The following is a 72,089-nucleotide window of genomic DNA, read 5'->3' as shown; positions in this document are numbered from 1 at the left end:
TATGCCCACCAGTATACAATTGGCTGGAAGTTGTTTTTACGGACAAATATGGCGCAAAAGCTTTTTATCAGTACGAGCACTTGTTCGTAGGAGCTGTTTGTTTGGCTGGTCGCCGTCTGGTCACATAACAAACAGCGTTTGTCTGTCTCATTGGATGGTTGCCTTTGCCCTCTTGTGCCTACCTGATAGTAGTTATAGAGAGGTTTGAAAGGGGGACTTTATTAAATGAATTGTGTTCATGATGTCGTATATTTATTGCAATGAAGATATTTAAGTATAATTTGTTTTGTCACTGAGTAATTCCGTAGGAAATATGGCCAGCAGTCTGGACACCTGTAAGGGTAGTAAAGATGGTAGTGCACGGAATTCTCGTGTAGCCTATCCGGTCTAACTCAGTCGGCGTCTACGCGCGACACCGTTCCTGGCGCGTTTCTGGTGCTTTTTGGAAGCTTATCCCCGACAACCGTTACCGCCAGGTGGCGCCGCGGTGGCTTATTCCGTAGATGTTGGGGAAAACAAAAAGGTAGATTTTGGGGGAAAAAAGGAAAATATTAATGAGAGGTATACAAAAATGCTAGATAAAGAACATGTATGGTATGCCTGAGTAAATCAAGCAGGCTCGGTGACTATTTGTCACCGCCCCGTTTCAAAGGGGACGCAATTAAATCATCAATCGTGTTTATATCAGAAATCTAGTGGGGGTTGCAGATTAACCAGAGGTTGGTGGGGCTGACCCGCTTTGGGAACCCGCGGTAAAACCACGAATGGGGCATTGCAAGGTGACATGGATTGTCCTTCTTTTGAAATCAGAGAAGCGCAGAGCAACATTAGTTTTGAAGACTAAGGAACATGGATGATAAGAAATGGCCGGCTAAAGTGCACAAATATTGGCCCCTCAAAAGCGTGGACACAGATTGGAGGAAGAGGTCAAGAAAGATGGCTACCAAGTACAGGGTAAATAGTGTAAATGTAAATAAAAGTGTAAATAGACAATCAGGAGTCCTAAAAAAGAAACTGAGAGTAACAGAAACGGTAAACTGGAGACAAATGATGGAAACAAAAAACACCATGGAGATTTAGAAAAACGGCAAGAAATGAAATGAGGAGAAAAAATCTATATGATAACGCTATTAGAGGCCCTAACTTGCTGCCTCAGGCAAAAAAAATACCAGAGCAAATATGTGCCATAGGGTATATATATATGTGCTGAAAAAAAAGAGGGGGGGGGAAAGCCCGGAAACGACTTGGCACATCATAATTCAATGTCAAGATATTCACCAACAGCTATCCGTAGGGAATGTCCACCTTCCAGAAGCGTCGTCATTACAATTATGGCGCAAAAGCCACACCACACGGCAATGGGAGGCAGCTCTGTTCAGCTCCGACTCGACGAACCAGCTCAACCTGGTCGATCCAGCGAGAAGGGCAGCTAAGGCCGCTGGACTCCTGGACTGAGGGGACCACCCACTGCAGAGCGGAGGAGCTACCTACGCTCGCGTGCTCTTTGGATTACAGTTTATTCACTCTCTCTCTCTCTCTCTCTCGGCATTACAAGAACATGGCATGATTAACTGACGAGCATTCGCCGATAATTAAGACAAATTTGAGTATTGGTGAAAAAAAAAGTGGGGGAGAAATTGACAGAAGCGGAGTCATTGCAAGCGTAAGGAACGGTAGTTTTGCCTATGTGACAGATCACATAGGCAAAACGCTAGATGATGATAGATGTAGTAAAGCCAGACTAAATCAAGGAGGCTAGATGATTATATGTCGCCGCTCCATTTCAAATGGGATGCCAATAAACATAACAATAATCATCATCATGGCGCTCGTGCTGCCGACGCAGCTCTAACGAAGCAGTTTCGCCGCATATACCCACTCACCGTCGCGTCAGGTAGCCTGGTAGCATCAGGTAGCGTCAGGTTGTCATGACGCCTGGTAGCCTCCAGGGTGCTGTATACGCTGCGCAGCAGCACAGGCCTCGCGTGCTTGCTATTGCGGTAATTGCTTCACTCTTCGAGCGAAAATGCTAACAATAAAAGACTGCACATTTATAGACTCGCGTTTCTAAATGTGCAACAAACCTGCCATTGCTTCCTAGAAGACATGTTTCAATTTCGTGTAATGCGGAATTCCTGTGAAAGAGAGATCAACAGATTTTCGTGAATGCGGGCCCTGATTACGCAGATACGTCAACTAACGTACGGAGGAGGGAAGTACGCAGTTGCCAGCATAACAATAAAGTGGCAACAACAATAAGAAATGGTGTCTGATTCACGCGTGTCGCGTAAAGTCTCGTTCTCTCTCTATTTTCCTGTCGCCAGATAACGTGCAAAGAATGGCGAGTTTTTTAACAGCGAAGCTGTTTAAGCCAGCCGTAATTTGTGGCGCGTGCCAAGAAACTGCCCCGCCGTAGCCATGGCAACCCGGAGGAGGAGGAGGAGACCGGGTGCATGCACACGCGGTCTCCTCGTCGCCAGCTCCCTGCCTTCCCGACCCGCGCCTCTCTTCTCTCCGCGGCGCGCTGAGCCAGGAGAAAAAAAAAAAAAAAAGCCGAAAGCTTGCACTAGGCCGCACAAAGCTTAAAGGGACACTAAAGGCAAATGTTAAATCAACGTGGAATGCTGAAATACGATCACAGAAATATCGAAATGCTTGTTTCGTGCCAAGAAAAGACTTATTTTAGGAGAAAATTGCGTCTAAAGCGTCCGCGTACCTCCAGCGCCGTTCAAATCGCTCGCCCTCTCAATCGAGGAGTGGTGATGTCATAGTCTCATAGTGACGTTGTGCCGCCAGTGAGTAAAATGCCGCCCGCAGACGGCGCTACGGCTTTTTTGCGGAAAACACAGACGCGCGGCCAGAAACAGAACCAAGACAGAGCCGACGGCAGTGCGAAAGCGGAAGGAAAAGCGTACGCCGAATTGTAAACATGCTGATCGTCGACGCTCGTCGCAATTGACCTTGTTGACGACACTGACAACGACACATTGGCTCGCGATGCTGGGCTCGATTTCAGCGATTTAGGCTCCGATGAGCGTGACATGCTGCTGAGGGCTCGCGCTGCCGGCGTTGTTGCGTACTACGACAGTGGCCTCGACACCGGCTCTTCCGAGCGCGAAAGCAGCTAGGACCCCAGCAGTGCGACGTCGGGCGACAAATCTGGTCACCGTCTGGACGTGCCATCGCGCGGACCGTTCGGACATCCCGCGACATCACATGGACGTGGCATTCTCTGCTGCTTGCAATTTCAAGTGCGAGTTTAGCGAGCCAGTAACACCTGCGCAGCACTACGCGATAACGGAACTACTGAAACTCGAAAGCGCGCGGCGGAGAGTCGAGCACAAACGAAACCTTTACACCACCCATGTCGTTATCAAGGGTAACGCCAAAAAGTTATTTTTGCTAAGAATCTAATAGAAGTAGGCAAGTAGCATTTTCTTCCGTATTATAATCAACTGCAATGACCTTTTTAATGCGAGTGGTTGAGTATCAGTGACAAGTTTTTTGAGGAGTGCCTTGGTCATCGGGTAAGTATCTGAATGTCCCTGGGGAGTCTCTTGTCGTGTCCTGCATTTACCTGAATTTCTCGATTACTAAAGCTCTGTTCGCGATTATATTGACGCCTTAGACATTCTAGAGCATTACTCTATCAATTTAGCTTGTCTTTTTATTTGCCTTTAGTGTCGCTTTACAACACAGCGAAGCTGGCCGATTGATATCCAGCGGCTAGCCTCCAACGCATTCGGCGTCGGCAAGCAGCAGCGTTCTTGGCACTGTGCCAACCTTGGTTAGCCTGCCTGCGTTTGTGGCATGCCAGGAACGCTGTCGCTCGTAGGCGCCGACGCGTCCAGCGCTAGTCAGGCGAAATGTTGCCAACACGTTCGGCATCGCCAAGCGACAGCGTTTTTGGCACTGTACCAAACTGGTTAGCCTGCCTACGTTTGTGGCACGCCAGGCCACGCAATTCTCACGCGAAATGTCGCGAAAGTGCAGGTACCTCCGAAAATGATCGCTCGAGAATACCTTCCTACATGCGTAGTTAAGTTAAACCAAGTTAATTCCAAGCAGGAACCAAGTTAATACCTAGCAGTAGCAGCCAGTAAGTTTCGCTGTGCCTAAGCTTTGCGCGACCGAGTGCAAACTTGCCCGTTTTTTCTCTCCCTCTCTACGTCGCAGGACTGACAAATGGATGCCCAAACGAAGAAAAAGCATGTCAGCGTCGGTGCGTCGATAACGGTCATTCACTTGGGTACTGTGTGGACACGCGTTGCAAATGTGAGTGCGATGTCGGTAAGGCATGACGTTTACATTTATTGTACCTCCTAAGTGACATGTTTCATCGAAGAAGAACACTGCCACAGGAGAGTACGGCCGTGCTTAACATAAACAATATAACTTTGGTCTTACAACTAATGACTAGGGTTCCACTACTCCCAAATAGTACTGAGCTTGCCAGCGCAGACAGCACTTCAACTTTTTCTTTGCAGTGAAAATGCAGACGTGCGAATGCAGCCTTGCCTTCTTAGAGTGCATTAACTCTTTCCCTACCATGGGGAAAATAGGTGTTTTTGTATGTTATGGCCGATGTTTTTTTTTTCTGAAGAAACTACTGCACTAAACATTTAATGTAATACATAAACAGAAAGCAAAATGAATTCACTTTTCACCCATAAAAGTTTTTTAGCGAGCTGTATGTGATAAAAAAATTGTTTAATTCAAGATTGTCCGATAAAACCGAACAAAGTTTGTAAAGACACGTGTGTATCTACTAAGAAAAAAATGTTATGAAAATTATGATATACAAAATGTATTGCCGTCTATTAGGCACTATCTCGGAAAAAATCTAAATTTTTTCGTCGTCGCTTTCAGACTCAAAGTCTGACGAAACGTTGGCGTCCTCTGACTCGCTGCTATTCAATGTATCGATTATATCAGCCACAGAGGCAGAGGAATTGCGATGTCTGCGATCTCCCGAAGCACGCGCGCTGTTTTCGGAGCTGTGCATTTTTGCGTTCAGCTTTGACGATCGCGAAACTTCGGAGTGCGTTTAAAAATCACCGCTTGGCGAGAAAAAAGCAAACTGCTTAGAAAACAAAAATATAGTGTCTCTTCTTTCACGTCCGATGGCGTAGTGTGTCCGTGAGTGGTGCGGAAGTTCTTGAAAGCGGTGTTTCAAACCTATCGATAGCGGGCGGCCATTTTCTCATTCACCTTTGACGATCGCGAAACTTCGGAGCGCGTTTAAATATCACCGCCTCGCGGCAAAAAAGCCAACTGCTTAGAAAACTAAAATATAGTTCTCCTCCTTCACATCCGATAGCGCATTATGTCCACGAGTGGTGCGGAAGGTCTCGAAAACGGCGTTTGAAACCATCGGTAGAGGACTAACCATGCCCAGTGGGCGCGGTACGGAAAGAAGTAATTATTATTATTATTATTATTATTATTATTATTATTATTATTATTATTATTATTATTATTATTATTCGATGGTAAAACAATTTACAATGAACAGAAAGGGAAATAAGGATGGAGCAGGCTGTCAGCTACCACCGAGAGGAATGCAATAATGTAGTGTGGCAAGCTGAGGAAAATCACAAATAGAAAACTAGGGCTGTTTGATTTCCTAAATAAACTAGGTAACCACAGAGAATGAGGCTCACTACGCTGTCAGTTAAATGCCGCTTATAACAGTTCTGTCTCTCGAGGGGAAATGTTCAAAATAACGACGCTTACTATGCGGCCCGAGTACATGCGACTCACAGTATAGGGGAAGCCTAGTTACGCGGCCCGCAAATATGAAGCTCGTAGTGTTAGTTTTTATGTGGTACAGAAGTTTTAAAAAAAAGCGACGCTTACGATGCGGCCCGCTGTAAAAATGGGATATATTTATGTAGCACAAAAGTTCAAAGTAACAACGCTCACCATGCGGCCCGCAGAGTAAAAATATGTCATTTTTATATAGTAAGAAAGTTCGAAATAAGGAGGCTTACTACGTGGCCCGTAGTGTGAATGGCTCCTTTTTCAAAAAATTGCCTACGACAACGCTTCCCTCGATGTTTTTTTTTTTTTTTTGTTTAGCATTTGGGAAACCGTAGTCATACGCAATTTTTTTGAAAAATTTGAACCACTTAGACTACGGGCCGCGTAGTAAGGCTCATTATTGTGAATTTTCTTACCACATAAAAATGACACATTTATACCCGGCGGGCGGCATGGCGAGCGACGTTACTTCGAACTTTTGTACCACATAAATATATCCCATTTATACGGCGGGCCGCTTAGATTTCTTTTTCTTTTACCACAATTGCGCCAAGGTGAGTACACAAGGCTTCGTACATTCGCACACCATGGTATTTTCGCAGAACATAGGCACAACACAGCAGCATGTGAACCCATTGTGCCGCGTGGCGGACGAGCACTCTAACAACTACACCACATACGCGTATGCTTTAGTTTTCTCTTACATGATATTTATTGCAGTGATCTAACATCGTATGTACAGTGCTCACGGATTGAAACGTGACAGGCAAATTTTGGGTAGAACACTCCTTCTGTGCAATTACTTGAGAGTAACATGCCTTGTTGCTTCGAATCTGGTCACGAAAGGTGACGCGGACTCTGATCTAAGCGTACGAGTCGATATTGCGCCGATGTCACAAAAGCTACCGACTGTGGAAACAAAAGCATGCGCATTGGTTAGGCCTAAATTGTCGCGTTTCAATCCGTGAGCACTGTATGTACACCACAAACGCGTGCATGTGGGTCCAGTACATGTGAGACGATTATCTTAGTTTATTTATGTATTTAGAGATTCTCCTCTAAATCTGAGTGAGCTTGGGTAGTTACCGTATGAACGACACACATTTTATTTTCCATTCAAGTGGCTTTGTGTCCACGCTTATATCCGACCGTCAACAGTTGCGCATCCTACCTTCGGAAGGAGGAGGTAGCTGCGCAAACATGAGGCGGTAAGCAGAGGAGGTGGGTATGGCGAAAGCGTGAGAAGAAAAGCGTAGTTCCGCGCAAAACGGGCGACGACCGCTCCTAGATGGTGCTAGAGTAGCACACCGTCGTCTGTTCATCGGTGGCATGCGGCGAACGCAACTAACGATGCCATATAAAGAAACCAAGCGCTGCATGAGTCTCTCTGAGGTGACTGCCGTGAATCGCGTCCACTGGTCACCCACGCGCTGCCTCTCGCGATCTCCCGATCAGCGAGGCAGTCCCGCCACACTTCGCTCCGTTTGCCAACGCGCCTCACGAGACAGGTTGTCCGGGCCAGCCAATATATCGTGAAAAAAAAGAAAACACGTATAGAGCTGCGCTGAAATTTCGCATTACGGAGTAGCGTAACTGTCGGTACTTTTTTTTTATTGAAGCAAAGCTTGTGCGCAGCGAAGTGCATAAACATCCATAAACGTCAAACATTGCATGGTATTAAAGTTTTCACGTTTGCAGTGCACCGCCACAGTCACTTTATCAGGTGGCATGCTGAATAAGAAAGCAAACAGCATTGTACCTAGTACTGCTGTTACTTGTGAAGTATACAAATTCCCGCTTCACTAAAGCTTCACTTCACGCAAATTCGAACATGTTCATTTAATGTGCATAATTTTCTTTTCATATTTTATAATCGCAAGTAATGAACAAAAGTCCTCTATCAGAGGTCGTCTCTAAACGTGTACAAGCCAGTCACTTATCCCAGAGTCTGCACCCCTGTAGCTTGTGTGATGTATTGATGTGAGAAAGGTAAATTTCTATCAAACCTTCCTGCATTGAAAGAATTATTTGCTCCAAACGTATGATTACACATGTATGCATTACTTATAGCATAGATATTAACATATACCAAACAGCTACTCCTTCTTTTCATAGCGCAAAAAAATAAAACTTATTTTGAGCATATACTGGTAGAAAACAACATACCGATCCTCTGTGTGTGTGTGCTGGCCACCTGCCCTACCCCACTCCAAGCACTTTTTTACTTGAAGTCAACAAATTTGCCAGCTCACCAGTGTACCCTCGATTTTAAGCCCTGAATTCTCAGTATACTATGTAGCTAAGGTTGCAGAAAACGCGCAACTATATATTTTTGTACAGTTTGCACGTGCTATTATTCTTTAACCTTGATCCATAATAAATATTCTTTGATTGAAACCTAACCTATAATGGCAGTAACTCCACCATTCGGCATATTAATTTCCCACAATATTTATTCCCAGTGCTGTGTTGCGTAATCTCCTTTTCCTATCGAATAATACAATAAAAAAATTACTGGCAATACCTAAATTTAAGAAAATGCCTTGACGCTATCATAAGAACGCGCGAACACAGGAAAGCGCAGCAAGGCGCCCCGGATCTCAATACGGTATCTTGTTGCACGTCCTCGATCCACTTCCCCTTTCGCTTCCCAAGTTCTTTTTTCACTCTAGCGCCGTGTTCGACCACGCTCACATTTCCTCTCGCGTTAGCTACGTGCGCGGCAGCGTCGGTAAAAAGGGGGAGAGGGCATGATAGCCGCGCCAGCAGCAACGCGACGGCTGATACAGCTGTAGCTATGCTAGACACGGCTGTGCCTATGAATGTAGCGAGGAGGGAGGGGGAGGAGAGACGATAGCGGGGGCGGCGACGACGGCAGTTGCTTAGGGATGGTCGATAAAATTTTTTATTCGATTAACGATTAATCATTCATCATTTCAACCTTTAATCGATTAATCACTTTCGATGCAGCGTTTTTCATCAATTAATTGACTAATCGAAATGCTTGCCGAGCACTTTTAGAAAGGTTGAACACCGTTATCTAATTTTGTAGGACTTTGTTTATTATATGAGAGCAATTTTTCGCGCCACTCCTTTCAATAAACTCTCGAAAACGTATAAAATTGAACAGGCCGGATCGATTAAGCCGAATAAATGAAAGGTGAACATCGATGGAGATTAATAGTTTTCCGGGACTCAATTAATCGATTAATCATTCATCGATGTTACCAACCCTACAGTGGCTGTGAAGGGGGCGGGAGACGGGGAGTGAGGCTCGTGACATGCTTTGACAAGCATTCTTGGCGCTATTTCGGACAGTGTTGCCCATATCCGGTTTTTCAAGCATGGGCCTTTTGTGTGCGGCCCAGCGTCCCGCCCAAGGGTTGGTCATGGTTAATAGCGCTTTTGAGGGCCGCCTATATGGGAATTTTTCTGATAAACTTAAGTACGCGTTATGCCAAGGATGTTACACCGGACTTGACCGAGAGTGTAGTCCTGCCGGTACAGTGAAATGTTGGTATTCGGGTTGTTGAGACTCGGTAGCGTTTAGGCCGGTGATCCTTCAGCCAAAGGGATGAGTACGTCCGGGAGTAAGAGCGAGAGGAAAAAGGTTTATTCTACATATTTACAGTGGCTCCAAATATGGAAGCCCACTCCATGGGGGAGCACTTTTAAAGTCTCAGCTCACTACATGTCTGAGCACATATCAGAACACGACAGGACACACCACTGCACGCAAGGTGTCTCCTTATAAAACATCGGTCTTCCCTAGTTGACCCGACTAGGGAATCAGATGACCTTGATGCGGCCAATCAGACGGGCCGTCTTGTTCGCTGAACTCCACCTCTAATGTTGCACCTTCGAAGCAAGGACTAGGCAATCCGGAAACAGGGGGTTGACACTTCTTCCACGAAAGTCGGTGACTTGTTTCTTGCCCTCCGACGGTCATCTTGCCAGGGTCGGGAGAATGGCCTTCACGCTAATCCCCGCTTCAAACGAGGGGTGGCGGTTGTGGTCGGTCGCTTCAAAGTGAGCTTCTTTGTCCGAACGTCACTGCCAGTGTCTGGCCGCGTCGCCAGGTAGGTGGCCGCTGATGAAGGGGGTGGAATCGGGGGAAGAACCCAAAGAATGCGCACTGCTGAGTTGGGGCGCGTGTTTGCGCGTCTCGTCGGTGTCTCGCACTGTCGCCGTCTGAGAGACGCTCATGAAAGGGCCTGCCTCGGTGGGAAACAATCAAAGAATGCGCCCGGCTGGTTCGGGACGCTACAGAAAGCAACCACAAAGAGGTGAACAAGTAACACGTGGTTGTCGATGGCCCCGGTCTGCACGGCTACCGAGGTAACAACAATCCATGCTCGTTTCGATGGGCCTGAGGGACTTCACTTGATGCATCTTATGGTGTTGCAAGCTCTTTCTGTTTATCTCTTTGCGGCCAATGTAGTGTGTACTGAAGAATGGTGCATGCGGGGCTGTCGTGAAACACCACTAAACCAGGCGTCATCCTGCGAGTTAGTTACAAAACAGAAATCGAAACTGAAGCAACGTAATTTTTTTAACCTCTACGTGATCAGTACTGATCGCAGATGGTGTGTTTGAGAGCCTAGAACAGATAATGAAAATTTTTATGTATTTGTGCTTTTATGTGAGTCAATGTCTGTTTTAGTCGTCTCGGTGCGCAAGCTACCACGAGTGAAGGAAAGCGTGTGCTGTTGTAGGCTGCGTGAAACCGAGTGCGGGCAAATGTGTGGGCGCAGGTCAGCCGGGCGTACTAAGGAAGCGCCCAAAGATAGTAACGAATTTATACAAGGACAGCAGCCATATGGGACTAGACAAAAACTAAATACGGATTGCACATTACACTGGTTTGCCGCACTATTGTCGCTAATCTCCGTGAGGTGTGGCACCCACCCACAGTTCAAACCCCAGTAATTGATAGCAAGCCGCAGTGGTGTGGTAGCGACGGCTGGGACGTAGCTCAGCCGCACGTCGCTGCGACCGTGACGGGAGCCGGCGCGCAGCCCGGCCCAGCCCGGATGAACACCGGAGCACAGCCTGTCTCGGGAGCGTCAGGAGCCGGGGCGAAGTCCGACCACCACAGGATCCGGCAGGTAGCTGAGCCTCCGAATACAGCGAGCCGGGGCAACCCCCGGTTTAGCAGGGTCAGGACGGGTGACGTCGAGACGTGGCCCGCGGCTCGATACGCTGTGCCCGGCGAGAGACCACCGTGCTGTCCCGGTCCCCTCAGCGTGTCGGCCCCGTCACTCGAGCCGATCTCGTGGGACGCGCGCACCAGTCACGCGCACATTCGCGCTGTTCGGCCGCGCACACCGACACAAGCACTGCTTTCGACGCCCGCGTACTTCAAAATGCCGTCCTCCTACCACACCTCCTACCACACCGAGCTAATCTAAGTCCAAGGTGTGGAGAGCAGCCTGCATGTTAGCATAACGATGGGTCGAGGTTGGGGGCTAGGCCTTCCCTCGATGTCGACAACTCCTATCAAGTAATGCACACTGAGGTAACACGCAAAATTTGCGGCCTGGGTGGCAAAAGGGAAACGAAAGTCTATACCTCAACTCCCATTCTATGAAGTGAGTAAGGAGGACAAAGTGCTACGCATTTGTTATGAAGCTAGCAGTCTGGACGCCGTAGTGTCGGACCATGACATTCACTTCTTTTAGTCCTCCTAGCGGAATATTATGGGATAGCCAGTGATAAACCGCTTCTGTATTAAAAATAAGAAATACCCTTAGCGCTGGTAAAAACGTTTCGCGCTGACAAAATCACAGAGATCTCGTGAACATTGTTTTATAGCTAACAGTCACAAAAACACACACAATTTCGAGCCGAGAGTAGCAGAATATAGGAAGGCTACATCTCGGCTTTGACGTCCATGTCTGCCGTGGCAGATGCCACACTAAAGAGGGAGCTTTAGCTCGGGCCCAATTCCGATGCCCCCTGTTCAAATACATGTAAAACGTAGAAACGCGTTTGTAAGAGTGTTATGTCTGCACCAAGAACAGATACCGCAGTTCTCTATACTGCCTCCTTTAGAGCATCCAAAGCGGACAAATTTGATATATCAATTTATATCTTGCGGGAATTTGGTACATTGTTTACAAGGGCTTTGCAAACGTTGTACTCACATATTACTGTTTTTTTAAAGCCGTGTATAATACATCAATTTTGGCTGCTTTAGATGAACTATTGGTTGAAATTTACAGAATTGTTGTATTTTTCATTACCGAGTTGCAAAGTTGTAAACTTGGTAGTATCGTTCTCTGAAAATTTCAATTTTCGACAATTTAAAAAAAATTAACGGCCTAAATTGAAAATTCGGTTCCATAGAAACTAGATTTTACCTTTTTGTTTGAAATGCAACAAACCCATGTAAGTTGGTGCAGTGGTTGCCGAGAAAAACGATTGCTCCTCTCTCATATATATAGATAGGAGCCCCCGAGCTAAAGCTTCGTTTTAAATAGAGAACTCAGACATCCTTTCTTCGCACAACCCACATTATACAGTATATACAAAACCTCCCTTGAGGTGCCCAATGCTCTCGTTGACAGGGCTATCACAACACAGAGCATCAGCTGTGGACTTGCTCCCATATTCAACATAGGAAGCAGGACATGTTTTTTGAAAGCAACCCTATATATGGAGCAAATGATTTACTCTTACTTAAAGGTTACGACGAATACAGTGGATCCTTCTGGCGTAGCCCATAAGTAAGGCTCTTGACCTGAACGAATCCGCCAATATGCAGACTCCGAACACGGAGCCAAATAAATGTTTATCTCGTTCTCACTTCTCTGACGACCAGTTTTGTTTCAAAGCAATCTCAGCCAGTGCGAATATTCGTCTGGCTTGCTTCGGGGCCTTTCTGATCATCCATCGCTAATGACCGGTCGGTCCTGGCAGAAACATACTTGAAGCATGTCTGACACAATTGGCGAAGCGCGAAAAGTGAAATAATTGGAATGGAATGGTTACATCATCCCCACCGCGCTACCATTTGGGCAGAATTTGTTTGACGGCACTGGCACACTGTGCCATAAAGAAGTACAGAAAGAGCACTCTGTACAGTTGCAGCACAGAGTTCACAATGTACCATATCTCTTGCTGCATAGGAGTTTCAGTAGATGGGTCACACATGATGGTCACTTCCAGTGCGCGCAATTGGGACTACAGCAAAGATCACGATCAGTGATACCGATAATCACGCCCCTGGAGCGATGACTCTTGTAATAGACAAGGGTAGCATGGGGGCTTGTTGGTGATTCATGAGGAACACTTTTGATGCAGCGCGAAACGTAACATGGACACAAGAAGGCACAAGTAAGAAGACAACACACAGCGCTATTAGCAACAACAATGTTTATTCTCAAAACCAGACCGCTTAATAACCACATGCGCCATAACAGACATACATCACATGGAAGCACTGAGAAGCATGAGCGATTGAATTCACACTGTCAAACCATATTGAATTACCCGCGACAATCTGCCAGAACGACCTGTCACCGCTTACGCAGGAAATCTAAGGCCCGTATTCACAAAGGGAACTTACGTAGGGTGTCAATAAATGCGGGAAAAGTACAAGTGTTAGGAAATTTTTAGGGAAGTACTTCAAAAACGACGCTTAATTATAACTTTTTTCGAAAGTAACACTTTTCGGGTCAAGTATGTCGTCTGGTGTCGAGGATACGTAAATAATTTACGTGTTCGATATCGGTTCAATCGCAATTTTTTTTTGCAGCAGAGTAATGCGGCTATACATGTTTCAGTGTTTGCATGCGCATTCTGCTGAGTAAATCACAAAGAACTATTTGGTTTTAGCGCTTTACTCAAGCTCCTCTGGCCTCAAGTTCACATTGGTTCTCGCAGCCACTGCGGTGGCGTGTGTCGCCGTCCCGACTTCTTTTGGTTTTGTTGCTGAAAATGTGCGGTGTTTGTGCGTAGAGAGAGTGTGTGTGTTGTGTGTTTTTAACCAGCGCGGAAGATGGAAAAAAAGAAAAACTTTTCCGAAGAAGAACGCGCCTTGCTCCTGGAGCTCGTTTCACGCCATAGCAGCGTGGTCTAGAACAGGAGAACGGACGCTGTATCCGTCAGTCGAAAACGGAAGTCGTGGAAAAAATAGAGGACGAGTTCAACTGCCGCCATAACGTGACACCATGGACGTGGGTCCAACTTAAAAAGTGCTGGTACCCCCATGACATACCGGTATGTCGGTACATCCCGGTACATACCGACATACCGGTACCGCCACGAGAATGCCGCGTCGCTGTATACTTCCATGGGACTCTGTTGATCCCTAAGCCGTGGCCTATAGTGGCGGCGCGTATCAGTATGCCTCATCCTCCGCAATATCGTGCACATGTCCGGCGAAATCAGCAAAGTCGGCGAGGCTGCCGTAGCAGTCGGCCATCTTGCTTGCTAGGCGAGAGTAATGAAAGTCGCACTTAAAGTTTCCAATGGCCGTACTTCATTTTCCGGCACTCAAGCGTCGATTAAAGTTTACCTTAAGTACAATATTTGTCTATGAAACGCGTTAAGCATCGACTGGCTACTTGAGTCATAAGTTATGGGCAAGTTCCGTTTGTGAATACGGGAATAATTCCTTAGGAGACAGCGCTATCGAAGGGTTGCTGATGCACAATTCACCAAGTGTGTCGATAAGCTCTGCCTCAACAATCAGCCGGGTGATCTTTATATCGACCAACAATAATGGTTATGTCAAATAAAGCACGGCAACCATGTGCCTGGGTATGGAGGGTGAGAAACCCATCGGGCGACAGCTTTTTATAGCGAAGCTGTTAAGGGCTAGTTCCCCCAGGATCGTGTCCGCGTGTAGAAAAAAAACTGTCATGATCATTTCGGCTCCATGTGCGTGGGGGTTTGGCTCCATGTGCATGGCGGTTTCCCGCCAATTGTGCCTTAGCACACGTATCAAAACAGATGGCTAACATTACTGATAGGTCATGGCATCAATAACATCACATGCTCGTCAGTTACGTCACGATTAACAATAATAAAATCACGTTTGGCGCATACCCGCATTTGGATATCGGGTATGAGCCAGAGACAAGAAGGTAGGCACGAAGGAAGGAAATAAAGAAGGAAGGCAAGAAAGAAATCACGTGTGGCTCATACCCGCATTGGATATGTGGGTATGAGCCGTCGAGAGCAGGAGTGGGCCAGATCTCACAGGATCCGCACGCTGCCGTGCCGTGTTCCGCGGCTATATGAGCGCGGTGGCTCATACGCTAGTCTATGATGATGGGGCGGACATGGCGCAGCAAACGCACTACTTGGCCATCGCGCCGGGCAAAAACAAGATGCCCATGTCCTTGCTTTTTGACGAGCATGCCGAAGAAGCTCAATTTAATCAATAATGACAATGCACTATAGTAATATTCACTGCAGCAGACCCACCATAGTCAGAGCTTCGCTGACTTCCTTCTTCACAGTAGTGGAAGGGCTCTGGATTTTTTTGTTTTGTTTTTTGTACTCTCTCAACCGCTCATTTAGGCTCGCGCAAGAAGCGCCAAGCAATGACTTAAGAAGAACTGGATTGTGGGGGGCAGGGGCCACGACAACACCTGCCTGTGCAGGCATCGAGTACGGTAACCGTGCCTACTGCAAATTCAGGATCTCTGAGAGCACAGGGCGAACATTCGTCGCCCCTGGGTGGCACAGACACGTAGTGGACTTTGCTGCCCTGTAGACAAACGGGCACGATACCATGCCGTAGTGTTCTTCTACGTCAAGAAGTGGATGCTAGTGCTAGTAAAGCCGATGACCCTATAGACAAGCAAGGAGCTGAAAAGAATGGCAAGGAAAGCGTTGAAAAAATGCTGAAGCACCTGCTAGAATCAATGCGCGTGATTCTTTGTGGTCTCCAGACTCCGGCCGCTAAAAGCGCCCTGCATGGCCTCGCCGTACTGGAGCAGCTTATCGCTGCTCTTTACTTAATTCAATTACCCTTCTTGGCACCTGTGCTGCTAACGCAGGAGAAGCCCACACACAAGCTCCTTCGTTGCGTGGTTTTGTTAACTTTCGATTGTATTCGTGAGTCCATCCATGCTCTGGAAGGTGGATGGCCTTTTTGGACTTTGTTGATAGCCATGAGGATGCTGAACTTGCCTTTCATCGTTGTACATCCTTCTCCTGTGTCATCATCACCCCTCATCCCGCCTTTAAGTTCCCTTTCCCCCCTCCCCCTGTGCAGAGTAGCAGGCTAGAGCACGCTAGCTCAGGTCGAAGTCTCTGCTTTCCTTCAAATAAATTCTCTCTCTCTCGTGTCCGTCAACAGATCTGCGTGTGCAAAAACTCAGCTCCGGTATTTGATGCACAATCGCTTCATTCTGTACAAAATCTTATACGTCTCATCCCTTGGATATGCATTTTCAGTAGATTAGTTAACAATAGGCACCATTTTCAAAATCAGTAGATTGTCAGGTCGATAATAAGGGTTTCTCAAAGATTTGCCGCTGTGCGACCCCTGTAGGTCATGTGTACGCTCGCACCGCCCTCTCTTGTCGGCGTTCCAAGCGCCTGCGTGACTAGTTTCCTTCCGCTCTCCCGGCGTGGCGGTTCCATCGCGCGTGTCTACTTTCCGCGGGGCGCGTCTCGTCCGGGTGGCGGAGTCTTGCACGCGAATGTATGCCGCTGATCAAGACCACCGATCAAAATAAAAGTGTGTGTGCGTTGGTCTTTCTTCGGCATGACCGCCATCGCCGCTCAAGTGAAATAAAATTTGTTCGTACCTTTGATCGAAATTCTGTATCACCTCTGTGTCGTGTGCTAAACTGGTTCGGTGGTAATCCCCCTTCACAGCAGTAGAATAGCGCGTCATTTTTTTTAGAGCGAAAGCTCTGCTACACGATGTCTCGCAAGGTCATTCATCGCGTCGCAATAACTTGAGTCACCGGAGTGCAAGTGTCAGGTGTGACGTCACGTCACGTGATCCGCTACGGAGAGCTTCGGTGCTGCAGTACCACCCGAATAGGCGAGGGTGTAACGGCTGGTTCGTCGGCGCTTAGTCACTCAGCTCAGTTTCACCATGGATGGCGCGCAGGCTGGTCCGTCTGTGCGTGCGCGTCAGCGCAAGCGACCGGCTGAATCCAATCATCCAGTAGATATAGCTGGACGGCAGGCTGAGAAATCTCAAGCAAAGACCGTCTTCGTCACCATTCAAGACACACAAAGAGACACACCATAAGATTGAAACACTGTGTGCATAGTCTTTGCAAAACCAAGCCAAACAGACCTTTCGCTCGTGATACCTAGGTTTCCAAGAGTTAAACCTCAGCAGTTTGTGTTGTCTAAATGCCTAAAATCTAAATTACTATCTAAATGCATTCACACACGCGTCAATTATATTATCTGCGGTATTCATTGTAGGTCAAGACACAGACTGTCCCGATGAAGACAGTTTTTGTAACACGGTATGCCAAAAGGTTGGATACGAAAGAGGAAAGTGCAAAGAAGCGCAATGTGAGTGCCTCTTGCAGGGTAAGTTTGCCTTTTATTCGCATCATCATCATCATCATCATCATCATCATCATCATCATCAGCATATATTTATTTCCACTGCAGGATGAAGGCATCATCCTGCTATCTCCAATTACCCCTCTGTTGCTGATTACAACTTTCGTCTGCCAATTTCCTAACTTCATCACACCACCTAGTTTTCTGTCGTCATCGACAGCGCTTCCTTTCTTTTGGTATCCATTCTGTAACTCCAATGATCCACCCGTTATCCATCCTATGCGTTACGTGGCCTGATCAGCTCCATTTTCTTTCTCTTAATGTCAATTAGAATATCGGCTATCCCCGTTTGCTCTCTGATCCACACCGCTCTCTTCCTGTCTATTGACGTTAGACCTAACATTTTTTGTTCCATCGCTCTTTGAGCGTTCCTTAACTTATTCACGAGCTTCTTTGTTAACCTCCAAGTTTCTGCCCCATGTGTTAGCGCCGGTAGAATGCAATGATTGTACACATTTATTGTCAATTACAGCGGTTATCTAACAGCCAGGATTTGGCAATGCCTACCGTATTCACTAGAACCCAATTTTATTTTTTTTGTAAATTTTCTTCTCATGATCGGGGCCCCCTGCAATTAACCAAGATAAACACACCGTCCATTATGGACTCTACAGGCTGGCTGGCGATCCTGAATTCTCGTTTCCTTGCCAGGCTATTGAACGTTATCTTTGTCTTCTGCACATTCATCTTCAACCCCACTCTTGCACTTTCTCGGTTAAGGAGCCTCGATCATTTGTTGTATTTCATCCCCATTGTTGCTGAATAGGATAATGTAATTGGCAAACCGAAGGTTGCTGAGATATTCGCCATTGATCCTCACTCCTAAGCCTTCCCAGTCTAAGAGCTTGAATACTTCTTCTAAGTATGCGGTGAATAGCATTGGAGAGATTGGGTCTCCTTGCCTGACCCCTTTCTTGACAGATAACTTTCTACTTTTCCTGTGGAGGGCCAAGGTAGCCTGTGGAATCTTTGTAGATATTTGCCAAGATATTCACGTATGCCTCCTCTACTCCTTGATTTCGCAATGCCTCTATGACTGCTGGTATCTCTACTGAGTCAAATGCCTTTTTATAATCAATGAAAGCCATATAAATAGGTTGATTGTACTCCACAGATTGCCTGGTTAACGACATCTATTGTTTACCCCTTCCTGACGCCAGCCTGTTCTTTTGGTTGACTGAAGTGAAGTGTTGCCCTCATTCTATTGGAAATTATCTTCGTTGATATCTTATACAATACTCAAAACCAGCTAATGAGTCTATAATTCTTCAATTATTTAACGTCTCCCTTCTTATCGATGAGTATAATGTTGGCGTTCTTCCAGCTTTCTGGTACACTTGAAGTCGTGAGGCATTGAGTATAAAGGACAGCAAGGTTTTCAAGCATGATATCTCCTCTATCTTTGATTAAATCGACTGTTATTGCATCTTCTCCAGCAGCTTTTCCCCTGGTCATGTCTTGCAAGGCCCTTCTAACTTCATCACTAGTTCAGAATCAGAATCAGGAACAGTTTTTATTTTCCTCAAGGAAAAATGGACCCCAGACAAAAAGCTGCTCATTGAGCAGCTTGACGATGCCTGGGGCCCTACAGGCAGCGGCAACAGTGGCAAATCAACAGTGTTTGTCGTACACCCGTACGAGAAAAAGCGATGTGAGAAAAGCAATAAAACAATGAAAGCAAACAGTAATATGAGAACAAAAGCAACACAATAAAAAAAGACAAAAAAAAAAGAAAGAAACCGTTCGCACCAAGCTGCGAAAAAAAAAAAACAGTTATAGAAGGAGCCTCTGTATCCTGTTCATCACTACTTCGAATGAAAGTAGCTTGGCTACTCTGGGCACTGTACATCTCAGTATATAATTCTTCTGCTGCTTTTACTATGTCATCGAAATTTCTGATGATATTACCCTGCTTATCTTTCAGTGTATACACTTTGCCTTGTCCTATGCCAAGTTTTCTTCTCACCGACTGCATGCTGCGTCCATATGTTACCGCTTCCTCAATTTCTCCCACGTTATGATTTCGAATATCCCTTACATTCTTCGTGTTGATCAGTTTTGAAAGTTCAGCAAATTCTATCTGATCTCGTAGTTTGCCACTTTCATGCTTTGTCGTTTCTTTATTAGGTCCTTTTTTACTTGTGAGATCTTACCTACAGGTTGCTTTGCTGCCTTACCTCCCACTTCAATTACTGCTTCACATATCAATTTATTCACATATCAAGTGTTAAATTACTGGTCTTTAGGGAAAGATAATGTGGTCTAGGATGGCCGACAAATAGGTAAAGTTTGATATTAGCAAATTATGGTGCAGTCTGCAGTCGCAAGCTTAAGACGAGACACAGAATATGACAATGATGATGATGTTTATGTATAGCAAAAATGTATAATTGAAAGAAATGCCAGAATTTAGAACGAAAGAGACAAATATTTAAGGCAATATTAAAATTTGAATGCTGCAACCGTGTTTTATTTACCAAGGTACCCTAACAAAAAAAAGAGCTTCGTAAAGACGGCTTTGTGATGCAAACTTTGCTTTCAATGTTGGCGTTTTCAGTAATAAGAGTTGTTTAAAAAGCTGCTATGTAGAACCTACCTACGATATTGACTGAATAACAGGGTTCCACTGAATCACCATTGGGCTATAAAAAAACACAGAATCTAGGTTTCGAGGCATGTATTGAGCATCTCTAAATGACACCGCAACAATACTTTCAAGACTTCCTGCGATATCATGCCCCCGTGTGGTCGTCATCGGAATTTAGTTGCTTGTGTTTCTATTCCCTGCGAGAGAATAGAAAGTTTGGCTACCAACTCGAACAGTAAGTGACTAGTCAAGAATACAACAGAGGCTCGTTTCAAAAATGCGCGCTGCAGATTTCCTTCGTGTGAGTGCGGTTTCAAGAAAAATTGTCTCTATCTGTTGCCACCGCCCAGAAGAGGAGGATCACATTGTTCAATTATGCCTTGTTGCCCGTGCGGCCATTCATGAGGGAACTGAACGCGTTCTCATCAGCTCCATCAAGTCCGAGCAGCAAACATGTGGTTTGAGGTCAGCGGCGACTCACTTTCATGACGGTCGTTTAAGTGTAAAAAGTAGCTTGAGCCATGGGGTAACGCACCATTGCAGTGATAGATCTGCTCTGAAAGCCTCAATAACCTTCGTTACACAAAGTTATCTTGTATTTGCGTATTAGCACTTAGGATGTCCTTGTGTGTTATTTTGTATATTTTGATTGAATTATGTTTGTTTGCATAAACTGCAGAATGAGCAGTAATAATTACTATTGTTTTATTTTTCTATATCGAATGCTTAAGCACATTTGCCCAAACGTGCTTTAATATTGGAACGTTTCTCATACAACCTGATGGTATAATCCTTTGATCAGTTAACAATTGATTTCTGGTACATTGAGTAAATTACTAACTCTCCCTGGTTGTTCAGCGCCGATAAGCATGCCGTGGTCCCGCATCAAACGCGCACGAACAGTCAAACTCAGAATCGTCAAGTGTGGGGAGCAAGAAGGAAGCCCAAAGTACAATAAGGTTGTTTGAAAAGGGGATAGGAGAGGTATCTCACTGACTGCGTGTACAATGTCGACTCTTGCCAAGTCCCACACCTTCCTTTGTGTGTGGATGCCAACCACCAGCGATATGTACCACGAAAGGCTGACTAGTCCAGCTGATCTGTTCCCAGACAGGTGCATCAATCTCACCTGACGAACACAAACCCCTCAGGCAGGGCGACGAGTTTCGCAACAAGGGAGGAGCGCCTTGGCGAATAGCGAAAGTCGGAACATGGATACAAAGAGTAAGGAATGAGAGAGAGATCGGGACGATGTGATTCGCCGGCGCATCCATAGACGTTTCCTCCGAGGCGCACTTGCCGCGGCACTATTGGTCTACGACTACCTTCGTTTAAGAGAACGTAGCCTGAGTGGCCGATTTTACAAGCACATTGCCAAGCGGGTTGGGTGAGTCAACCCACTCTTCGCAAGCACGTTGAAAGAACTCGCCTCGAAGCTCATTCGGCCCATGCCGACTTTGTCGGGTTAATGTAAACGTAGCTACTGTGACCTCAGGTGCCCACGCGTACAGTTCAACAGCGATAGAAGAGGAAAGACATGCGAACATTGGTCTTGATGAAGGTACCTTCGACATAAACAAATCAGTGTCCCAGTATCGGCTGCCGAGCGGATGGCCGCCATAGGCGGGGGCTGGGAGGATCACGTGAGAGGCACCTTTTTTTTTATCCCCAGTCGCTTTCGATGTCTCCGATCTGCGAGAATTGTTAGTGAAATAATTATTCGTGTTGCTGAGAGAGGAACTTATTTATTCAATATTTCGTCCTCCAGCTGGTTCATGGCCAGGATGGGCTTCGATTGCTGGAAGGTATTAGCCATCCAGGCTGAATAATTAGGGAAGCTTATAACGGCATCTAATTTTTCTACGTACGAAATAGCACGAATTGATCTTTATTTAGTGACTTCTAATCTTTATATACAAATAATAAAGATAAGCTCATCGTGAGGTGTTCGCATAATGTAGGAATTTCCGTGCCGGAAACAATACATTAGTATCAGAAACTACTTGTATATGTGGTGACAGTGACATTATATAGGCAAATAAATGCGTGTAAAGTGTAACAGAAATAGGGTTTCGGAGTCTTAGAAAAATGCTTGGTGCCGCTTTTTTATTTTTTTAGAGAGGAACGAAATGTGAAAGGCCTGCAGGTTAAACAGAAGACAGGCTTATGGTCTGCTACTCCGCGCTACGGTAAGGGTAAGGGGGAAAAGAAAGGACGGAAAGAGTAGCGGAGAAAGAAGGCAAACCCAAAAATATAAGAAAATTAGGAGGCCGCGAACGGTGGAAGTATCACAGTTTTTCTAACAGGTTACCATATCGCAGCAACTTCAATAGCGCCTCGACCGTTCTTTGGCGCGGCGACACGTATTGGCCTTCAATCCACGATTGTCCTCTCCGAAAACGGCCGGTCGTACACACGGGCTAACGCTTCGGGAGCCACCGCGCGCGTCAGATGTAGCGATCGCAACGACGAAGAACTATTTCGGTAGTTTCCTCGCTGTGGCGGTCGTCACAAGAAGCAGGGTCGGTCATTCTGATGCGGAAAGCAATGCATTTTGTAAAAGCTATGCCAAGCTATAGTCGACAAAATACTGTTTTTTAGGTTCTATATTTTCCAGATGGGAGTTGTAATCAACGATAAAGGTCAAGGCGATGCAGACGTGTGTGCAGGAAACTTGCTGTGTTCCATAAGAACTGTACGGCATCATTCGCAAGCTTGTGAAGTTCCGCTGCTGAAAACTTTCTGGACAGCGGGATGGGTTCCTGCACTCTCTCTTCATGAGCAGGACGAGGAGCACTAGCGCTTTGCTTCGATATCTATTATGTACGGACTCTTGAGCCCGTCGGCGCCGCCTCCGCTGTCGGGCTGACACGGTATCCATCATTCATGGTCTCATTCATCATTCATGAAATGGTTCCATGGTCGCCAGAGACACGAGTGACGTGCAGTGTGTTTGGCTGCGAAGCCCTCCCCCCCCCCCCCCCCCGAAATTTTTCCGGCCGGCACCCTGCGCCCTCTTATGCATGGCACGTCATCTATGAACAAAGGCACATATCCTTCGAACGCTCGCCCCAGACAAGTATTTGGCGCACGCCTTCAGGAACACCTAGGGCCTGCTCAAGCTAATAGTTGTATTATGATGCACCAAGTATGGGAAACTTAACGCAGAATAATGGACCGTTAGCCTCCCCCCCCCCCCCCCCCATTGAAACATTCGCCCTCCACCCCCCCCCCCCCCTGAAAAAAATCCAGGCTACGCGCCTGGCTACGAACGCTTTCCCGTCAAAGCCATCTCGTGCACCATTCATGCACGTCGCCTCCAAGAGCGCTGGCGGCGCTCACCACGCAAGCACATAGTGACACGACTGCTAGCGTACAGGGTGCTGTTTTTGCGACGCAGCAGCAGTTACTTCAGTGGCTGCATCGCGCCAGCATGTCGCCCTGCATATCTTTAGAACACAAGCCTATGAGCTCGAACGCACCGCCAAACATTGCTATCGTTGTCAATGCTTCGATAGTTTAAAAACTACACTCAGTGGATGTAGCAGAGAAGTGCCATAATAGTGTCAGCGAAGATGCCATTTGTTCATTGGACAAAATTAACTTCCTCTGTACACTCGCACCATATATTTAAACCAATCGAAAAGACAAATCCTCCATCCACCCAAAGAATGCAAAAATGCCAATCTTGAATGTATGCTACAATTTGGGGGCGCAGACTTTGTTATTTCGTTCCGCTGAATTGAACAAGTCACCATTCTTCCTGAACCATGACAGACGAAACCAGAGAAGTAATATTTCTTCTTGCCAATATGAACCTTAAAGGCTCACTGAAACGCTTTGATTGAAGCATTCCTGCAAACCTGTCTGGAATTAGTCTGATGGTTTTCACTATATTTCAGTAGAAAATTCTGAAAATCAACGTCAATCTAATAAACGCAATATGTACTATGTCCACTCCACCTAAACTCATTGATTCCTCTAAGCGGGGTCTACGCAAATGGCAGAGCCCAGACTGTATACCGCTCCATTCTTACTTTTTCTTCTTTTCGTGTTGCAATTATGACAGCCTCTTCAAGTTGGTGCCTATAGCAAAGGTACCCGTAAACAACAAACGAGTGGTTACAGGACGGGCAGGATTCGCAAACAGCCGCTTTCAAGATTCCTAGAAGATCCGGACGGATGTACATGCGTGCGCGAGCTCGAGCCAGTAATTCATGGTCGTGACTCATGAAAAATCGTCGTGTTGACGGAAAAATCATCGATAACCTAACATCTGGAGGCAAAGGAGGACAAGCTTAGAAAGCCACAGCCGAGAGCAAGCGATCTATTATCCATATTGTAGGCACACTGGTGCAAGCAGTGGAATAATATTTGGGTCGCATGTTCATGTCAACATTGTTTACTGCTAACAATATTTTCCTACTGTTCTGCAAAATATTGCAGCGCCTCTAACTTTTCCGTATAACGAAATATTTGTCGAGTGAGATGCACGAACCTTATACGGCTTCCTGGTCTTATATATTTTTTTCTTCTTCTTTGGAGCAGAGGAGAAGCGCAACAGTGGAAAAGGCTGCCCGCATGAAACAGATACTTGTAACAGAAGATGTGACGTCATGGGCCACACCCGCGGATTCTGCGTTGGGGCACAATGTAAATGCGTACATTGATTCACTACTCCGCTGCTCCTGCACTGAGTCATCATCTGCAAGACTTCGTTGTTAAGGAACGCTGCATACGACAGAGCAATAAAAACATGGCGCGAAATATTCCACGAAAATTTGTGTGGCTGCTTTCGGGTGACGTTCACTTTATAGCCTTTCCTGATCCTTATGATTCCAGCCTCTCATAATGTGATTACGAATCAATCAGACCACGCGTGCGAGAACGCCAAGTGAATAGGATGGAGGACACTACACCTGCATTGGGCCATGCAACGAGTAGCAGCATAGCAGATGACAAAGCATGCTGGAACGAGTGCCAAAATGTCACCATGTTCTGTTCCTCCATGACCACCTCCTTCCTCATGACATGACCCGTCAACCTCCTGGGAACCAAAACCGAAACTTGGCTTGTACAAAACCTGTTATAGTAAATGAATTAGGACGCTGTGAGGCTTGCGAATGTATCTTGTCCATTGTCATTTATTTAAATATTATCAATTGTTCCCATCGAGACCTTCGTTCCAATAATAATAAGACAGCAACACTACATATCCAAGCCCCAACAGAAGACCAGTGGGAGGCCCAGCTGACATGTCCAAGACCTGGTACGGCTGGTGAACAGGTGCCAGGCTTTCAGCAGAGGGCCATGGCTACCTGGAATAGTGTGGCCAACAGCTTGGTCTCCGAAATAAAGTTTATTCACTCACTGCTATAATTCATAAGTATTGGAATTGTGTTAAAAGTTGTCAGTACCACTGCGGTGGTCACTGTGAAGCGACCTGACATCGGAGCACGTAATTTTTTTTTTTCATTTCGTCCAAATTGACTTTTTTTACGTCATTTGTTCGCCTTCCGCAGTCCAAGACGTCCTACAGAAAGACACAATGGCCAGTAAGAGGATTGCTACGTAATAAGGGTTAGTTGGCTAAAATGTATTTTAGAACCACAGTGCAACCGATGCGCACAATATTGTGTGCACTGCAATAGATGAGTACCAAAACAAAAATGCCAGGCCAGCGTTTCGTTGTTGTAATCTTTTGGTTTTTTTTTTCGTGTACCATGGGTGCAATAACGCAAAGTTATCCCAAAATGTTTCTATTCCAATTCTGCAATCAGCCCTTCCCGATTGGTCCAGCATTTTTGGGGCCTACCCCACTTCGTCTGTCTGTCATGCGACGTCACGAAAACCGCCAAAACTACCTATATGACATGACGCGTACACAATGTTTAAGCATGATTAAGCCAAATAAAAGAAAAAAATTATGTCCTGTTCTACATCTTTTTTGCCTCAACCCTGCACTATTGGTCAAAAGTTGTCCGGCTACGCCCACTTCGCCAGCCTGACACGCAAAGTCACAAAATCGCGAAAACCGAGCTCGTGAAAGTGGCGTGTACGCATTAAAGATGCATTAATATGCCGAACAATGCTGAAATTTTTTTCGGAACAGCCGGCGACTGCCCCATTCCGCACGAAATATATGTTGGTTGCCCCCCGATGGCTCTGGCACTGGCTACTCGGAGCTCCCAGGGAGAATGGATTTACTTGCGTATATGAACATTTTTTTCATGGCAGTGTAACGTGGTCGAGCCCTTTCGTCATGTTTACATCACTCTGCCAACTCTGTTTCGCTCAGGATCCGTTTTAGGAGCATTTTTAACCTTCCGTTGCACACAGCCGCGATTTTAGATCAGACACCACAAAGCTAAGCAAAGGGAAGCCAGCCAATCGCATTCGCCGTCATGAGCCCAGGCAGTGGCCTACGCCAGTGGAGTCCCGTACTAGGGATCCCCACCTAGTATTTGCAGGGGCCCTCCCCTTAAGGGGCTGTTCCTGCATACCTCCTTTGTATTCTCATTAAGATACACAATAAATGTTTTTACCACCACCACCATCCCCCTCCTCATGCGGTTATCTACTTTCACTATACGCTACCTCAGACACACCGAAACCCTCTCCACTTCTGCGCGCTCCACACCCCTTCTAAACTAATTAGATTAAAAAAAATCTGTTCAAGTAGGCGATGTTATTCGCTTCCTAAGCAGCCAAATGTGATCTCCTATAAACTATTAGAGCGTTTGATATGGCGGTTCAAACAACGGTTCGGGTCACCACTCGATGCGTCCGTCGGCGGTTACATAAGTTTTAAGTAAGGAGATTCTAATAAAAACAGATTTTATATATTTTTTATTTATTGATACTGCGATCTTATACAAGACCTTAGCAGGGTGAGCATACAATATACAAGTAAAGCACCGTTAGAAACAGCCAATGTAATTCCAAAAGTAATCATAAATCCGTTCATAAATAAATCATAAGTCAAGATCCAGGAAAATAAATGCAAAAACATAAGACAAAATTACAACACAATGATATAATGTAGTATAAACGATGTTAAGAAATTACAGATAGCTTTCAAACATTTGTAGTGACGTTTGTGATACTGCATCATTAGTAAGATTATTCCTATCTGTAATCGTTCTGGGGAAATAGGAATACTTATAGGAGTTAATTCTAGCGTTTAATGGTGTCACTGTAAAATCGTGCCGTTGTCTTGTGTTATGTCCAGAGGAGTACGATATAATGTTGGATGTGTTAAGATTTTATTTACCTTGGAGTAATTGAAAAAAGAATTTTAAACGGCAGATACGGTTTCTATGAGAGACTGGAAGCAAACCACTTTGATTAAGTAGATGAGTGATAGATGAACGGCCATATGAATTATAAATAAACCATACTGTATTCTTTTGAACTCTCTCCAATTTAGCAGTGTTAGTTTTAGTGAAGGGATCCCAAAATATGATGGCATATTCTAACATGGGACAAATAATGGTATTATATGCGAGAAAACGTACACTGGGGGGCGTGAGCTTCAAAGCACGTCGAAGGAAAAAGAGTTTGCGGAGGGCGTTAGCGGTGACGTTATCCACATGTTCGGTCCAGGAGAGATTTTTACACATCCGAAGCCCTAGGTACTTGTAGCTCTTCACTTCAGAAAGATCATTATTATTAGCAGTATAGTTAAATAGGAGACGCTTCCGTTTCTGTGTTATGCGCATGAACACTGTTTCATCATAATTAACACACATTTGCCATTTGTCACACCAAGATAATACTTTGCAAAATCACTGTTTAACCTGGCTTGATCCTCAGCAGTATTAATCTTTTCATACAGCACACAATCGTCTGCGTACAATCTGATAGAAACCGAGATATTAGAGACAATGTCATTGATAAAAATCAAGAAAAGAAGCGGCCCAAGAACGGATCCCTGGGGAACGCCAGAATCAACAGAAACTGTAGGGGAAGACGAATTATTTAATACCACAAACTGGCGACGGTTCTTGAGGTAAGCTGAAATCCATTTGAGTAGCTTGTCGTTCTTTATTACACTACCTAGTTTATGAAGAAGTTTATTATGCGAAACTTTGTCGAATGCTTTTTTAAAATCCATAAATATAGCGTCAGTTTGTTTTCCTTTGTTTATTGCCGCTGCAAAATCATGTATGGTTTGGACTAGTTGAGTATTGGCAGAATATCCTCGTCTAAAACCATGCTGTGCATTGGTTAGAAAGTTATTTTGCTCAAGAAAGTCGGCTATATGTTTATGAATAATATGTTCAAAGATTTTGCATGCTGTGGAGGTTAATAATATCGGACGGTAATTTTGAATAGATGTTCTGTTTCCAGTTTCATGAATTGGCTTGATTCTGGCCGTTGTCGAGTCATCCGGTAATGAGCCTTCACTTAGTGACCTGCTGAACAGGATGCATAAGAATTTTGAACACCACTCTGAATACCGTTTCAGGAAATTATTGGGAATATCATCTGGCCCAGGAGATTTTTTAACATCAATTTTCAACAATAAATTGAGAACACCGGCCTCGGAAATTATAACATCAGGAATTGAAGGTAAATTCGTGGTGTAGTTAGGAAGGAAGCCGTCGTCCTGCGTAAATACTGATTTGAAATAATTATTAAAAGCCGTGCACACCAGAGCATCATCACACTCACTCCTGCCATCTACTGTAAATGTATCGTTAGATCGTTGTTTTGGCATTATTTGCCTCCAGAATTTCTCTGGGGATGTTTTAATAACAAAAGATTGGTATTATTTTAAGTTATGGGACCCATCTTTTCTTCGCGCTCTAGTTCCTAAATGCGCATAAGTTCGTCTTCCTGTTTTTACTGTTTGCGCCGGTATTTTGGAGCGATGCCTTTTTCGATGCTAATGCCTTTTCGCGTTTTTGTGTTCGTGACTGGTCGCCTTCAACGCTCTGCCCTGGGCAGAGGAAAAGACATCGCTGCCAAATAGCGACGTCGGTAAGTCCATGCCAAATGCACCAGCCAAAAACTCCACCCTCTCTGATTTCTTTTTATAAAGGTGTGAGTATTTTTTTCTTAATAAGTGCATTTCCAAGGCTTGTTCTGAAAAAAAAAGGATTTTGTCTGCCTGGTCACCTTTTAATTTTTCCCTGAAGAGCAAAACATGTTGTAAAACAAAAAGAATATAAAAAGTTAACCTTAATTTAGTGAAAGCGAGGACTTCATCTGAATATCTTACAGGAATTGTGCTTTACTGTGCACTCTCCTATGTAGGCCCCGACTTTATATTTAATATATAAAAACAATTTGGGGTATTTTCGAGATTTGGTAAATGAAAACTTCATATTTTTCAGCAATAGTATTCTTAACTATTCCTTGCGTTTTTGTACCCACATATTCAGCTAAATTATTTTGGCAGGCAATGACAATAAAGAAAATACTATAAAATTTTAAGAAGATTGCATTTGGGTCATGTATTATATTCAGCATTCTGGTGTTCCCGATTGCCTCAGGAACCTGACTTTCCAATATGTATAGCAATCTATGCTGATGAGATTGCACTGTCGATCAGTGGTCCTTCGCACCACGGTCCACGTCTTCATGGAATCTTGCAGAAAGCTCTGAATGCAACTTCAGAGTACTTGGAGAAAGTTGGGCTGCAGATTTCACCGCAATTGCGTATCATCCAAGGCAACGGGCTCGTCGAACCATGAGCCGGCTGCACCTGGGAGAGACACCAGTACAATGGGTACAACAATACCATTACCTGGACGTAATTATCGATGATCGCCTCTCTTGGCGCCCTGCAATTACCTCTGTGCGGTGCAAATCCCTGTCGCTGCTCAAGTATGTGTCCGCCTTGACTGCTAGGGGCGCTGGATGCGGCTAGACGACAGCACTTCAGGTATACCAATCATCTGTCCTCTCTGGCGTGATGTATGCCTTGCCAGTCTTGAACGTGCCGCCGAATGCGATGTCTCAGTTGGAACGCGATCATCGTGTGGCCCTCCGAGTCATGCTTGGCTTACCTGGTGAGGCGCAATCTGTTCCACTACTCACGGAAGCGCGCCAGTTGCCCCTGAGCTTGAAAGCAGACCAGAGAGCGCTACACCATATCGAGCGTTTGTACCGAGCATCAGACAGCCAAGCACTGATTAATCAGCTGATTCAGCGCCTGTTCTCTCGGATGGGCAAAATAGCGGCATTGTTTGTGGACATTACTCATAGTTCAGGAGACACTACTTCATTCCCAACTCCGAAGAAGCACAACAAATGTTCCTTCCCTATTTATTTGACAATTCCGAAATTCACAAAAAATCTAGTTATCCTGTTTCGGCACTATTTCAATTGGCCCATTCCCACCTATTTGAAAATTTTGAAGGTTATATTAAAGTATTTACGGACGCATCTGTACGCAGCGACGCCCAAGGCGCTTCTGCAGCTTTCTTCGGTCCTTCGACTGGGATCAGACGGGTATTTCGAATACCACATCCAACCTCATTAACAACTGCAGGACTGGCAGCGAATGATGTTGCACTCAAGTACGTACACGAAGAGTTAAACGCCTTGAAGGTCGTCTTTCTTACCGACTCCCGTGCTGCCCTCAGCAGACTTAGACAAGATGCCGATAGCCCAATGTTGTGCAGTATCCAAGAAACTTCCGGCAGAATTGCTTCCTGTGGAGTGTCGCTCATTGCCCAGTGGGTACCCTCGCACGTGGGCTTTGCTGGAAATGAAGACGCTGATCGCCTCGCTTCAAGTTGTGCCCACCACGAATCTGACTGCCCTGAAATTTCGTGCATGTTTGAAAACGCTCATCTCCTGATGCGCCGACACCTCCTAAAGCAGCTCCCAGACCAGCGTGTTTCAAACAGATCGTTCCCTCCCCGTGTTCGTGGTAGAGGCTTGCCCCGGCGGGCTACAGCACTGTTATACAAGTTAAGGGTTGGGTCTGTGTTGGTGCGCGAACGCCTTGCCGACAAGGACGTGTGGACAGCCCGTCGTGTACGTTTTGTGGCTCCTGTGAGACACTCGAACATCTCGTTTTAGAGTGTCCCGCATTCGTTGCGCAGCGCGCATTGCTAATTAAGGAATATAGACTTATAGGGCTGCAATGTGCGACCCTTGACGATTGCCTATTTCCCAGGGGGTGCGCTGCTCGCCGTGACCAGGCCCATCGAGCCCTGCTAACTTTTCTGAAGGACACTGACTTGGCCTCCCGTTTATGGACATTATTTGTATTTTGTTTTGTTCTGTCTGTGTCTCCGTCATTTCTTTATTTCCTCTTTTCTTTCCTCATATTTTCATTTCCTCTATTCCCTCCTCCTAAAAAAGTAAGCAGGCATTGTGCCCCTCTCGGTGGCAGTTGTCAGCTTGCTCCCTCCTTAATTCCTTTATGTCCTTGTGTGTATATGTGTACAAATCAAATAATAATAATAATAATTCCCGCTAAAGATATGAACCGCTAAATATATGAAAGCTAGCGTGTTTCATAGAACAACTCGTCAAAATCTGTTTCAGGAAGTTTACTCTGAATATTTTTGTTGTTTTCGGCAAGATTTCTTTTTACTTTTTGAAGTTTGATCCCTACTTTATATGGCACCGTTGAATAGCAGTGCATTTTCACTGCAGTACATACCTGAACGGTGGCGATGACGGTGCGACCAAGCCTGGAGTTTCCGCATTATTGCTATCAGAATATTCTACTCATAACTAAATCCAGGTGATTCAAATGCATTGGTAAAGATACAGCTTTGGATTGTTAAAACTGTCGGCCTTGAAGTGATTGCCACGGGGATGCGTTGGTAAAATACCGTGTAACGTTAAAGATGTACACCGGTGTAGTGAAACGGCACAGCCGGAAACAATAGCTCTGGTCGGGAGAACTCGCAACGCTTTTTCGCTCGCATCGGCCAGATCTGGTCCTCAGTGGCATCTACTGCCCATATGTTGCAGCAAATATGCCCGGAAGAACAACTATCACGAACGTATTTTGGCTCTCTTCCTTTGGATGAGAAGTGTCGAGCAACGCAGGAAGGTTTGTTAGACCTTGCAGTAACACGGCGCCACAAGATGTGGTCACCACACACTCCGGTATTACGATATACGTATACGCCTGCACATATCGGCTCTACTGAAGCACCCCAATTAATTCATTCAGGTAATCAGCGGGGGACGTACGAGAAAGGGAGAGAATAGAAAGAATACTGGGTTATGCATTTCCTTGCAGCGCTTACAGAGCTACCACGATGAATGCGATTCCCACGAAGGTATTTCCGCGACAGCAGTAACAGCTCGAAACTGCAATTGCTCCGTCCGTCTATCTGTGTGCTCCGTAATGCTGCGGCGGAGGTTTCCTGCCTTGATTGAAGTATCGTTTTATTTGCATATAGATACGGATACCATAAACAAAATATTGCTGCGACCGCTCTCGAAGAGCTCGAAACAGTGTCCCTTCTGGCGTTTCTATTCAGCCACCGTGCGTCATCGTGTCGTCGTTATCATGCCACAGTCATAATCGTTGTCGGCGTCGTCATACCACCGTCACCATCGTTGTGCAGTCGTCGTCGCCATCAAGCCGTCGACGGCGTTCATGCCACCTTCTCCGTGGTCAGTGTGTCGTAATTGGTCATCATTGTCATCGACCTCGTTACTGTGTTTTGATCTCGCCATAGTCGTCGTGGCGTGCTTGTCATCTTGTCGTTATGCCATCTTCATCATCGCTGCCATCGTTGTCACACCACTTTCATCGTTGTTGTGCCGTTAGCGGTGCTTATGCAACCTTCGCCGTAGTCATGATATCAGCGTCGTTGCCGCTATTTTTATCTCGTCATCGCCGTCGCGCTGTCGTCAGCATCATGCCACAGCTATTGTCGTTGTCATATGGCATTTTTGTTCATTGTCGTCATAGCGCGGTCCATCCGTCGTCATCTTCATGGCATTTTTTATTGTCGTCGTCATTTTCATCATGCCGTCGTTGCGGTGCCGTTACAGTGCGAACGTCTGCGTCTTTGTCGCCGTATTCAGGTATTTGAGGGAGTTTTAACAGGACTACAGCAGTTTCGGGCGTTGATTCAAGTCGGGAAGGTAACTACTGCAACACTATTATTCAAGTAAAAATTTTTTTGGATGAATCTGTTCGAAAGCTTGTCGGGAAGACGCCTCATCCAGTGGTCCTCTTTTTATAGCAGAGCTGTATATGTCTACCCTCCCACAGATTTTTCAATGTGCGTTCCTCAAAACTCCTGCGCCCTCTATGAGGACGCAAAGCAAACCAGTAAGGCATGTGCTGACACCTGGCGTAGCAAGAGGAAAGCTAGGAAACAGGGGGCGTGCGAAGATCGTGCCCGACAGGCTGCCCGTAGTACTAAGGCAATTGTAATATTAGCAGCAATTTCCTAATACCGTCCAAATCTTGGCTAATCCACCGCAGTGGGTATGCGCCATCCATAGAAGGGAAACCAAACAAACCAAACCAAATCACGAGAGTGCGCTTGATGCTCTTTGAGACATCCTGGAAGCTACAAAACGTTTACAATTATAATTCTTACTGTCTATATAATCCCGATTACGTTTCTGCTAATTTTCTGGTCTGAGTAATTATCTGGTCAGAGTAATTTTTCACACAGTATTTGTTTGTTGCCTTTTTCTGGTTTTTGCGTTCATTTCCGTATTTATGATATCTGCATTTCCAACACCACCCGATTCTCCGCCCATATTACATTGTGTGCACGCGCCACGTTCTAGACTTATCATCATTATCACCACGATCGCCAGGAGCTTGATCAACTCCCGCGTAGAAAACGAAGATCAGTTTCCTTTCTTCGTTAATCGGCGCAACGTCTATGATGGAGGGGTATTACGTTCAAAGAACGCAGCAGCCAGTGTACAGATATGCGACGGTTTCACCGCAACCTCCACCGGCGGAAATACCACGGCGGGGGACCGGCATACTCAAGTACCCTTTCCGTTTTTATAACACTCAGAAAGCACACTCCGTGAAGACCCTGCGGTTTGAGATGGACCAGCCAGTTGAACCAGTATCCGTTCCAGAACAAAGCGCAGCACAGCCTCCCTCGGTGACTATAGCGGAAGGCACAGGCACCGACCGCTCCTCCATTTCCACCGCGGTCGCAGATAGCGTAGAATCTCATGAAACCGAGAAGAGCCAGGCACCATCACTGCCAGCATCTCCAAACCCAAGCAGCGATAGCACTGGAACCAGCGTCAAATCATCTTCTGCCACCTCCGGTACTAGTGACGCTGAATCCGGCGGCACCAGTGATTCTTCTCGTACCAGCAGTGCGAGCGTGTCTTCGCACTCGGTTCCCGAAGATATCAAGCGCTACTTCCGGCGTCACAACCGCAGTGGCAGCGGTAACTCAAGAACGATGCCGACCTCTCTGGGCATCGGCGAGGAACACAGAGGGGTGTTGCCGCGGCTCCACTCCTGGCGAACGATATCACGCCGTTACGCGCTGCTGACCCTCCTGGCCGCGCTGTTGACGCTGATGTTGGCTGGAATCAGCGCTGATGTGTACGGTACGCTGTACCGCGGGATCAAGGATAGAACGCCGGCAGTCCCGGGCGAAGACACCGTAGCTGCCGCCTTTCCTGAACCAGAGGGACGGCCAATGCCGGTGGTTCCGCACCGTGTGGTTTCTGGAAGCGCCGGACTTTCTGGATCCGCGACCCAGGAAAGCGAGCCTGACACTGAGAGTACGAATCCCGCAGAGGTAGGGCGAGAAACAGAGTCGTTCTCGGACGCGTCGGGAACGAACGAAGACGATCCCCTGCAAGCCTCCACCACGATCACAGGCGATGCCGGAGACGAGATGGCTACGGCGCCTGTAGATAACAAGGAGGTGGTTGGCGGCTGGAAGAGGGAGAGAGAAATTCCGCCAGCATCCCTGAAATCACGCGTAAGTTTCTGAGTCTACAGTAGCCGTGTTTATTGGTACTTCTATGAGCATGCGTTTTTATTACGCACTTCATCTGCACAGGAATGCAAAGAAATATGCAAAGAAATTCGAATGTTTGTATAATTGAGCGTTTGCCACTGCTTGCGCCTCCGGTCCTTAATACTTCTAAACTGTTATGCCGAACAAAAACATGATTTTGAAAAGAACTGTCATCAGCCACGAACATTAAAGTAAGGATTTGTTCACGATGACGCCTCACGCTACTTCCAATGCAAAGATGCACACCACCGATTCATTGACTTGCGTTTGCAGCACCCAGAGTCTTTTGTCATTGCAAACAGATATTAAAAGCGTAGTTGTTATACATGTTCTCATCTTACCTATTCGTGAAAGACGAGAGACTCTGGGCTGGTATTGTCAAACCGCTTAGTACGCTGTATGGAGCGCTTGGTGTGAATAGCTGCCAGCCAATCTTGACAGCGAGCATAACACTTGTGAAGGCGGAATTCAATAGGAAAACACCTCTTAGTAAAGAAGAGCTTTAAAATTGGGACTTTGCTTCTTTTTTAGCGATGAACAACAAACAACACATTGCCAAAGGCATCCCTGGTTGATTTCCAATCTGTAACTCGAGCGCTAGCATCAAGTCTTCATTCATTGCGACGTTTTTGTGATGAATTAGCTGGTAACATTTATATTATGGATGGCGAATGATAACCGTAATTGTGCTTATCTATTCCAGACTATTCTTTGATGTTTGGAAACAATCATTCTGGTTGCAGGAAACATTGTAGAGGTATGTCTCGCAGTGCACGCTACATTGCACACCATAGGTGGTGCGGAATGTAGCGGATCATCTCCATAATGCTGAATTGGACATCACTGGCTCTGCTTTTGCAGGCAGCCAAGCCTTCTCTATAAAGTGACAATGGTCCTCAAAGCGTTTTTCTGTCCGCAAGCTTATGGCGAATTGTCCGGCTGTAACGCCTGGTTATCAAAGCTGAGTATGCAGACGCCCATCTAAGATGTGTCGCTGCGCTTTGAAAGGACCATGGTACAGGGTTTAGTCCTCCTTTCATTCAGTTTCAGTTTATTATCCATTCAATACAATGATTATGTAAATGATACTATACAGACGAGGGTCCCAAAGTCAAAGACTGCAACGGGACCCTCGGTTCAAATTAAGAGAAATGTATACAAGGCATGGGTTAAAGTAGCAAAATTAACAACGTTGAAGGAAGACAAAAGAACGCGCAAAATACAATACAACTGTATTAATACAACTGAATAATTATTAGTATGAACAGTTGGGCAAAGTCATCTATCTTTATGATAATGACGGCGTGAGCAAACTGAAGAAAAATCGCTGCAGAGCACTGCTCCAGATGGCCACATTTTACACACAGAGCCCGTAAATATGGCCTTTTGCTCAATAATTCTCAGCATTCTGGCAGACGTCATTTGGCTTTGTTTCAGAGGGGAGTGGCCTGCGACGTGCCTGCGTTCACCTACTGCCAACGCCCACGGCATGAGTTTTACTACGAGAACGCCGTCAAATCCTGCGTGTCGACTGTGACTCGCCAGGTGGGGGTCTGCATCCGCGGAGCCAACAAGTTCGACTCCAAAAGGAGCTGCCGGGAAGCATGCGTCCAGAAGAGGCGGCCGTCGCCGCAGTGCTCGCACGCGCCGAACTTCGTGGAATGCAAGAGGTGCGTTTGCTGAGTGCTACTCTTGCACAGTGAAACGCGACCTTCTTCGAAATCACTCTCGATGTAGCCATGAGCTCAGGTGAAGGAGAATGAATGAAAACTACAATATCCAGAATATTATTCAACTGACCCAGTTGCTTCTTGGCTAAGGCGAGTTTAACCGCTCAAATAAACTGAAGGCATGGGACAAAAGGAAGACAAAATCAGTGACGTCATTGCATTTAGTGGTGGGCAAATGCCCTCGGGTGCACACCGCTACAGTACCCTACAGACGATGGCTACGGAGGCATGCAGGTACAAACTGTGAATTCCTGAAAAGAAAATTGAATATTTCTTGCATTAACGAATTCACCTCTTTATAAGCACTTGTGGTTCTTCTCCGTGAGTATTTTTTCTACAGTCAACTGATATTACTTTTATTGATTTATACATGTACCTGCAGCGCCACAAGGGCATAATTGCAGTGGGGGATCTTGTCTTCCTCATTTCAAAAATAATAAAAACTACTTTGTTGTTTGAAGTTAGTGAGTTCAGTTAACAATTGCCTTATGGAATGACGTCACGTAGAAAGCGCCACAGATAGTAATACAGCCAGCATTTTACAAAAAGTCATATTGTGCTGCATTTTCTTCTCTCGGAGAGGAAATCATTCCTTACAAATTTAAGGAGTAACGCTTGATATCCTGTCCGCAAGTATATGTTTGCGTCAGCTGCGAGAACCGATCGTAAAGCTGCTGACTAGTGCAACAGCCTGGTGAATAATTAGCGTTGTATCCCTCTCTAGCAGAGCGTGCCAAAAAATGGACAACTTAGTTTGAAAAGAAATGGTCAACAGAATTGACAAAAGAAATGGACAACGTTCGAGGCACACACAGCTAGAAGTTGTACGTGGGCGCACTATTCCATGGTATTCGGTATTAACATATTGCTGCAGAACTCTTGCTCGAGCAAGGTGGGCAATCATTCTTGTTCAATGAATCAGGCGTGAAAAAAAAACTAGGACAAAAGAATGGCTAGTCATAAAATGGCGCTCGTCCTATCATTATGTGTTCTTTCATTCATGTTTTCTCATGCCTTATTTCTTGAACTATCATTCCTAGTCTTTACAGCGCTCAAGAAAAAAAAACTGTTAAGCAGATTCAAAGCACATGTTGTAATCTATGAGAAGCGAAGCTTTCGTAGAGCCGGTTCATTAAATGCAATAAAATGATTCATCTTCTGCAACCTGTTTTGTTGCTGAGCGATTATAGTGCTTCCCGGCAAAATTGCAAGACGTGGAGACCCATACCAATTTACCCATGTGACTCATGCGACTGCGGATTACACCGTCTCCAGGATCGGCCCACTTTTTATTACATCATCCCGGGGGCGAAATTGGGCAGCTTTGAGCGCCGGGACTAGCACTATAGCGTGACGAGTGGGTTGTCATGAGACAATGATTTATGCCTTGGCTGCAATACATGCAGTTAGGACGCTAACTCTAGAGGAAAATCTTAGGGAAAAAAGCAGCAACCGTGGGGCGCCTTCCATGTTGCTACGACTCATTTTTTTGTAACGCCAGAATTATTCAAAATATTATGCAAAAACAAGCATTAACACGTAACATGAACGTATGGACAACGTGTAAAGTTCATTCAGTATTTATGTGAGAAAGATTGGATGGCTATTTAGAAATTTTTTGTGCAAAATTTATGCTGCGGGAAAGAAAGCGTTTGCAGGCACCTGAACTAGATGACAGCACCATCCTGAGGGAGGTATGGCGCCACCATACTGAGACTGCTGGCCCTTCGGAAGAACGGTAAAAGTACAGGGGCTAAGTTTTTGGCATACGAATTGTCCCTCGACAGCAGACCAACGGAGCCCACGCTACAGAACCCAGTAACCGACAGGAAGGCTGACGACCTGCACAGGCTGCTATATGGTCATGTGGAGCAGCTGTACGGAACGCCATTCCCGCTACAGGCGACCACTTGCACCCCCCATACCAATCAAGGAGCCCGGAAACAGCACCAGATCACCTGGACTGGAAGGTGTCACGGCTGGCTGTGGATAAGGCGATAGGTAGCATCAGCGCGCACACCGCCCGCGGCTTTGATAACATCCCTGCAGGCATTGTGAAAACCCTAGGCGTGCCATCAAGAGAGCAGCTCGCGGATATTTTCACTTGCATCCTCAAAGGTGACCCAGTCCCAGAAGATTGGCTTTGTGGCAAGGTGACACTGATCCCCAAGAGGGGATGACGCGGGCCTGCTCCGCGACTACCGACTTGTCACGGTCATGTCTGTGATATAGTGTTCGCCCAGGTTTTGCAAACGTGGATAAATGCTTGGGCTGAAGCCAATAGCCATCACACAGAGCTTCAGAACGTATTCCGCAAGGATCAAAGGCTTGAAGATAATGTGTTTGCTCTGACCCAGTGTGTGGAAATTGCCCGCAAGGAAGCATGTACTCTTGCATGTTGCTTTTTGGATGTTTCTAAAGCATACGACAGCGTCCCACATGTGGAGCTGCTCCAGGGCCTGAGCGATATGGAGATACCGCTAATGTGGATCAGTATTCCCCAGAGCCTGTACAACAAGGAGAGGGTAGTCGCGACCATGCGCGGTGTCTGGTCGGGCGAAGTCTCCGTGACCCGAGGGCTAAAACAGGGATGTCCTTTGTCCCCTCTCCTCCACATGCTATATGTGTCCCAGGTGGAACGACAGCTTCTGAAGTTGGGTCTTGGTTTCACCTTTGAGTACGTTGACGGGTGGGTAAGGGGTTGCTGGGTATTAGCTGGCCTTGTTCTCGCGGATCTTCAGGCACAGTTGAACAGCTTCGCGGATAAAATGGCGGCATTAGGCCTTTCATTTACCTCCAAGAAGTCGGCAGTGTTGCACTTTTCCGGCCGTGCCGAAGTTGATCTACCCTTCACGCTTCCCGGAGGCCAGGCTGTTGAACCAGCGACTGAATATAGGTACCTGGGCTTCAGCCTGTTCACACAACCTGACTGCACTGCTACCCACGAACATCACCTACGTACGGCGTCAAAGCGGGCCGGCAGTGTCCTACGCCGGGAAGGCTTGTGGGGCTTCAACCGCGGCGTCGTGGTTTGCGAGCCCTGGAAGGCGTTAGGCTTCCCTGCCCTCACCTTTTCCAATGCCTTCATTTGCATGTCTTCGCAAACTCTGGAGTGCCTGGGAGCCCAGCGGGTAATTGGACGCCTTGGAACGGGATGCCTTGGGAACGTGGCCCACGAGTCCGTCCAGGGAGACCTTGGCTGATCAAGCTTTGAGGCAAGCGAGGCGAGCAGCAATATTTCGTATGATGGGCGACTGCTGGTGATGGGGAAGCACCGGTGGGCACGCATGGTGTTGGATTACATCACTTCCAACGGCTTGCGAACAAGGTGGATGAAGCGTCTGCAACAACTGCGCAGGAAGTTCGTTTTTTTTTGTCCTACGCAAGCGGAAAACGCTTAGATGTCGGCCAAGGCGGTAAGCAGTCAGGTGCGCCAAGGCGAAACAAAATGTGGCAAATGGCCGTGGTCACTAAGTAGAAGCTGCAGCTGTACAGGGCGTGCAAGAAAGACATCCACCGGGAGGACTTTTATGACAACAGCGTTGGTAGCCGTCTGTTGTTTGAGGCACGGGCTGCTGCACTGAGAACGCTGGTATATCGCCACCTCTACGACCCCACCATAGCCAGCACCATCGGCAGGGCATGCGGCGAGGAGGACGAGAGCGTTGAACACGTAGTGCTACGATGCAAAAACCTCTCCACTTTTCCACCAGAAGGCGCCACCTTATCACGCGTGCTGGGATTTCTCTCAGCCGACCATGCCACATCTGGCAACGGGGACGAGGTGCTGCTGGCTGCGGCGATGGTGACGCAAAGACGACTCCGAGTGGTGGACCCTAGTGTTCCACTAGTGAGCCCTTTTAACACCGGAGAGGTTTTTGGTCGACCCTGTGCCGTCGTGCTGCTTGGCATCACGCTGGTCCCGTGACCTGGGAGCGAGAGGAGCAAGAGTAAGACAGGCAGCTGGGCCGCGCCAAGAGGGGCGAGAATGAGGCAGACAGCAGCGCCGCGCTGAGAAAGGGACGAGTGAGTCAGGCAGCCAATGAGCGTTTGCGAAAAGTAGGTCAGTGAGAGGCACGGTGGGGTATAAATATAAGAAGTCAGTTCTTGCGCCGCATTCGTTCTTCTAGAATGGCCAAGACTGCTTATGCTGCCCCCCGGAAGAAGCCGCCCTAAGTGAGCGCCAGCGAGAACTTGCTCACGTCGTGAGGAACGCGCTAAGAAGCCATCGCCCATGGACGCCAACGCGTCCCATTCCCCGCAACGCGCTAGGAACGCCGTCGCCCGAGGACGCCGACGCATCCCATCCCCCGCAAGTAGCACCGTTCGGGCCAGCCAAGCACCCGTGAATGCACTGCTTCGGTGTTCCACCATCTTCACGGAGTGGAGGGGGCGGTGATTTTTCTTTTACAACGTTGCCTTTTTTTCTTTTTAACAGCGAATTTGTTTAAGCCAGTCGTAATTTGTGGTGCGTGTCAAGCAACTTCCAAGAAAGAAAATAAAGAGTTTTAGAATAGGTGACCCAAAAGCTTGGCCCCCAAAAGAGCTTTGCGGGTGTTAGCATTGGGGCATGGAGGAGTGAAGAGTTTTAGAATAGGGATTTGCGTTTGCGAATAGCGTCTTGCGCTTGCACCGCCACTACGGTGTCAAAGAAAAGCTATAAATAAACTATACCATTTTATGATAAGAGTAATTTTGACTTTCGTGGATTTGCGTTTGATTACAATTGAGAGGTTATACTATTAGCAGCAAGCGATTTGTTGCGCTTAAATTGAGTAATCATCTTTACGTGCCTTCACCAGCCAAGCTAATCTGCTTTAGGCCTACGAGCCATGAAATATAAAATCGAATTCGGAATCCCCAGCAGCGTCTAATGAATCAATCTTCATTGCACACGTTAGTTGAGAAGCAATAACCGCAGTCACTTCTCCAAGCTTACGAATCAAGCCCAGTTATGTACTCGGAGAGTAGTCGCTTCGATGAGTGTCGCCATGTTCGTTGACGCAAAGCTTTTGCGGCTCCCGCTAAATCTGTGAAATAGCGTGCCCAACGTAAAACCCAAACTCAGTTTGCGTCTCGCGTATGCGCAGTGGTGTCGACGCTATTTCTTTGGGGCCCCTATTCTAAAACTCTCTAATAAACTTTCTTGCCGAGGCGGGGTTCGAGCCCGCATACCCCCGGTCTCAAGGCGAGCGTCGCAACCACTAGGCTATACAACCACGCTTGCAGAACATGCATTTATGTGAACCATAAGATTGCATTCGAGCATCGTCGTCTTCGTCCGGAGTTGGCGCGTTCGTACGCTCACGTTCTGCGAGGTGAAGAGGTTTTGCGCTTATGAGATCGAGAGAGAGAGAGACGCATTCACGTATCGGGTCTCCTGGAACGAGGTGTCGGTGTTGCAAGCTGTGCTATTTGAACGCGCAGTGACGGCCTTGAGTCCGAGACGCACGAAAAGAAATTATCATCATCATGAGTAATTAGATGAAATGTTCGCGCGCACTTCCGGGATCGCCCAGCTTCGCTGTTTCAAGCGTTGCGCGGCCGAGTGCAAGGTTTTTTTTTCATTTTTTCTTTATTTTTTGGCGTAAGTATGTATGAATACTGCACCCCCGTTACAAAGGTTACGGCCACAAGTTCAGTTCAGGTTAGGGACAGCGTTGACTGCTTGTCTCGTCTCACTCGCATCTCGTCGTCTGCGCCTGCGCACCTCCACAGAGTAGCAGCATGGCAGCTCCCTTGCGGTTGCCGATTTGAATGCCTGGGCGCTATGGGGAGCTTTTCTTCTAGAGTGGTTTATACTAACTCTATGTTGGCGACTAAGCGCTAAAACGTTGATACCATTTCATACTTTCAAACCAATAGCGAAGCAAAAATAAACTTCAGCAGAAATTAAAAAAAATTATGGGGTTTTACGTGCCGAAACCACGATATGATTATGAGGCACGCCGTAGTGGGGGACTCCGGAAATTTCGACCACCTGGGGTTCTTCAACGTGCACCTAAATCTAAGTACACGGGTGTTTTCGCATTTCGCCCCCATCGAAATGCGGCCGCCGTGGCTTCAACAGATTTTTCAATGCGTTCGCATACTTAGGGTACTTCACGCACTTTTCGAGGGCTATCTATCTACCTATCTAACTATCTATTTGTGCTTGTATCTATGTATGTTTGTAACTAAATGTTTTCTCGCCTACCTGGGTCAACGGTTGGTGGCCCGTGGTTGAATTGCTGGCGCATCGGGCTCTTATGCTAAGGTAACTGGGTTCTAAACCAACCACTGGACCAACTTGGGTAACTAAGTATGTGCATATGCCAATCTCAACATAATACGTGCAGCTCTTCAACGAACCTCTTTCATGCCGACATGAGTTAATGTAGATGCGGGACTGGGTAAGTACCGCTATTTGAAGAAACTTTTGAGGCCGACTAGCAGCACTGGGTATGTGCCACTCGGTCTGTGCTGGTCTTCAATGAACCTCTTCGATGCCAACTTGGGGTCACTGGGCATCTGCTAGTAGTTGTGTGCCACTCTTCAATGAAGGTCTTTGACGCCAATTTAATTGGGGGATACTGGGTATATGTGCCGTTCTCCAATGAACCTATCGCCAACTTGGGTCACTGAGTGTGGGCCCTTGAGTGTGCGCCAAGTGAGGAAACAATTCTCAGCGTTCGCAGGCACCGGCACGCCACACTTCTCGTGTTGGAGGCCACACGCGGCCTTCTCACCAGTACCTAGAAGGCGCACAGTGTCCAAAAAAAGCGCGAGAGGGGACACCGGTTTCCGAAGGAGGGGTTTCTCGGTGTTCGCACGCATCGGCAAGCCGTGAATTTCGGAAGGCACATATACAGGCTTCGCGGCGGCGGTGCTACATGGCGCCGAGTGTTTTTAGGGGAGCGCAAAAGAGGAACCCTGCTGCGCCACACGCGTGATAACTCTCTCCGATGGCGGCAATACGTTGTGTCGCTTCATTGATTCAGTGCTTACGTAAAAACATCGACAGTCATCGTGAGGTGGGTTTGGCCGCAATGTTTATGTCATCTGCTTCAAAAATTGAAAAAATACAAATAGGGTTTTCGCACCAAAAAAGCCGGTAAATATTTATTATTCTATAGCAGTGTCAGTCTCGATCGCCATAAGCTACGACATGCGCTCACGTACAAAAATGTGTTCGCAGGGGCCATATCGGTGCAAAATTTCAGCGTGAATAAGGCATGAATGTAGCAAAACGGTGAACTAGGCTAATTGGCGCTTTGTAAAACGGGTAATAAAATTGACCGAGAATTGTGATGCTCGCTAATGCAAATTTCGAGCGCAGCTGTTGAGGTGTTTTGAATTCCCGATATATTATGGCAAGGAATTTGATTCTGAACGACCGGGTGCTCTCGGTGGCAGTGAGCCTCTGCTCAGGCAGCTTGTTTAGCAGCAGTGGCAGAGGAAAGATTTCCACTGGTTGCGTCGCTCCTAGTTCAGAAAGAAAGCCTGAACACGGGAATGTGTGGCTCGCGCGGAGCGCATTCTCTAGCGGTGACGGTACAGCAGGCGAAGTAGTGCAACTGCAGTGTGTCCGAAGCCCACGCCAGCGCTTTGTTTCCCGCTGGCCGCATGCCTGGTCGCCACCGGCACTCCTCTCTGCCCTTAAACTCTCCCCTCTTACCCCTCTTCCCACCTCACTGCCCCTCCCTTCCCACGTCTACTCCCTGCTAACCGTTAATCCCCTCCCTAAGAATATGCACCCTGAACACCACCCGTCCCGTAGAGCAGCGCGAGCCTCCGCGCTCTGGCGTCAGTACGAACGGCAACCCGCCGTGGCTTACGTGGATGCCGCCCCGTACCGCCACTACCCAGCCCATGCCCTTGCAGTCAGTGACAACTCTTTCCGACCCACTCTTACTGCCTCAGTATACACTTCGACCTCGGTCGAGGCCGAAGAGGCAGCTATTGCCCTTGCCATCACGCAAACCTCCGCGGAATACATTTTCAGTGATTCCAAGCCTGCAGTCTACAACTACGCGGTTCGACGGGTGGCATCCCCGGCCTCCGGTATCTTGCGTTCCGACACTGTTCCCTCTCGCAGAATCCAAATCATCTGGGTGCCCACTCACGCGGCCCATCCTGGCAACGAGGCGGCCAATTCCATCGCTCGCGATTCGACTGACCGAGCAAGCCCGCCCCCGCCGGGAATGGATACGCGCGACGCGCTCCTCACGTACCACATCACATTGCACTACCGCCTATCTCGTCTCACCTTCCCCCCACCGCACAAATCCCTTTCCTAGCACCACCAACACTTGTGGCGCCACCTTCAGGCCGACACCTTTCTTACTCCTGCACGTCTTGCCCTCTTCCACCCCGGGACGTACTCGCCGGCCTGCCGCTTATGTGAAATCTCCCGCGCCAATTACGATCACATCTTATTGTCCTGCCCGGCGCTCTTGCCCCCTGCCTCTTGGCACCTAACCAGTCCGCAGCAGTGGGAGGCTGCTTTGTCCAGCACCGAGCCGGATCTCCAACTCCGGCTGGTGACCTGGGCAGAGGACGTCGCGACTAGGCACGGCATGGACGCCATAACCGGCAGACTGAGGCCTGCCCACAACGCTGCTTTTTAATTTTCTTTACTTCGGGTCTTCTCAATAAAAGTTTTCCACCACCACCACCGGCACTCCGCCTTCCTCCACACCCTTTTGGCCGTACCCTCCTCCGCTTTCTGCCTCCTGGTTGCGCTGCACCCTCCTCTCCACTTTCTCCCTTGCTTCTTTCATCCCCCGCTGCACTCCGCATTCGCTTTCATTTTTCTCGGTGCTCGTTCTCTCGGTTAAACCGCCGACGCCGAGGACACTCGCCGCAGGAACGGGCGCTTAAAGGGCCCCTAAACCACCTCCGATATTTTTTAAAGATGTCAAGTAAACACGCGCATCGAGTTCAGAATGCTGTCACGATCAACGATGCCAAACGCTGCAGCGCTCCGCACCGCGGGTGCGCCACAAAATAAAAAAAAAACTATGCCGTGCTCCTCTCCGAGCCTTTCCGGTATCCTCAGCGGTCGTCGTGATGTCATCAGGGTACATCAGATCATGTCAACGGGGGAAGCGATGTCAATTGGTCGAGCAAGAACCTACGACTTTCGATTAGTCTGCTAGCAGGTACACGCGCTCCCTGTTCTTCCTCGTCGTGTTGCTCGCTTGTGCGTACTTGCGAATCGGTAATTACAGCCCGCAACGCAAGTGCGCGCATGCCAAATCACTCGCGTTCCAACACAGTCGTGCTTAGCGGTCTGATTAGCTGCGCGAACAGAGTACGACCAAGTTGGCCCTTCTAGACGTTCATGCAACGCAGGGTCCATAGCGACACGCTTTGAATGAGCACGGGCTGGCACGGCAGCAACAGCGGGTAGCCGAGGGCGCTGAGTCGCGGCTAAGGTCCGTCCACGTTACCGGCACGGTAACTCGCCACACGCCGCTCGCCATACGCGGGCCGCCGTTCGACGGTGGTTTTTCTTACGAACGGCGAGATTTCCTTGCCGTGGGGAGGACTCGACGGCGCCGATATCGTCACTAGGCCTCCCCCGGTTCACTTCAAAGCTAAAGCGGACTGCACTTCGGAATGAATCGCCGACACTGACAAGCCGCAATATTTCCTTACCGTTGTTGTCGTTCTTCGCAATTATTGTATACAAAGAGGAAAATACGCTGATATTAGCGTCGCCGTCGGCTGCGATGCGAGCACAGCCGAGCCGGTCGTCTGCCGTCGATAGCCGCGCACTGCAGCTGAGCTCGACAAGTATCGGAACTCTGATTCATGTTTACCGCTTGACAGTGGATTTCCTTTTTTCATAAAATGTACAATTTACGCACCGCTTTATCTAGCGGAAATTACTTCGCTTGGAACAGAACCTACAGCCAATGTTTACGTCGCCGGTGAAGGAGGCGCGCAGCTTCGCGGTCGTCGACGGGCCCGTCATTCGTGCGGTGGGCGGTGCGCCGGCCGAACTGCCATCTACTTTGAACACAACTCGAGGGACAGACGTTCTACGGCACCGGAGGCCGGTTCGCCGTCGGTATATTTGCCGCTAGTACAGTGGCTAGTACCGCTAGCGTGGGCGTGCCTTAACCGGAAGTCGACAGTGTATTGAGAAGCGCGATGGCGTATGTCACGTGACATTTGGAGGAGCACTCGGCGAGGAGGAGAGACCAGCCGACGAGGAGAGTAGAGAAGGAAAGAGCGAAACGAGTGAGGGCCGTGTTTCGATCCTCAAACGCGTGTAACTCCGCTATTAGGGCACCATTTCCAAAAAAATTCTCGCGCCTACGTGTTCGTTGTAGACTCGTGCACGACTGCAACCCCACAACTAAATTTCGACCTCTGGGTGGTTTAGGGGCCCTTTAAAAGCTGCGCTATAAAACAAGCGGAAACACACAAGAGACCAGATGAAGAAGACGACGGGACTAGCTGGACTAGTCCAGCTAGTCAGCTAGTCAGCCAGCTGGCTGGTCCCGTCGTCTCCTTCATCTGGTCTCGTGTGTTTCCGCTGGTTTTTTTTATCCGTTTTACAAGGCACTAATAGCATATATAAAGAATGATGCCAAATAAACCATCGAAGTTGATTGTCGAAGTAAGCGATGTTTATCATTGTTCGATATCACCTTGGCCACCTCTCGCCATCGTCGATCTTCTCGTTTTTGGCTAAAGTAGTGCAGCGTCACTCTTCACTGATCGATGGGCTACAGCATTTCGAGTCATTCTCGCCAGTTTAAAACGGAACTCAAACATGCATCTTCTGCGCGCTTATCCACTACGGTGGGTTTTATGATGTCCTTAAAATCTAAATCTATCTCATCCCGAAAGCAAAGCTGTGATTTAATATGCGCGTTTCTGATGGCGACGCAACACCCAGGCAGTTTAAGTATGGCGCAGCATGGCACTTAGCGACTATTCAATGGCTGCAGATGATACCGCAAATGTCAAGTCAAGACTGTTGTTGCTAAAGTGAACGGCATGAGCAGCAAACCAAATACCGGCGCTGTCGGCATCGAACAAATTTACAAAGCATAGCACTGCTGCTCTCACGTCGGCTTATCTGCTGAACGTTAGAGTTCCATGTGACGCCCACGCGAATGGCGGCACGACTGGAGTGAGCAAAGCGCGCAACCCTGCTCGCGGTGAGAAGCCTATACTGGAACCAACTGATGCCTCCGCCGCTACATTCCTGAGGCAGAAGCTGAGAGGCGCGGAGAGCAAGAAGCGTTCTGTTGGCAGCCCTATTCGCATGAAAGGAAAGCAAGAAGAATGCTATCTTCTAAGGTACAAACCTGACGTAGACATAGAATAGGAAACGTGAATGTGTATATGTTCGTATACGTTCATGTCCACCTGATTTGCATCGTCATTCTATAATATAAGCCGCATCATTGCCGCCTGAAAACGATGCATGTTTAAGACAGCTCTAAATGCTCCTCGAAATGTGATGACGAAGACCGAGCTTTGTTAGAGTCAAAAGTTCGACAAAAGTTCGTGTGGTCAGGCGGCATGTTTTACAAAAGCAAAGTACTACGATCACTGACCAATTCGAAATTATTACTGACCTTTTAGATCCCATATGGGGGAGGGCGGAGGGGATTCCTTGTTCAGAATTGGGAGCATGGGTCAGAGACCCTAATATTTTGTTTTTGTGCCCATACTAGGCCCTTGCGCCACAAAACGCCACATTCATCGTCATCATCATCATCATATTTTGATTTTGTCGAACCAGTTTCATTATGCGTCAAGTGCTTCCGCTGCGAAAGTAGTAACAGGAACACACATGAAGCTGCTTTATGCAAGCTCCGAAAACATACAAGGCAGTACGTGCACCGTACTATATACAAGTTGTATATACTGCGATTCAATATTTTGTCCGTGTTACTTTCATCAAAAAATAAGAGCAATGCCAACACAGCAGCACCTATGCTTTTGAGGTAATTAACGCAGGAAAGACAATCTCTCACTGGCATTTACAATGCAACAATACCTAAAAATGTCTCATGCGTTGGGGCAGCACGTTTCCGCGACGTTGCTATTGCACGAAGCAACTTAAGCGAACACGCCAATGACAAGGCGGGGTGACTGATCTCGTATGCTCATAATGGCCCTCGTAATTCTCCTTTGTTGATTCCGACAATATGAGTAACCCTGATTAGTAAGAGGAGATCAGCAAAAATGGTCTACATAATATCACGTTATGGTGACGGTAAAGGTGTGGTGACGGTTTGTGCCTAGTTGGCACAAACCAACTCACAAAACTAACTCTCTATTGGCTGAACATGTGCACAGAAAATAATAAGTTACACTCAGAGCAGAACGATAGCTGCGACGACACTCGGCGATCCTGGGTCCAGTCAAGCTGCTGACAGCAGCTTTTAGCCCCGGAGGACGTTTCTAGTCTGTACTAGAAGAACAATAAACTTGAAACTTGATCGTCGAAACCTGATCTACCGGTCAAGCGCGTCGGCTTTTATACATGGCTCGTTGAAAGATCCAGCGTAATCGCTGGTGCTCGCGTACCTTCCACAAAGTACAACACTGTTGGCATCACGCACATAATGCAATATGATTACACAGGGCTCGGTGATAACAAAGACAACAACTAGAATCAACGATAACATTCGCGTAAGTTCCAAATCACAGTCTTGCGCTGAGCGACAACCTTAAATTTGTTAGCGGGTCAAATGTGGTCCCTGGAAATAGGATGAACAAGTACATGTGTCAAGTGTATAAATAACCGACAAAGATGGATGTCGCAGAAAATTAATAATTAGGCGTCTTAACAGAACACATCTTAACACATCCCGCCACTCTGTTGCACGCAGTGGAGATATTCTGGGTGCGTGGTGGCACTTCGACGGGAAATCATGCCGGCGCTGGAACTTCACGTCGGGCCTGTGCCCGGCTCATGGCGGTGGCGGTGCGTTCGTCTCTCGTGAGGAATGCTTGGCCACGTGCGTTGGACGCCGCGGCAGGAGCCGGCTGTGCCGAGTCTCTAGCCGGCCGGACCACTGCTACAGTGACCAGCTGCGGTTCCCATACTTCGCTGTAACCGCGGCGGACGAAGACGAAAGAAGTCCGCTGCGTTGCCTGAAGGTGTCATCTGCCAACTACCACGGTCACCGCTGCCTTGTTGGTGACAACCGGTTCCAAAGCATGAGGGCCTGTCGCATGGCTTGCGTCTCGAATCGCACTGACACCGAGCTAATGGCCTCAGAAGCACCATAATATATGGAGTTAACGTCGATTCTCGTTGTCTTCGACTTTATGGGTGAAGGAAGCTGTGCACTGGCACTGGGGAAGAATCCTGAGGGTTTCGCTGCGGTAGAGTCGTTAGTTAAATTGAACCACAACATTTAATAGGAATAATGATAATAAGCTGAGTAGACCATGTACAGCCACATCCACGTCTATATTTAGCGCGCGAGCAGACGGCCTTGCTCTGCGGAGCGACACCATGCGGCAGTTGCGGGATCTGATGCACTGTGCCCAGAAGCATGCGCGGCCTAACATAAATGCAGACCGGCATTGCACGAGTGGCAACGTAGAAAAGGGCCGTTGTTTAACCGAATATGTACGCTTCCTCGGGGCGCTCTCGCTATCTCCATGCCAAAAGATGACGCGTTTCAGCTGATAACACGCGCCCGACTCTCACAACAAACTATGCGCGCTTTCTGGCCGTTCCGAATAGGCGGTGATACGAAAAAATCGTAATGCCACCAACGGCGTAAAAAGAAAATCGAGGCATTACTTTTTGATGCCATCTTTTGCCTACCCTTGGCACTTATAGATAATGTGTTATTTTGTATTTTGGCTCAACATTATTTATTAAAGGACGTGGAGTGATCAGCCATTGCCGAAGAAAAGAAGGTTTAGCGTACGGAGAACATTTGCACAAGGGGCCTTGAGGTTGAAATGTTGCCTCCTTCCTGAGGTTCCCCTAGTTAGGCCGCTGCAGACTATTTCAAATCCCCGTCTTTTTGTGACTCCCTTGTCCTTATTTGGAAGAAACTGCATTATGCTCAATACTATAGTCATTAGAGCTAGCAACAATGACCACTTCGTTGGATCAGTAGGGTTACACGACGACTTGTACTTTTTAAAAATAAACATGGTAACACTGAGAAAAAGTGCAACCTTTATTTCTGCTGAAATACGGAACGAGAAATAGAACCTGTTTTCTAATAGAGAATGGGTCCCCCACGATTTTGTTTCACAGTTTCGATCCTCTTGGGAAGCAAGTCGTACAGCTGATTCACAAGGTCTGGCAGCTGTCGGAGGCCGCCCCACTCCTCTTTATTAGCTAACAAAAGCTCGACAGTGGTGACTGCGGCTAGACCTGCTTTTTTGGCTTGATTTGACTTCATCATCACGTCACGTTCGTCACGTTCGCCTTAAAAGGCTGGATCCCGATATGCAATTTCCTGTTCTACGTGGAATTCCACGCCCTCATACATGCTTGATACAGACTGCGACTAGGCGTCGCTTTCACGCGCAAATATTTGCACATCATTGGACGGACAGACTCCCCGGAATGTTCAGTGTGTGGTGTTATAGAGACTATAGACCATGTGCTCGTGGTGTGCCCTGAGTATGCACGCGAAAGACTCACACTGGCAGCCACCTTGAGTCATTTATATAATAGACCACTGTCGGAGGACCTCTTGCTAGGCGCAGGGCCACAGAGTTGTCAGACAACAGAGGCAATGCGTGCTTTTTCACGCTTCTTAGGCGACACGGGCCTGGACTCACGCTTGTGATAATCATCTGTGCAATGTGTCCTTTCACCTAGTTCCTCCCATTATCATCCCCCATTGTGACCCTCTTTTTTCCCCTCCTCCCCTTTCCTTACGTAGAGTAGCAGGCCAGATGCTCCATATTCCGGGCGACCTCTCTACTTTTTCACATCAATAAACTACTTCTTCTTCTTCTTGACTTCATCATTGCACACACATTTTCTATGATATTTAAAGCGGGGCATCTCGCAGGCCATCTTAGCCTTGTCACACATAAATTGTGCAGCGTCTGCTCCACTGCCTTTGATGTGTGGATTGGTGCGTTGTCCTGTTGTAGCTAGTAAAGTCCATCCGCGAAGAGGCCATCGAGACTGCGGAATGAGCACTGTCTCCAAAACGTCCATTTACGTTTCAGAGGTAATCTTCCCTAAAAATCGATGCAATTGTCCCAAACCTGTGTGGCTGACCGCGCCCCACACGTGAAAAGTGGTGCGCCCGCTTGAACGAGTACCCAAGACATAGCGGTAGTCGTACCTGCGGGAGATGTGCCATTGACATATGCATTAAACTGACGGCTGTTGCGTTGACATTTTGACCGAGGTTAAATTTTGGTAAATCAGCATGGACCATGCTACAAAAAAAAGAAAGGGAAGTGCTTGATGTCAATTAAAACTTTGCGGAGTAAGGCGAACTCCGAGACCATGCAGGAAGAAAAAAAAGTATTAGTTGCAATGCTGAAGTGAAATATTATTGTATTACATGTCGTAACTGCTTAGAAGCTTGAGAGATTACTCAAAAGACGCTTTCATTTTCAAGCAACGCTGTTCCTGAAAGAAGTAGGGAACTACCCAGCGCTCGCAGCCAGTAACAATGGTAGGAATACATGGCATACCGGCAGTTGCGCGGATTCCACACCCTCCTCTGCTGGTCCCAGTGGGTGCAGAACGAGGCCTCATCCGTGAACACAACCATGCGCCAGTTGTTCGCGCACCAAGACTCGACCGCAGACGCTAATTCAAGTCGCTCATTGCGGTGCCTTCATTCAGCATAACTTTTTGCGCTGATACTCTGCTCCTTATACCGGCTTCGTGAAGCCGTCTCTTGATTGTAGTAAGGCTGATATTTCCGAGTACAACTTCGTCCCTTATTTCTTTGGCGATGAAGTAAGGACCGGTCACAGCTGCTGCCACGATTAAGCAGTCCTCATCTTCTGTTGCCACCCGCTGTCGACTTGCACGTGGAGCATCACTAAATCGTCCTTCATAATAAGCAACCTGAAGGACCTGTTAACTGTGCGCATAGGGCAGCGGGTAGCTGCTCATATCTCTTTTTGGGGCATTGTGCGCCCCATATTAGCAATTGCGCGTCGCTCATCCGCTGTGAGTCGGGGAGCCATTGCGAATAGATTCTGCGAAAAGGATTGATATTTCTATGTCTAATGTAACAGCACGCATGCGATGTTGTCATTTCATTGGCCGATAACATTATCTGGGATGGGTGAAGACATAGTTTTTCATATCAAGTGCCGTGACAGAATCGCACACGATATCACTCACGTGCGCAATTCCTTTGCCATCGCGCGTAGTAAGACGGCGCCCTCGGGTAATGCGCACAGCCGGCCAAACACGTGCGCTTACCAACATAATTTATGATTTAAAGCAGCGTGCGCCAAACTGCATGTCTATTAGGCCGCGCATGCTCCGGGGCAGACCTCGTCAGACCCCGCAACTGCCGCAAGGCGTGGCCCCGCAGAGCAAGGCCGGCTGCTCGCGCGCTCTACGCAGACGCAGTCGCGGCTGTACTTGACCAGCTACTTCGACGTTAATTTGTGAAGTATTCCTGGTTCTCAGAAAGCAGAGCGACCTACGTGGTTGAAATGAGGGTGACATCTGTTTGGCAGTAACCTGAAACAATTAGCGAAGTGCCCTAACCCAATTGTTTATGCGGCTTTCTGCACTCGGACTCAGTTGCTAAGCAAGAACGCAACGGCACGAAGGCGCAAATCTCACGCCCTTTGATTCGCTCATTTTGATGTGATCTTGCCAGTGAATCCAAACGTATATCAAAATTGTAAACAGAAGACTAACGCATCGCCTCTGAAACTCCTCGAGCAGTGGACAATACGGCGGCTGAAAGACTTGTTCTCGGTTGTACTTCCTTTGTATACACTACATTTCGGGTATGGATGCTGCACCACGCAGCCACTGAGTGGGGAATGCTTGTTGCTCCACAATACTCTCGACCTAGGCCACTTGGCACCATGTTTTTCTCTTCTTTCAGCGCATTTGCATGACTCAAGTCGAGTCGGGTCGAGTCGGCTTGCTGAGCTGGAATATGCCTGTCGAGTTCGGACTCAGCCAGCCCGAGTGCATGGAGTAGGATAACCCAGCCCGACCCATTTGCAGAGTGCCTGTACACGCAGGCGGGTGGGGCCCGCCAGCGCAGACATTTGCGTGCGAACACTGTGACGTCACCATTTACGCGCCGGCAGCGGGAATAGCATCAGGACGAGGCCAAGACAAGCACTGTGCAATACAACCTCATCGTAGCGATCAGACCCACAAAATAGAGCTGTTGCAGATGGCAACGGAGAACCAGAAGCCCACTTCGAATGCGTTGACGTCTCAGCTCGGCGCTTTGTGCCGTTGTTGTCCAGACTCATCAGAAGCGAGTTCATGCAAAAGCGGTCACGTTAGGCTCGGTCAGCCCGATTTTTGACTCGACCCGCTTGGGTTAGGTTCATGCAAACGTAGCCTTTGTCGTGCTATAGTAGTGAAATGGTCGGTGTGGTCATTAGTGACTGACACCGGCACAGTAGATAAAGTAAAAGGAAAGCCCAGGAGGTCATCGTTCGGGTATAGCGGAACACAGGGACTACATCGCCACGCAGCAAAGGAATACACAGGTAAGTACAGGGTGGCTAGCGTGGCTGTCAGCGCTAATATGTTTATTAGCGAGTGTACTTGCAGACTGGCTGCAGTTTAGATACAGTGCAAATAGTCTCTTTTGTGTGTGTCTTTCCAAGCGTAACAATATTCAATAATGTTTTTATGGAAGGAGCGTTAGTCATAATAGCTACGAGCGTAATTAGAACGTACATTCTTGTACTTGTAGAAAAACCAAACACCACTTAATGCGCCTCTGGCGGTTTCTTTTAAAACACGTTATTTGCCGTATGGCAGAACTTGCTTGAGGTCTAACTCCCTTAGTAAGGATCGCGCTCTCTATGCGCGGAAGGTTGCCGCGAGAAAGGCTCTTGCGACTCGTGTTCAGATATCTACAGAGCCGTACGTTTCATACATTCTAGGCGTCTTCGCTCTTTGCCGCAAAGCCGACCAAACTATGTCTGACACAGATTAAGCGGCTAATATAATAAAAGGAATCGCGGACGACGATTTTCGCTTGCGTGTTTTCGGCGAAGTCTCGACTATCGACGCCATCATGAAAGAATGCTGTCACCTCGAACAACCTAAGAGCCGCCGTATCACACACCACATCGCGCGGTTAGCGAATACTGCTGCTACGTCGGCATGTGAGGGTCGATCCCGTCAGCCCACCACTTGTGACAATGTAACCCGCATTGTTCGCCCCGAACTCGAGGCCGCCTATTTGCCAGCCTTCTCCGCCATGGTTCCTGATCCGCCAGAAACCCCGATTGCGATGATTCAGGCCGTCGTCCGAGAGGAATTTTAGAACATGGGTCTAAATTCCGTGTGTTCGTCGACACAATCCAGCGTTCTCCAGTTCTCTAGCGACGCTCCTCGTCTCCGGTAGTCCTTTTCCGCCACATATCGCAACCCGCCCGAAAGGCGTACCACTGATGACAAGCCTAACTGATTTCACTGCTGTCGCATCGGCCACGTCACTCGTCACTGCCGCAACCCATGGTCACCACCGTATCTGACATACGCCGGCGCTTATTCCCGCACCTGTGGATCTACTGCTCCCTATGCCACCCGCCATGAACTTACTGCATGCCGCTGATACCCAGCTCCGAATCTTCGCTACGGCCGGTCACCTTCACATCGACGCCATCAGTCTCAATTTCCCCAACCCCGCCTTCTCTTCACCGCCTATCGCCGCCCGCACCCAGCCAGAAAACTAGGCATTGTAGCTTCAGGAGGTGAAGCTGCGTTGTCGACCCTGCCTTCAAATCCTCTGCTCAGGTTACCTACGAACCAAACATTGTTGACGTTGACGGATTTCCTGTCACTGCACTGATTGGTACAGAAGCCCAACTTTCTACTTTGAGTGCTGCTGTCCGATGATGACTCCAAAATCTCCTGACCCTATCGTCGGCACGAGTCGTCCGCGTTGCGGATGGCGGTACTGTCCCTATTGTCGGAATGTGTGCGGCACATGTCAGCATCGCAGGCCGCAACACTACAGTTCTTACCGTTATTGCTCATTACTCTCACGACCTAATTATTGGACTCCGCCACTACCCTTCGTCTTGAGTGGCAGATTCTCTGAGAACCTTCTGAACGCAACCTCGTGCCGCTTACGCCCAATCGCCTTTCTTCGCCTGCCACGAAACTGATCAGTCTATATTGAAACGTCGTCTTCTCCACCTGTTCCTGACGGAGAGTACCTCGTCACTTCTCTTCCCGACATTATACAGCAGTATGACGTCACCGCGCCTCACAGTGTACTATTACAGCTAACGAGACTCGCATGCCTATTTTTAACTTTGGATTGGCAAATCAAACTCTACCCTCCATGGGCTTTCTGAACATGTTCCACCCCGAAATTGATCCATTGTGCCCGGATTGTGGCACTGAATTTCGCTCATTAAATTGTGTGCTCTGGCAGTGCCCTGTGTTACACGATTATAACCAAGAAGGAGACCGGACGAAGGCCATCACAGACCCCAGACAAGACGTCCAGCTCCTGGCTGTCCAGAGGGCCCGTGAACGAGCGGTGAGGCACAGCCTCTCTGTTCCGACATGGGACTAGCCAATGGCTAGCAGGCCTCCCTGACTAGTTTCTCAGGACCTCAATAAAGTTGTTTACTACTAGTACTACCGCAAGGTATTTGCCTTACCAACGTTGATTCTCTCGGCGACCATGAAGTGGCGGCTTTATCAACCGACGATTCTTCCGTCTTAGCAGGCCCTTCACACCAGCCTCGGAAGCCGACCTCAACATAAAGAAAATGGTTGCGGCGGACCTGTTCTCTGCACAGGCTGAAGACTTTTGCAAAGTTTTATCGTCATACCGAGACATTTTAGACTTCGGCAATCACCCCTTGGGCCAGTCGCTCACCGCAAAGCCTCTACGCCTATTCACCGACGATGATATGGAGTTGCTCTATCCGAAAGCCGAGAAGTTCAAAGTAAAGTTAACAAAATGCTTGATAAAACATGATTGAGCACTCTTAGAGTCCCTGGGCGTCACGTGTAGTTTTGGGTAACAAGAAAGACTGCACGTTGCGCTTCCGTTTAGACTACCGTCATCTGAACAAAATTACTCAGAAAGACGTCTACTCGCTTCCACGTATTGACCCTTTTCGCGGAGCAGTTTGTTTGAGAGAAACGAGATGGCACTCACGACGGCGCGCCATACCTCTCCTCAGCGACCGCGCACGAATACGAAACCATTACTGCTTCTACCTTGCTTCTGTGCGATCAGCTGTCGGAAATGCAACTGACTTTTCGCTAACACACTATGCTCCAATAATGCTAGATTGAATCATGTGGATTGAAGACGTGTGCAGTAGTTGGCTGGAAAAATAGTGACTGGCATGTTAAGGAATATAATCAAGCTGTGTGGCCAAGTTCGCGGACCACTGCTGCAACTGTCTGAACGTGTTACCGGCACTTCGTGATACGGCTTTCTTCGAGGATACAAAAATTTGCTCATCCGCCAGCCTTGTGTCGCTAAACTTCAAAAAAAGGGCTTCATCCCCAGAACGTCGGCAAGAGTGAGTACCACTCGTTAAAAATGACTAGGGGGGTAGCGCCGCTTCCTGTCATAGTAAGTTTCGCGCGCGTTATCTATACACATCTGTCCCAAATGGCAGAAAAACTTACGCCCACTCTATCGCCGACGTATCAAGAATAAGTAAATGGGCGCACACTTGAATATATATGCGTACTGTATACGCACAATAAATGACAGACTACACCTATGGTGCACGAATGGTCGAAGCTGAATGGCTCGTGACGGTCCACAAGAATAAGCGAGTTACTAGCTGTAATATACATTTGCTACAAGGTATTACAATGCACAAAACAGCTACGTTTCAAGCATTGTGCGCAGCAAGAACAAATCTATCGGAACTGAATACACCCGCGAGCGATTAAGCAGAAAATAATCAGATAGTGGCCGCACCGAGGAACTTCACTGAATCAGAAACTGACAATCCACTGCTTCAAAATATTTGCCGAATAAAGAACAAAGAGCAAAACACATGCACTAATCCTGACTGAATTCGTAATCGGAAAGCCGGGATAGCTTGGAATACATGTTTAGCCCCGCTTTTAGAACAAGCACCTTGTATACGCTGCTTGCGCCGTTTGGACATAGCTTAATCAGCTCCGAAAGAGCTTTTGCATCTTCTCTGAAGCTGTGATCAAAGCTTCGTGTCGTCCACCTAGTCACCGTCTACTATATCTCCGAAAACAGGTTTTCTAAGCCGCGCCGGCGTCATACACTTCCATTGTAAACAAGGAGGCAACGGAGGCTGTTGAGGCAAGCAATGGACGCGTCACCACGTGATCAAACATGGCAGCGCCCACGGGATCGCCGCGAAAAGGGTCAATAGACGACACTCTTGACTGCCTCCACGGTTGCAGCTATTACTCTTCTATTGATCTTCGTTCAGGATATTGACAGATAGCTATTGACGATCTGGACAAAGAAAATATCGCGTTCATAAAACTCAATGGCCTATACCAATTTAAAGCGATAGCCTTTGAAATATGCAACCCTCTGGCTACATTTGAGTGTATGATGGCCTCGTTGCTCATGTCCTAATGTCTCTGCTACCTCGACGACGTCATCGTCTTATCGCCTACGTTGGACGCGCACCTTGCGCGTCTAATAGCGAAACTTGATGCTTTTTGAAAGGCCAAGCTGCAACTCAACTCGTCAAAATGTCGTTTTGGCTGCCCGCAAAACTACGGTCCTGGGCCATCTCCTCGACGCTTCTAGAGTAGAGCCTGACCCCAACAAAACTCGCACTGTCCGAGATTTTTCGGTTCCGAAGACAGCGGCAGACGTTCGAAGTTTTGTAGGGCTATGCTCATGCTTACGTCGATTGGTTCAAGATTTTGAGGCAATTGCTTGATCCCTCACTAATCTTTTGAAAAAAAAAAGGTGTACAATTCTCGTGGGGTACCACAGAAGCCGGTGCCTTCTCTCCTCTTGTCACTTTTCTCACCTCACCACCCATCCTCGCCCACTTCGACCCTGATGCCCCTACAGAATTGCGTACAGAAGCCAGCGGTCATGGCGTAGGTGCTGTCCTAGCCCTAATTCTGACAGTGCTACTTGCGTTCTCTCCTTACCACAGCTCCTCCATATCGCCGACAAGCAACATCGTGACGCCTACATCAAGGTACTCATCGACCATTTTGCATACTCTCCGGTCGATGCTACTCTGCGCCGCTTCGTCCTCTGCGCCGGTACTCTGTACTGTCGTAATCTTCACCCGGAAGGCTCTGATTTCCTTCTTGTAATTCCTAAGCAATTCCCCTCATCTGTTTTAGAAGAGGTTCATGACTTACCAACGGTGGGAGAACTCGGCGCATCTCGAACCTACGACCGAGCGTGCCACCGTTTGTTCTAGCCGGGCCTTGCTCGTTCCCTACGATGTTGCGTCACCGCTTGTAACCTATGCCAACGACGCAAGAAGCCATACCAGCTCCCCGCTGGTTACCTGCAACCACTAGACATCATGGACTAGCCCTTCCATCGTGTCGGTTTATATCTTCTCGGCCCCTTTACGGAATCTACATCGAGGAACAAACTGGTTGCTTTCGCTGCGGACTACGCGACGCGCTATGCTATAACAAGCGGCCTTTCGGCCAGTTGCGCAACTGAAGTTGCGGACTTCCTCCTACAGGATATCATTCCATGTCATGGTTCTCCATGTCAAATACTCACAGATCGTGGCTACGTTTCTGTCCAAAATCACTGACGACATCATGCGTCTATGATCTATACAGCATAAACTTACCACTTCCTACCATACACAAACGAACGGCCTCACTGAGCGTTTGAACCCAGCCCTTACAGACATGCTATCGAAATACGTTTCAGCCAACCACAGTGACTGGGACTCTACCTTACATTACACTTGCTTACAACTTTTCCCCTCTTGAAACTGCTCGCTATTCTACCTTCTACCTCTGGTATGGCTGAGAACTGACTGCCCGCGATACTACGACGGTGCCGACTCGCGTTGCCTATACCGAGGTTAACGCGCCGCTCAGCAATGCCGAAGCTGTCGCACGGTCACCATCTCAGACCATTGCGCCATTCCCATCCGCCGTGCCACTGTTTCCAACTCCTTGCTTCGTTAAGCCGATGTATACCCACACAGCAGTGGAGAATGGCGCACTCCCGACAACCGGCCAATATGTTTTGCATGTGGTCTACATGGCCACGTCGCATGATTCTGCCGTCGCCGCGGAATAGCCTCTACCTCCGCAGCTTCCACCCTGATCTATATGTTTCCCAGTGCCCGTCGTCTTCTTCATCTCCGAAACCCGGCCTTCATACTCTTCATACTCGGACCACCGCTCTCTTGTTGACCGCCGTTCGCCATCGCCTCGACTCCGCTCGCTTTCACCAATGCGTCGTCTTCCCTTTACGCTGGAACAGGAAAACTCATCGTCGCAGTTCCAGAGGCAGAAAGTGCGTCACCCGCGTGAAGACCAAAGCTCTTCCGTCTCCGACTAATGTTGTGGACGTATATGTGGACGGCGTCGCTGCACTCGCCTTCATCGACATTGGTGTCGAAGTTTCAGTTAGTAGTGCCAAACTTTGACTTCGTACTGCCAGCGCAGAACGCATCCCGCCTACGGCTGCTTGTACTGCTCGCGTAGTGATTAACGGCATCATCTACATATCGGATTTTTGGTGCTGTATTCTGGTTCCCCCGATCTTATTTTGGGCGTAGACTTTCTTTCCGCTAATCAGGCCGTCATCGAATGTTCTCGTGCTGAAGTGGTATTTCAATCGCGTCGCGACGCCCCGCTTCTTAACGCGCGTGAGGCTGGATAAAGTACTTAACGATGCAATAACGTTGCAATACCACCGCACTCCTCTGCCCTTGCCACGGTGTCATGCAACATTGTTGCTGATGCAAGCAGAGTTTTTACGCCATCTGCCAATTTAGTCTATTACATATGTTCACCGCTGCATTCCGCTCATTTAGAAGTTCATGCCAGCGTCAGCAGACTGCAACCAATTGTCACGTCCCACACTTTGCATCAAGGGGAGACGTTGGCCGCGTCTAGTGTGTCGACCCTGCTGATATCATTGACATGCCAACTGGTTCCATCACCACACATTAGGTCGCAGGAGTGGTTTGTAACCCCGCGCAAGATCCCACTTCGCCCGATGTTATAAACAGTCGGCACAAATGTTTCCCAATGCGCCGGTATTCTACGCCTTCGCGACAAGTTCCGTTATTCTTTCGACTGCCAGCATGTTTCCTTGGACCGCACGTCAATTGTTTGTCAATGCATCGACACGGGGTATACCAGTGCACCACTGTGATAAAGCCAACATCGTGTGTGCGCGACAGACCACTGTGTTATCGACGACCAAGTAGCTCATATGTTCAAGCGCGGCGTCATCCAAACGTCGTATAGCTGGATGACTCCTGGGCATCCCCAGTTGCTCTTGTTAAGAATAAGGATGGATCGATTCGATTCTATGTCGATTGGCATCGTCTTAACAAAATAACGCGTAAAGATTTTTGACCTCTACCGAGAATTGACGATGCCCTTGACTACCTTCAATGCGCGGAGTTTTTTTTCTCTTTCGGCTTACGCATCGGCTGCTGGCAAGTCCATGGCACCAGACCACTAACCTAAAACGCTCATTCTAACAACAGATGGCCTATAGGAGTTTCGTGTCATGTCTTTCACGCTTTGCAACGCCCCCGCAACATTTAAGCGTACGATTTACAACCTTTTGCGTGGTTTGAAGCGGAAAACGTGCCTCTACTACTTAGAGGATCTGGTTATATTTTCGCCCGATTTTCCCACCCATCTCTGCAGGCTAGAATAAATGTTACAGTGCCTAATTGACGCTGGTGTTCAGCTCAACCTGAAGAAATGCCGCTTTGGCACAAGTCACTCACCATCTTTGGTCTGTGAGGAAGAATATCGGCATGCTGAACAGCCCCGTTGCCATCGTGTGGCTCGTACCCAGTTCGCTCTCTGGCTACGCCCTACCTGCTGGTGCTGCGTTTCTCGCTGCCGCTCTACGACCCAAATAAACCCCCTTTACAATTGGTGGAGGTGCTGGGTACGACCGGAAATCTGGAACTTCGCAACCGAACACTACAGCCTGTCTTCATTATGCCGGAAGAAGGACCACCACAACCACAACCCGCTGCCTCGGTGCCTACCTTGGTCTTCCCTGACCCGTTACGTCAACGCGACCCACCCATCTTTAGTGGTACAGAAGATCATGACGTAGAAAACTGACTCGCTGAGTAAGACCGGGTGAGCACCCACAACCACTGGGACGACACCGAAAAGCGGAATTACGTGTCGTTTTACTTGAGCGGTGTCGCCAGCGTGTGGCACCGAAACCACGAACGTGATCTCACGACGTGGGTGGCCTTCAAAGCTAGCGTAACGGAGGTATTCTGGCGCCCCGCAGTTCGCAAGCTTCGCGCCGAGCAACGTTTGCGTGGTCGTGCACAACAGAGCGGGGAAACATTTACCAGTTACATAGAAGATGTTGTCGACCTCTGTAACCGCGTTGACGCCGCAATGGCTGATGCCGAGAAGATCAGGCACATCTTAAAGGGCATTGAAGACGACGCCTTCCAGATGATGCTGGCGAAAAACCCGTAAACAGTGTCAGAACTGGTCAGTCTCTGCCAAAGCTTCGATGAACTACGCAAACAACGCGTAGCCACCCGCCAATCACTTCCACAGGCCACTTCAATGTCGAGCTTGGCTGTTGCCCCGGATAACACTTCACTGTTAGCACAGATCAAGGACTTCGTCCGTGAAGAAGTTGCCCGTCAGCTTTCGCTGATGCCGCTTACACACGGCCCGTCGAGTTCTCCATTGGCGCCCGCTCTGAAATATGTCATCAAGGAGCAGGTAGCCGACCACATCCCGCCTTCGTTCCATCAGGCTCCGACTGCCGCTCCCCTGACGTACGCCGAAGTCACTGCGAGACCTGGACTGCAGACCTACGGTCCACTTCGCCCGCCTTTGCGCCCGCCTGTATCCCCTCCCGCTCGATCAGTGGTACAGCGTGCACGACCTCGAAGACCATTGGCGCACGGATGACAACCGTCCGATTTGTTTTTATTGTGGCCGTGCTGGACACGTGGCACGTCACTGTCGCTTGCTTGCACCGAACAGCTCCAACAATGTGCCTCCATATGCGCCACGTTTCCAACAACGGCGCAATTATTCGGACAGCTATGATTCTCCTCCTGCCGCTGAGACCTCTTTCTCCGCTCGCCGTTCACCATCTCCTCGCCGGCGCTCCGTTTCGCCCATGCACCGTCGGGGGAGCGCTCTGCGCCAGGAAAACTGAATATCGCAGTTCAGGAGGCAAGAACTGCGGTGTCAGCAAAATGTATAAGGCCTAATAGTTCACCGAAAAATGTTATTGAAATCGCAATAGAAGGAATATTGACGCCAGCCCTTGTCGACACCGGTGCTGCACTTTCAACGATAGATGCCCGTATTTGCCGCAAAAATTTGAAAATTGACGGCACCGCTTTCTGGATTATCCCTTCGGATGGCCAACGGGCAGCACGTCGAGCCATCCGGTGCCTGCACCGCTCGTGTCGTCATTCAGGAGGTTCTCTATGTCATCGAATTCATCGTGTTGCCATCATGTTCTCACGACGTCATATTAGGATGGGACTTTCTCTTCACACATCATGCGATCATCGACTGCGCCTGCGCCGAAATTGAGCTGTTTCCGTTTTCGACAGATATTATCCATGCCAACGAGAAGACTCTTGTCGCAAAATCACCGTTTCAGAAGATACCATTATACCTGCCTGGACTTCTGCTCTTGTCAGTGTATCTTGTGACTCTGTAGATGCCGGCACAGTACTCTTCACGCCCTCTGAACTTCTAGTTCGCCGCCGGTCACTACCACTGCCGTTCGCTGTTCTCGAGTTCATCACTGGCGTCTCTCTGATGTGTGTCTCAAATCAGTCGGCCTAACCAATTACTTTACGCCGCCGTGAAAGCCTTGGGAGAGCAGAGTCATTGGCTTCACCTTCAATCTTTGGCAGAATGGACGACTCCGCTTATCTTGCCGCACTCGAAGAATCGCCTCCTCAGTCGCTGCCACGTTCTTTCACGCCGTCCATTGCCAGTGACCTTACGACGACGCAGCGAGCCAAACTTCTTCACTTGCTTCAAGGCTTCTCTTCCTCTTTTGACTGTCAAGCAACGTCACTCGGCCGCACAACGACTGTTTCGCATACTATCGACACCGGAATCCATGCACCCATTCGGCAGCGTCCGTACCGAGTACCGGCGAGCGAAAGACGCGTTATCGATGACCAAGGCCGGTATTTTGTAGCGATGCCTTTAAAGTAATAATGCCTTTTCGCGCTTATCGCGCTTTGTCAGTGGTCAGAGCAATGGTCCGCTCGCGTTATCAACGGGATCAGCCGGACGTGAGCGGTGGAAGATAAGACTATTCTAAAATAAGTCATAAGACATCGCTACAAAATCGCGGCCCAGGTGAACGATATGCTCAAAAGCGGTGCCATCCAGCCTTCTAGTAGTCCCTGGGCATCACCAGTCGTCCTAGTTAAGAAAAAAGATGGCACCATACGATTTTGCGTTGATTTTCGACGCCTTAACAAGATTACTCGAAAGGATGTATACCCGTTGCCACGTATAGACGACGCACTTGACTGTTTACAAGGAGCGGAGTTCTTTTCCTCCTTAGATCTCCACTCTGGCTACTGGCAGGTGCCCATGGCTGATGCTGACGGTCCAAAAACCGCGTTGGTAACACCAGATGGCTTGTACCAATTCACTGTCATGCAGTTTGGTCTGTGAAACGCACCCGCCACCTTTGAACGCATGATGGACGGCATCCTGCGCGGCCTGAAGTGGCATACTTGTCTCTGCTACCTCGATGATGTTGTCGTGTTTTCTCCAGATTTTCCGACCCATCTTCGCCGTTTACATTAAGTTTTCACCGGTCTCCGGAATGCTGGTCTCTAGCTTAATTTGAAGAAGTGCCTATTTGCAGCTAGAAAACTGACTATACTAGGCCACGTTGTCTCCAAAGAAGGCATTCTTCCCGACACTGCTAAACTTCGTGCCGTATCCGAATTCCCAAATCCCACTAACTTGAAAGCACTACGCAGCTTCATTGGACTATGCTCCTATTTTCGACGATTCGTTCGCAATTTCGCTATTCTGATGGCACCCCTCAACCAACTTCTCCAAGGCGACAATACACTTTCTAATTGGTCGGAAGCCTCTGAGGAAGCGTTTACCACTCTTCGCCGCCTACTTACGTCTCCGCCAATCTTGCGCCATTTTGACCCAAGCGTACCTACAGAACTTCACACTGACGCCAGTGGTGTAGGCCTTGGTGCCGTGCTCGCACAACGTAAGAACACTAATGCCGAATACGTGGTCGCTTATGCCAGTCGTGCCCTTACAAAACATGAGGTCAATTACCCAGTAACCGAAAAAGAGTGCTTGGCCATCGTATGGCCACTTCAAAAATTTCGCCCATATCTCTACGGTCGACCCTTTGACGTGGTGACGGATCATCACGCTCTTTGCTGGTTATCTACCCTCAATGACCCGTCGGGTCACCTCGCTCGGTGGGCCCTCCACCTCCAAGAATACGATATCCGTGTCGTCTATCGCTCTGGACGCAGACACTCTGACGCCGATGCCCTCTCGCGCTTCCCAGTTACTTCAGACGCCAGTACTCCTACCGACAGTCATGATATCTCCCCACTTGACATCATGGACATGGCCTCAGAGCAACGAAAAGACCCATGGATCGTCACGATATTCGATATTTTGTCCAACCCTCCGGCGGCTTCGGCAACTCGAGCGTTACGCCGACAGGCCCAGCATTTCACCATCCGCGACGGACTTTTATACCGCCGCAACTACCACAATGACGGCCGCACATGGCTCTTAGTCGTGCCCCGCCATCTTCGAACCGATTTATGCTCCGCTTTTCACTCCGACCCCCAGTGTGGTCGCGGCGGAGTGTCGAAGACCTACACACGGCTTCGCCTACGCTACTATTGGCACGGCATGTACACCTTCATCCGCAAATACGTACGCTCCTGCATTGCCTGCCAGCGCCACAAATGTGTCTCGCACCCCTCCACCGCACCTCTCCAGCCACTTCCCTGCCCAGCTCACCCATTTGACCGTGTCGGCATTGATTTATACGGGCCTCTTCCATCTACTGGCGCTGGCAACCGATGGATTGTCGTCGCCGTAGATCATTTGACACCATATGCTGAAACCGCCACCTTACCTGCCGCAGCAGCAAAAGACGTCGCCTCATTCATTCTACACAACTTTGTTCTCCGCCATGGCGCACCTCGTGAACTGCTGAGCGATCGGGGTCGCGTATTTCTCTCGGACGGACGTGCTGCAGTCAGTCCTATCGGAATGCCAAATTATTCACCGCACAACTACCGCTTATCACCCACAGACGAATGGCTTAACTGAACGATTCAAGAGAACTCTTGGTGACATGCTATCAATGTTTGTGGCGTCAGACCATTCCAACTAGGATGCTGTACCTCCCTTTGTCAAATACGCATATAACACTGCCTCCCAAGCTACTACCGGGTTCTCACCATTCTTTCTGCTTTACAGCCGCCAGCCCTCCAGCACCATTGATAGGGTTCTCCCACACCGGCCGGACCCTGCCGACTGCTCACCTGTTGCTACGGTCGATCATCACGCCAAGAAATGCCGACAAGTTGCCCATTCGTTGACGCCTGCTCAACAGTATCGCCAAAAACAGCGTCATGACCAGAAACCACCTCCTCACCCTTTCGCCATCGACTCCCTCGTGTGGCTTTAGGTCTCGCCTGTTGCTGCCCCGGGCCTTTTGTCGAAGCTCCTTCCCAAGTACCATGCACCCTACCGCGTGGTTGCGCAAACATCACCCGTTAATTACGTGGTTGAACCCGTGTCGCCATCTTCCGATCTCCGTCGTCGCGGGCGAGAGACTGTACAAATTGACCGGCTCAAGCCGTACTACGACCCGCTCAAGTCTCCCTAAGTCACCAGGATGGCTACTCTTCCATACCGGGGGGTAATTGTGAGAAAGAAGATCGGCACGCTGAACTACCCCGTTGCCATCGTGTAGCTCGTACCCAGTTCGCTCTCCGGCTACGCCCTACCTGCTGGTGCTGCATTTCTTGCTGCCGCTCTACGACCCAAATAGACCCCCTTTACAGGTCATGTAGTATCTAAAGACGCTATTCTGCCTCGTGCCGCCAAACTTCGAGTCGTTGCTGATTTTCCCAAACCTTCCTCCGTAAAAGAACTTCGTAGCTTCCTTGGCCTCTGTTTTACTTTCGCAGCTTCATTCGGAATTTTGCGTCCATCACCGCACCCTTGAATCAGCTTCTACGCAGCGACTCTGAAAATTACGCCTGGTCGCTCGCTTGTAACGATTCCTTCCAAGAGTTGCATCATCTACTAACCTCGCCGCCGATACTGTGTCACTTCGACCCTGCAGCTCCGACCGAAGTACACACCGACGCCGGCGGTGTTGGACTCGGTGCTGTGCTCGCGCAGCGCACATCTGAATTCGACGAGTACGTCGTTGCATACGCAAGCTGCACCCTCACCAAAGCCGAGACGAATTATTCCGTTACAGAGAAGGAATGTTTCGCCATAATCTGCGCACTTGGTAAATTTATATCTTACGTTCAGGCCGATTAGCTCGCTGGGCTTCGCGGTTGCAAGACTTCAACATGCGCGTTGTCTACAGGTCTGGCCGCCGCCACACTGATGCCGACGCGCTTTCCCGTTCGCCCGTGTCAACAGAAAGCCTGCCTGCCTGTCTGCCATTGACGAAGTACTTTCGTTCCCAGTAGGCTGCGACATGCCTTCGGCGCAACGCAAGGATGCCTGAATTAGTGCTCTTCTCCGCTTCCTTTCAAACCCGTCGACTCTTCCTCCTCCTTCTCGAGCTTTGCACCATCAAGCTTCTCACTTCGAAATGCGGGATGGCCTTCTCTATCGCCGGAACTACCTCTCTGACGGCCGCAAGTGGTTGCTGGTCCTACCGCGACATATTCGTGGTGAAATATGTTCTACCTTCCACGCTGACCCACAGTTTGCACTTAGGGTCTCTTCAAAAGGTACACCCGGCTTCGCTCCAGGTTTTAATGGTGTAGCATGTACATCTTTGTGTGCAAGTGCCTTCGATCGTGCCCTCAGTGCCAACGCCTCAAGCTTCCTGCTCAGCATGTCACTGGTCCACTCCAGCCAATCCCGTGCTCTGCCAGGCCCTTCGATTGCATTGGCATTGACCTGTATGGACCCCTTCCGAGTGAAGGCGAATGCTCGGCGCTGCATGCTGCCACAGATCATGATATAGGATCCTTTCTCCTACAAACACTTATTCTCCGTCACGGAGCGCCTCGCGGGCTTCTGAGCGATAGAGGACGTGTGTTCCTCTCCAAGTCATAAACGCACTCCTTGCGGAATGTCGTATCATTCATCGTACTAACCACCGCCTACCATCCTCAAACTAATGATTTGACGGAGAGATTTAACCGCATCCTTGACGATATGCTCTCCAAATACACCGCCTCTGACCACACAGATTGGGACCTCATTTTGCCGTTCATGACGTACGCCTACAACACTGCACCACACGCAACCACCAACATTTACCCATTCTTCTTGTATGGCCACGAGCCTTCGACTACACTCGACACCATCATTTCGTACCGACCCGACTCATCTGAATGTACGCCCGTCTCTGAAGCTGCCCGCCGCGCCAAGGAATTCCCTAGGGAGGGGCCCTGAGAGGGCCCCTGGTAGCGGCCTGAGAGCGACCCTGTCAGTGGCTTCGAGTTGCCAGTCACGCGGCAATTTTGCCTTTATTCGCGGGCTTCTTTAACGCCTGGAAAAACACTTTTATGTAGCATCTATTGAGCAAAAGAAATCTATATCGACAGTTTTACGGCGCAGTTCTAGAGGGCTAGTTCCCCCAGCATCATGTCGGCGTGTAGAAAAAGCTATCATCATCAGCATTGGCTTGAGCGTCGTCGTCTTCTTCTGCTGTTCGCTCGTTGGCGCCCTTCGGTTTGCTTTCGTGATGTTGGGGCGGAGCACGAGCGCATGCTGGGCACGCGCTCGTGCCAGTGCTCCCGCGTTCGTCGTCGTCGTCGTCTGCTTCCACAGTTGGCTGCGTTGCCGTTAATCATTCCAGCGTAGAATAGGTGACCCGCAAAACGAGCGATCGCAGGAAATTGTGGGGCGCGCCGAATGCTAGCAGCTTCCGGTTCGAGGGACGACGCGGCAGCATCGGCGGCATGCCCGTCGCACGTGCTTTTCTACGCGGCTTCAACTGTCAGTCGTGCGAAGCTTTCCGTCCGCTTTGTCGACCAGCAATGTCGTAACATTCATGCAGCTGATTTCTAGGTTTCAGTTCACTCTGGGCGCGACGATGACGAGCCAAGAAAGGCAAGGATACGCTTTTATTCATAAAAGAACTCTGGTTTTCGTTTCGGCGGCCTTTTTTGTTTCTGCCAGGCTCATCTCTACGACATTTGCCGTTGCTTGGACACACCGTCACTGACAGCTGTGTCTGCGGGTCAGTCAGACAGGTGAAAAAGTTATCGCTATCCGATAATTTATCAAGCGTGTAGAAACATTACTTAGAAAATCGGGTGCTGAGGCGATGGCTACAGCTGTGCATGCTGCTCTGTGATCGTAGATAAAAACCGGTATCGTCGGTATAACGACCCAGCTAGCGCTGAAAATGATAACTTTGCACGCTGTCAACGGCATTTCTTTGTCGAAACTCTAGGTTCATTTGAAGTGGTACGTAGTTAGACGTTCTCGCTTTTTGTCAACAATGGCCGTATCGCCGTCATATTACGGCTTCGAATTATCTCTATGTGTGCTGAAGGAGCTAAGGAGGGCTAGTTGGTTACGAGTATTATATATGTATCTCGCTGTGTCCCGCTTAAATTCGCGCCGTAAAACCTCATTTCATAATACCTCTATATGTGCATGCGAGTACTGAAATAGTTCTGGTTGCCTGAGTCAATGTTAGAGAAATAAACATATTGGGGAATCATTCCGTGTCGGCCCTTACACAGCTAAACGCCGCCTGATAAGTGGCACTGTACGTTCATTTTCTTTTTGTTCTCGGATGGTCTCTGCGTTGTTACAGTTTTGGAAGTGGCAGCCATTCCTCTGATGCTTGTGCACAGCTGACTCCGCAAGGGTTGCTGCAATGCAGTAGTTAAACGCGTTCTCCTTTAACGCTTGAATTTCAGCCATCAACGGCTGAACAGCCGACGATTGTTTTGCTAGACACCTGCAACCGGGTAATCTTCCAGTGGGACAAAGCCGTACTGCAAACGCAAGTGGCTCAGTCAGCTAAGGCGTTGCGCTGCTGAGCACGAGCTCGCGGGATCGAATACCGGCAGCGGGGGCCGCATTTCGATGGAGGCGAAATGCGAAAACGCCCGTGTGATTGCGTTGTAGTGCATGTTAAAAAACCCCAGGTGGCCAAAATTAATCCGGAGCCCACCACTACGGCGTGCCTCATAATCAGATCTGCTTTTGACACGAAAAACCCCAGAAAGAAGAACGGACTGCAAGCGCATCAATGGAATTCAACGGCGAAGCAGTGGCGGCGGCTGCGCTGACTCGAACAGGAAACAGCTAGCAGACGGCACATCCCACAATCCCTCACTATTTTACGGGTCACCTATTTCACTTCTCTTCTGACATCGTATTAAGGAGGCCGAGTTTACGGAGGTATGAGCCATTGCTTAATGGGGTATGAGCCATTCATGAGCAACTGACGACGTGTCCTATAACGCGTTTGAGCAACACCGCGGCGAACGCGCTCGGGAAAGGGCTCGTCGTCGCCGTGCCGATGACCAGTCCCGACGTGCCGATAGCGTGAGGGCTTCCGAAGCCCAGGCGAAATTTCAGCGAAGAGCCGCGGACCCCAAGTTCAGGGACCGCGATATTGAGGCCAAGCGTCAGTGAAGAGCTGCCGACCCCGAGTAGCGGAGCACGATGTTGAGGCCAAACGTCAGCGTTGTCTTGCCCTCCAGGAATCCGACAATGGTGGTGCACGCCTCGGAAACGCTAGCGCCGCCAACTTCCCCAGTGCGACCGGCCAGGTTTTAAAGCGAGTTTCTCAGCCGCAACGTTCATGATAGACATCTTTGCATGGGTGTTGCCCAACGGCGATGCGCCCATTATTATCGTGGGAGCAATATTCACTATATCAGACCCACCATAGTCGCAGATTCGCTGGCTTCAATCTTCACAGTAGTGGAAGGGCTCTGAATGTTTTTCGTGTTGCTCTACAATTTTCTCATTGACACTTTTCATCTAATTATAATAGTTGAGAAGTTGACTAATTAGGACTGATTATGTAATTTGCGGAATGCAGGGAGTAATGTGAATATCTTCAAGCGACGGCAAACATTATCTTAGTTCTGTCCAGCTACGTGGCATTTGCATATTTAAAAACCGAGGTGCATGATAGTTCGGGCACCCTGTAAATGAAGGAGGAGAAAGGAAACTGAGGGGCCCAATTTTTATTAGGGATGTCATAAGAAGCCAGCAAACAATGGCACCAAGCACTGCAAAGGGGAAATGCCCCTTTCATTTTCATTTATTTATCATTTCTTTAATTCAAGTCAACCTACGGATAACTTCCCCTATGCTGTATTTGGTGTCATTGTTTGCTGGCTTCTCATGATAGTCCTTTATATATATATATATATATATATATATATATATATATATATGTGTGTGTGTGTGTGTGTGTGTGTGTGTGTGTGTGTGTGTGTGTGTGTGTGTGTGTTTGAACGAGAAGCAAAACTAGGACCGAGGGGCTAGGATCGATATTAGTCAGATCATACGAATCCAACAATCAATGAGACGAAGGAGAGCTAGTGGAAATTATGTAGTTCTTAATTGATGTAAAGAAATTACAAACAAATGGAAATGAAAGTGGATGAAGAATCAAGTGGCCCCAGGTGGGATACGAACCCACATCTTCACATTACGTGTACGATGATCTTACCGGTTGAGCTACCGCGGCACCGTTTTCCCGTCTATTTGCTAAGGTATTTATGTCTGTCGACTACAACTAACCCACGGCCAGGCAGTGTATGTAGAACATCCTGTCTACCGCAGGCGTCACGTGGTACGTGAACTTTCTGGGTGAAGGCAACTAGTCATTCAACCTGCGTATGCTGTACCTGAAGGCGTAAAAGCCGCCGGATTCGAGACCCTCACTGTGTAATGAACTCGAAAAAAGGAAACCGAGAGTCTCGATATCGGGATTCTGTGCTAGAGGC

Source organism: Dermacentor silvarum, chromosome 1 (assembly GCF_013339745.2).
Source record: "Dermacentor silvarum isolate Dsil-2018 chromosome 1, BIME_Dsil_1.4, whole genome shotgun sequence".
In the NCBI taxonomy this organism is placed as follows: domain Eukaryota; kingdom Metazoa; phylum Arthropoda; class Arachnida; order Ixodida; family Ixodidae; genus Dermacentor; species Dermacentor silvarum.
Note: the sequence above shows the minus strand (reverse complement) of the source record.